Genomic DNA, 72,089 nt, shown 5'->3' with positions numbered 1-72,089 from the left:
AACTAGGCGCCATTCAATGCCCTCATCCTCACACGTGTCCATTCTCACTCCAACAGGGCTTAAGCAAGGCTTACTCTGTCAGGGCGCCCCGTGTCTCTCCTCCATGGCTCAAGAGCAACTTAGGTGACACTGCACTTTTGTCTGTCTTATATATTGGGCATCTGTGTAAAATTTCATTTGAAAAAATCAATTCTGCTGCTTAAAAAAAAGGAACTATCATTGCTGAAGACAAGGGGAAACTATCTCAGGTGATGGTCTTAGATGAGATGCATGTCACATGTTAAAACTTTGGGGAAAATTTGCTAACTCACACATAATCCTCCAAATTTTTCTTTTCAATATCCTTATTTATAGCCTGCTCTGGGAGAGTCAGAAAGTCAAATATTCTGTATAGAGGTAGAAATCGCCGAAGAGGATAAGGTGCATATGACATAAAGCATCTGACCCGGGACCCAGGGGCCCAGTCTAACAGACACACATGTCAGACGAGAGACTGAGTTAGGGTGGAGGCATTTCTTATCCCAAGGCGTGGGGCAGCCCCAGTCCCACCTCTGAACAGACTCCTCCTAGCAGGTCCAGCTGGAGGCTGACTTTCCATCCATCACAGAAATAATCATGGACTATAATCTCCCAAGGTTCTCCTTCCACACTTGGGGGGCATTGCATGTTGAGGTGGGAATGCAATCCACACTTCAGGTGCAAGAAAGCCCTGTCGGTCACACAAACCTCAAGCTATCCTGGTGCCTTATTTTTCCTCGTGTATATCTAATTGAACAGAATAAAAAAGATATTGCTTGGCCTCAGAGGGAAAATCAACACTTTCTGAAATTAGAAAGGCCTGGTGTGATGGTGACTCTTCCTTGTACTTTTGTTCTTGGGAAATAGTAGCTACTTGCTTTAGAGCCAAATTTATTTTGAAAAGTCACGTTAGTGTTCCTGTCTAACTGAAAGGAGCAAGAGCCACCTAACACTCTGCTTCTTCTATGCTTGATTTCTGCTTGTGCTGATTGGGATAATGGCAAAAAGTGCCAACTCTGGCACAGGTGTTGATGCCAAGGACTGGCAGAAGGCTCCAGTGAGGACAAGGGTGTGCTGGGGATGGGTGCCCTCTGACCACTGTGGGGGCACAGAAGCTGAGCCACAGGAACCAGGTGTAGCCATGTGTAATATTTCACCAAATACTGCAGTGGATTTGTGGGTGTCCTTTCTCACGAGTTCTCCCTCCGTAACACCCAACCTCCTTCAACTGCTCTCCTTTCAGATCCCAAGACAGAAGAATGGTCTTGTCTTGACCTTGTTCCAGCTTTTCTCTCTTTGGCATTGGCTTCTGTTGGGAACCACTGGACACAGTTGTCCCAATTGTCCAACTTTCTCTGCTCCTTCTCTTACCTGAGAAACCCAAGTGTTCCTAATGAGTGCCTCTGAATCTGGGAATCTGCATTCTCTCTCATCTTTTGATTTCCATGAGACATTTGGCCAAGTCTACCATGGTGTCTTTGTAGTGGATGAGATGTAATCTTACTCATTGCACTTATGGCTGGTTCCGTTCACCCTTTGACTGACTGATGACGATCGCTTCATTCTTTTTCTAGCTAATTTCCGAGTCATCCACTTAAAATGTGTTGGTGATCAGTCTAACAGAATGCCTCTTTTGACATTTTTCTGGAACATTCTTTTTAATGGATAACTCAATGTCTTTTTCTGCATCTGGCAGAATTTCTTTCCAGTATCTTTCTTGGACAAATGCGTACAAGAATTTTTTGGGGGGACAGGGGGAATTGAAAATGATTTGAAATGGAAAGGATAGAATAATGTCATTGACAGGGAAACATGTTGAATTTGCCTAGACTTTTGTTTTGAAGGGTAAAGTTAAGATGAGTTTAAATAGTAATCAATATCAAAACCTGCCTTTTAGCTTCAAAAAGAACCTCTAGTCCAAGTTTAAAGGTGGGGAAACATAACTGGCAGCAGCTGGTATAAGAAGACAAGATAAAAGGAACCATCATTGAGACACAGGACCTAGAGAAAGGAAACGAAACCCTGGCTCAGGAGACCAGCCCACAATTGGGAATGTTCACGCCACCCCTACTCCACGTTACCCACTGCTAGTTCCAGTTCTAACAGTGGGGTCTCTCCCTGGGCTCTCATTTTAAGGAGACATCGACAATCTTGAGTATTCCAATCAGGGAAATCATAACACCGAGAGGTTCAGAACCAGACTATAAGCATAATGGATGGAAGAATTGGATAGTCTTCCATCCTGCAGGAATAATGGACAGAAGAATGGCTAGCTTTACCTCTGGGAATTGGAGACTAAAGAAAAAAGAATAGCTGCAATGAAATATTAAAGGGCTGTCATGCAGAGGAGGAAATAGTCTTGATCTTGTTTCTCCAGAAGGTGCACTTAGGAGAATGGGGGGAATTTGTAAGAGTAACTTTGACTCAGGGTGAGAACCTTACTGATGTAATTTGGCAGGAAATGGAGTGAGCACTCTCCTGCTCCCTTTGCTGGTGAGTCTAGTATTTGCTGGGGGACTTCTTCAGGCAGAGACAATATTTTTAGGCATCTCCAGATATCTGTGTCATTTGGAGAGATGGAAGCAACTGAATTAAAGTCCTTTCCCAGTCTAAGACCAGGCTGCAGGCCTGGCTGGAATAAGCTGGGGTGCAGAAGTGAAATGGTTACAGGTGCCCCATAAAGTCTAGTGAAGGGGAGGAAATCCAAGTTAGGAAGGAAGTGTTGTCCTCTGGCAACAACCTTGATTATTTTGCCAAGGGACACCCTTAGCCATATGGTACGCTCATCTGCCGAAGTCTAGGTCAACAGTGGTTGGATTTTACTGTGCTGGGCAGAGCGGGTTACCTTTTTAAGAATTTTTGTGTGTTTGCATGGGAGTCCTGCTTGAAGAAGTTGGAATAGCCCTGCTTGTGATTGCATTTCCACAAGGCATTTGACCACGTCTACCGTGGTGTCTTTGCAGTGGATGAGATCAGGCTCCGCTACAGTGGATTCCTATGGTGGGATCTGCACAGAGACAGGTCACTGGACTCTGGAGTCTCCTGACAGTGCTAACATGTGGTTCTCTTGAGGCACTCACAGGCATGCTGTCTACACTGGCAGCCTACCCAATGCCCAGCCCCTCTGGCTCTTCAGCTGGCTACGCAAGCCCACTGACTGCTGAGGAGGAGGCAGGGTAGAGGGGACAGGCTCTCTACAGAGCAGTGGATCCCCTCTTAGCAGCTTGAAAGGATGGGGGAGGGAAGGCCACATCTGTAGCATGAGGGCAGCTACTTGCCCACTGAGAAAGCGAGAACCTCTTGAGAGGGAACGAGGTGTACAACAAAGAAGTGTCCTGGAGAAACTGGGCCGGGCTGCTGGGTCTGCCTTCTCTGTCATTCCAATCTATATGAACAGGTCTGTGCTGGCCTCTTCGTCCCTCCTCATCTATGCAATGGAGGCAGTAACAGCACTTAAAAGCATGGAGTGAGGGGCCAATTCTAGTGCCAGGAGCCAGATGAATGTTTGTTATAAAACAAGACCAGAGAAAGTTAGGTTCACACTCTGGTTCAGCAACTTTCTGGTTTGGTGACTTGGAGTGAGGGTCTCAACCTCCCTGCGTCGCTTCTTCACCCATGATATGGGAATGCCAACTCCCAGGGTTACCTGAGGACTGTGTAAGGCAACATGTGTCAGCTAAGTGCAGCAAGTGGCATGCCAGCACATGCTTATTAATAACTAAGACACTGAGGACCAGCAAGGTTGAATACTTGATCCACAACACAATTCCTCCATCACTCCGCCACCAAATTTCCAATAAAAACAGGCTCAGAGAATCAGAGCTTGTAACCCTGGAGCTCTGGAGGGCCAGATACCCCAAAGTAATAACAACGGCAACAGCAGCAGAAGCAGACCAGCAGGAATTTACTACCTCCCAGACCCTGGGCCAAATACTTCACATATATTATCCTGCTGAGCTCTAACAAGTTGTGATTATTCTTATTTTACAGATGAAGCATAGTGAAATAACTTTGTCTCAGCATAAAATGGATGGGAATGGAGATCTGCTGACTCTACCTAGGCTCTGAAGAAACAGACCCACAGTTTCTGAGTCCTAAACACTGAGTCCCTGAGAATCTAAGGGACCCATAAGGAAGATCTGAGTGTCTTGATGGAACACAAGATTAAATGGGCCAAAACTGGGATATAATTACTTTAAAAGTCCATGTGATCATTTGAGACAGTTCCGAGCATGTTCTCATTGTCATCTGCCTCACCCAGGCATTTGAATAATGTCACATTGGGTTTACATGAGTTCACTAGGAATTTTTCCTAGAATGCCTTCAAACAGAGTTTCTTCACATGAGATGCAAACACTCCAGGTCTGGATAATATCTTAACATCAGTTCAAACTGCCAGCTTCTTTCCCTCTGCAGAGCACCTGGTCCCCACCTGATGAGAGGAAGCAGCTGGGGAGTCTGGGGGCTCCAAGTGGGAACAGCTGAGAAATGTAGAGACTGATTGAAATAAAGCAAGCCAGGGAACAAGAGGATGACCTGGATGGTGTGTCCTCATCTACACTCTTAACAACACAGGACACACCCCAAAAGTAGACACACAGAGAGAAACAACAATGAGAAAGAGAGAGAATCTAATGCCGAAAGCAGAAGTAGCCTAATCTCTCCATAGCATCTTAAGATGCAGCCATCCCTTTGCAGACCCAAACCAAGCCCAGCTACAAAGAAAAGTCCAAGCTGATTTGCACACACTTAAAAAGGATAATTATGCTGCAGAAACAATCTCCAAGTCACAGTGATTTGTAGCCACAGAAATTTAGTTCTTACTCAAGCTACATGTCTTTCTTCCTTGGGATCCAGGTTGATGAAGCCACTTCCTTCTGAACCATGATCCACCTTGAGGCAGAGGGAAGCCTCACAGCAAACCCCCGCACGGCTTCTTAAGCCTCTGCCTGGAGCTGACTCTGGTCACGTGACGTTTGCTTGCCTTGATTAACAAGAGCAAGTCTCATTAAGGGTGAGGGGTAGCAGCAGACCATCGTCCAGGAGGGGCCAGCAACTATTTTTAAATATTAATACCCTCGGGGACAGTCTCAGAGCATAGAACCCTGAGACAGACAAAAAGATCTCTCCTAGCCCCGTGACCCAATAAAACGTCCTTGTCCTTGATCATAATGCATCCTGGGAGGGGAGGAAGGAGGAGCAGAGGGAAGCAGGAGCAGAGAGGAGCCCCCTGGAGGCCAGCAGCATGCATTAGTGATGCCCAGAAAAGGGGACAGCAGAGCAGGAACGGAGGGCGAGTGCCTGGGCCGGGCTGTCCACTCTGTCAGGGTGCCCTTGCTCAGGACTCTCTGGGGCTCCAGCCGTGGCCAAACGGGGAGAACCGGGCACTGCCTGAAGCTATTGTCTGGCTAGAAAATGGAGCAACTATTTTTCCATGACCCACTTTTAATACTGTGAGTTTGTAAGGAAGCTGAGGGAGACGAACTTTAATCTCTAAAGGAGATTAATTTCTCAAAAAACAAAAACCCACTTCTCTACAGATAAGTGCAGCTCAGTTCAAGTCTTAGAATAGACAGAATCAGTCAGAAAGCAGGCCAGGAGGTGGCTGGAGGGAGCGGCCCACAGGCCTGAATCCAGACCTTCCCAGCTGACACTCAGAGGACCAGAAGGGCATTTGGCGGAGGAGTCCCTGGGGGTGGTGCGCACAGTTCTCCACAAAAACCACGTGCACCTTTATGGGAACTGGGCCAGAATATTTAAAATGAAAATCGTCATTAAAATCTGGGCAATAAGGTCATGGAGCCCACAGGGCCCCTACAAGTCCTAAAACCTACCAGGTTTTTTGCTCTGCAGACTTTTCTCTGGAGTCGAAACATCTGATCTGACCTTTCATTGGCCCTAGAATCTGATTTTTTTTTTCAGTTTCTGGGCCAACTTCCTGGTATAAGAAACCCTTTGGGGGAAAGCAGTGGAGGGTGGTTTAGCAGGAAAAAATAGGTAACACGTGAGCAGATTCTTGACAAGAAAAAGGAGGTTCAAATTGAACCCTCAGGCTTTTGAAGATGGATAGTGTGCATGATAAAAGTGAATGATTCATTAATAGAGTTGGGGTTATATTGGTTCAGCTGCTTTAACAAAGATGAAAATGAGAGCGACTCAGACAAGACAGAGGCTCCCTCTTCTGTCATTTGAGGTTTGCTTTGTCTGTGGCAGGTGGGCAGCGCGGTGGTTCTGCTCCCCGGGGTGGGGTTGGGGGAGGGGTGGCTCCTTCCTTCTGCTGTTCTGTGGCTCTGTGTGATGTCATCCTCCCGGGAACTGTTCACTGTCTCCAAGTCCACCTTCCATCTGGGATAAGAGGTGTGAAGGACAAGCAGGACCCTAAGGGGCAGGGCCCTGGGAGTGGTACACCTCCTCTTCCTGCATCCCATTTGCTGGCACTTAGTCCCAGGGGCAGGGCAGGCTGCAGGGGGAGCTGGGAAATGTGGTCCAGCAGGCAGTTCTACGCCTACCGGGAGGAAGGGAGGTGGATCCTGGGGAAGGAACCAGGTTTAGTAAACAGTGACTGATGGATGTTGCTGTGAATCGATAAATCAAAATTGCAGCAATAACCTGCAGGTGTAACCGAATCTCCAAGTAGGGGATACTGTCACTGATGACTGCAATTAGGAATATTTCTCAAATTTAAAGGAAATGAACTCATTGCTGTCCACTCAGGGGCCTGTCGCCTCTGAGGGCTTTCCCAGGATCCCTCACTAGACACTCACCAGCTCCGCCCGCGGGAGGGAGATGTTATCTTTGTATCTGCCCATCAGCTACAGGTCCAAAGTCCTGGCTGAGGACGGCAAAAGGTCCCGAGCTTCCCCATGACCCGCTGCAAGATTGAGGGAAGGGGGATTTCGACATGGGGCCCCTTCCCGACCGCCCTGCACTCCCCCACTCCAGCGGTACCACTAGGGCTGTAAGGCTCAAAATGGCTCTCATTAAACCAAACCTTCAGCGTCTCACGCCCCCCTCTTTCCAGAAGAAAGAAGGCTCCTTATTATCTCTCCTCTCTCCATCCATTTCTTCCTACAGATATAACAAAACACACACACACACCCCTACTATGGGCAAGAGAATCCTGGTTTGTGTTTGTGCTTCTTCTGACTCCTTCACCCCATCCCAGACAGGTGAGCAGGCTCAGGAACCCCAAAGCAAGTTGGGCCCAGCAAGGGTGCATGCATGAGGGGCCAGGGCCACAGATGGGGTGTCACGTAGAAGGTTGATGCTGTCTCAGAACTCCGGACACCTTGTCCAGTGGTCGATCAGAGTCCCATTAGCGTCCCCACGGGCACTCAGGTTTCCACGGAAACTGCAGCACCGTCCTCGCTGTCCCGGCAGACGCCTCTCGATGTCAGAGGAGCAGGCGGCTGTTATCAGCAGGGCAGGGGCCCGTGACAGGCAACAGCAGGGCTGGAGCCGAGGCATCGCCTGCAGGTCTGGGGTGACAGTATGAGGCCAGGGCAGTGTCCCTGCACATTAAGTGGCTGCTAAAAATGGCAGCGAGACAAGGTTCCTGCAGCCAAAGGACATTCAGGCTGAGACTGGCCTCCTCCCGCTTCCCTGGGGCCCAGGAGCTGTTGGCGAGCTGGCCGGGCCATTCTGGATGGTCTGACATTTCTCATCTGTGCACCTCACTGTGGGGGAGGCCTAATAAGGAGAGGGCCAGATGGAGGAGGGGTGATGGCAGGAAGGAACAGAGGGACGGGGGACAGAGGGAAAGAAATAGGGGAAGGTGTGGGAAGGAGGGGCTGGGGGGAGAGGGAGTAAGAAGTAAATGAAGGCCTGAAGCAACAAGGGGAGGTGGGATGATCGTCCATTAGGTTTGGTTGAGGGAGTTCAGTCATTTCTTATTTTTCTTTCTTTCTTTCTTTTTTTTTTCCCCAGAGGCATGTTATTTATTTGTTTGTTTGTTTGTTTGTTTTGTTTATACAAGCACTGGGCACAGTCAGAAGCACGGGAGGGTGAGAGAATTCACCAGAGCCAGAGCGGGGAGCAGAGCAGGCAGAAGGACCGAAGGACACTGCTGAGGGGAGCAGCGGGCGGCAGGAGAGGTCTGCGCGCCATGTGGGACCCTCCTCCGGTGGCCGGGGAGCAGCCGGGGATTGAACTGGTGCCGCAGGCAGCTTCGCAACCCAGCGCTCAACCGCTGCGCCACCGGGGAGGCCCGGGGGTTCAGTCATTTCTAATTGAACTTCTCAATCAGGTGTATGGGCTAATTTCTGCACATTTCTGGAAAAAAGGAGCTATATTGAAGTCCTGACCTCCAGGACCTCAAAATGTGACCTTCTTTGGAAATAGGGTGTACACCACTGCGATTAGTTAAGATGAGGTCATGCCAGAGTCAGCTGGGCCCCTAGTCTGACAGGACTGGCGTGCTTTCAAAAAGAGACACAATGAGCCAGTGGAGACCCAGACAGATTGGGGTTTTGCTGCCTCAAAGCAAATAACACCAGGGGCTGCCAAAAACTGGAAGAGGAAGGAAGGATCCTCCCCCTGGAAGTTTCAGAGGGAGCATGGCCCATCACAACTTGAGTTTGGATTTCTAGCCTCCAGAACTGAGACCACAGATTCCTGATTTGACTTTTTAAATTTATTTCACTGGTGGCCTAGGGATTAGGTTTCAGGGCTATCATCACTGCAGCCTGAGTTTGATCCCCGACCAGGGAGCTTATCGCCTGTTCTGCTCCCCACTCTGTCTCTGGTGAATCCTCTCATCCCCCTCCCCCTCATCTCTGGCTTATACCAGAAAAAAAAAAAGTCGTTTAAGGAAAATAACTTTTTTTAAATAAAACAAAACATCTGCCACCCTTGCTCCACCTCCCCACCCTTTTCATGGCTGGTGATTTCATTTTGATTTCCACTGCTTAATTTTTATTTTCTTTTATCCTTTAATCTGCTTAGTTTTCTTATATTGCCCATATAGGTGAAATTATCCAATATTCGTCTTTCTCTTTCTGACTAATTTAACTTTACATAATCCCCGTGAGTTTTTTTTTTTCAATTGGCAAAATTGCATCTTTCTGTATAGCTGAATAGTGTTCCATTGTGTGTGTAGACTGCATCATCTTTATCCACTCCTCTGTTGGTGGGCACTTAGGTTGCTTCCATCGATTACCTACTATGAATAATGCTGCATAAACATGTGGTGCATGTAACTCTGGGTTGATGGTTTCACATCCTTCTGAGAGATACCCAGAAGTGGGGTTACTGTATCATATCATAGTTTTATTTTGATTTTTTGGAGGAAGGTCCACATAGCTCTCCAAAATGGCTGCACCAATTTACATTCCCACCAACAGTGTAAAAGGGTTTCTTTTTCCCCACATTCTTGCCAACAATTATTGTTAGTGTCTTTCTGATATAAGCCATTCTCATAGGTGCAAAGTGACATCTCATTTTAGTTTTATCTGCATTTCTCTAATAAGAAGTGATGATGAACATTTTTTCCCTGTGTCTGCTGACCATCTGTATAGGAAAATGTCTCTCATAGCTTTGTAATGACCGTATTTTCAGATTCCCCTAAACTCCCTTCCTTCTGACCGCCTCTGCTCTACCCACAATCTCCTCTGCCCCCCTGCACAGAAGCTTTCACCTTCTCCTACCAATGCTTTTGTAGCCAGAGCAGGAAAATCCCTGGTCAACCTTTAAAATTAGAGAACAATTTACAAACCACAGGAAACAAGTAGGGGTTCCCATTCCCAAAGTTTTCCCAGGGAAACATGGAAGACTCTTCAGAAATGCACATGTTCCTTATAGGAGGTGGGGAGTTGGTGTTCTCTGCAACCTGATTGCAACAATAGGGAAGTGTATGCTGAGGCTTCTGGACGCTAGCAAAATATCTGAGGATTCAACTGAATTTTGACACCATCTACCTGAAATAGATCAGATTCCACATGTTAGGGGCTCAGTCTCAGTTGCCAGTCCAAGCCCTTAGCAAGCCCATGGTTCTAACCAACCATCATAGAGATCATAGGTGCCCAACACCCCCTTCCTAGACTTCAGGTGTGCATTGCAGGCCCAAATTATTACCTGTGCTTCTTACCAACTGGTTATAAATCAGAGGTCCCCACTACACCCTCCTCAGTTTCAATTAATTTCCTAGAATGGTACAGAGGACTCAGGAAACCATTTACTCACTAGATCACTACTGTATTATGAAGAATACTAATGGATAAAGATCAACAACCAGATGGAGGAGAAGCATTGGGTAAGGTATAGGGAAAAGTCTCAGAGTGTCCATGCCCTCTCCAGGACTGCTACCTTCCCCCCAATCTTTGTGCTTATGAAGCTCTCTGAACCCCACATTGAGTTTTTATGGAGGCTTCAGTGCATAAGCATGATTGATAAACTCAGTGGCCACTGGCAATTGAACTCAACCTCCAGTCTCTCTCCACTCCCTGAAGGTCACTAGAATAGGACTGGAAATTCCAACTCTCTTTGCAAGTTGGTTTCCCTGGCAACCAGCCCCCATCCTCAGGAGTTTTCTAAAAGTTACCTTTTTATTAACATAACAGGAGATACCTTTATCACTTGTAACTCATAGAATATTCCAAGAAGAACATGGAGCCAGGTGCTGTGGATGAAGACCAAATATGTATGAGAGATATGCATTTGAGTCATCTGAGTGACCCAAATACTTATTTCTTATATCACAATATCATACCTGCTTAAACCTCTTTGATATTTCCTCTCTGACTAGAGGACCAAGTACAATCTACTTCTAGCAAAGCATTGAAATCTCTATAACTTTTAACCTGATTGTCTGTGACCTTGAGCTCTGTGCACATGGTCACATTAGTAGTTCTCAAAATATTACTGTTACAGAGGGGGGTCTCCATAAAAAGGAGGGCTTTCAGGTTCCCTGTCCCACCTAATGAAGGGTGGTACTGAGTGGCAAGACTTGGAGCAAACATTCAGGCAAAGACTCAGAGGAGGCACACGTAGTAGACATGTGAGAAGTCAGGTTTGCTTCTTGGCTTTGGACTTGCACCAGAGAGTTGGGGGACATGGAAGGAGACACATGATTCATGTAGAGACACTTGGAAGAGAAGTGGTGAGAGACCCATGGGAGGCTGAAAATGGCAGCTGTTACCTTGATTTGTACTTTGATTCTGCTTCTTTCATTTCAGACTTAGACTTGTGGGGAGCTTCTGGGCTCAGTGGCCAAGTTTTGGATCAACTCTATTTGGCTGGGCATTTACCCATGAGGGGGATGGTAACTGGGTGTTTATTGGAAAACCATTATCCTTTGTATTATCCTGTCTATGAATACTATTCTATTAAAGTTTTTTCATACTAAGTATGCTTTGTCTTTGTGCAGCAGATGGAAGAACAGATGTGCAGGTTTGGGGGGTTCTGGGGTACCCCAAGTCTGCCCACTGACATTACAGCCTCATATTTCATTGCCTTTGTGTCTGATGTTTCCTCTGCCTGAAGTTTCAACCCTGTTTTGTCCTTCAGGTGACCTTCAAGAGCTGAAGCTGAGGCTCAAGCTGTAGCTCCAATGTCTTTCTTCAATGAAAAGATTTTGGAGCCCCCCAGGCAGTATAGGTCACACAGAGAGTGGGGGCAGTTAGCAGACCTTGGTACCAGACACATCCAGATGCAGAACCCACCTCTGCCACTTACTAGCTGGGTAAACCTAGACAACTTTTTGGACCTTATTTATCTTATCTATAGGATGGAGCTAACCAAACATGTCCTCACATCATGAAAATTAAAGAAGTTATGTATACAAATTCCTGACACATGCAAGATGATCAATGCACAGGCCATTATTAAAATGATTTCTGTGTGTGTGAATTGGGGTAAAGCTAAAACATGCAACCAGAATATCCCAACAGAACATCTGAGAAAATGGAATGATACTTATCTTGATAAAGGTATGGGCAATGTGGGTGTGGTATTTGATAACACTCAACAGTTATACATTTAAGATTTGTATATTTCATTGTATGTGCTTTTTTTTTTCATCCAGAGGGAAGTAAATGATTGAAGTCTAGTACATACGGGAAGTACTTTGAGGAAAGTGCAAAGGTGTTTGCAGAACGCTTTGAGATGTGTCTAAAAAGTAAAAGGGACTATTGCATGGATAATGGGTGGAGAGTTTGTAATTTTTTTTAAAGTATAGTAAAACTGTTGATGATAGACTTCAGGTTTTACATTTTTAGCTTTTCTATTTGAAATTCTTCATAATAAAAATAAATAAAAAGATAGCATCCTAAAGTGGTTTTGAAATTATCGTCGTTTTTTCCCCCTCAAGGGACAGTCTCAAAGTGAGTGTGCCAGGTTTGTGGGCAGTTCTGTCCCATCTGCTTATCCAGGGGTGCCAGGGAGTGGGCAGGCATGCGATGACTTCCAAGTTGTCAAGTCATTGTTCCATCGTTCATTCCCTAGACCTAAAGACATTATCAGAGCCCACTGTGTTCTGGTTCTGAGAGATACCTATCACTTCAGGCCAGGACCTGCTGTCAACAGCAGGCTTCCTGTCCACATTCCACCGCAAGTGCTGGGTCACATGACCACATAGGAACCTGGAAATCTCTAGTTCCAAGCTCATGCAGAAGGGATGCAAACCCAATCCTGAGCACTGGAGAACATACCGGGAGGCCATTTATCACCCCAAACTGTATTCATGTGGAACTCCAGTAAGTTGCAATCCCCCGGACAGCAGGAAGAGTGCTTGGCATGTCTTAGAAAAACACCTTGCAGTAACTAAAATTGCAGGTCTGAAACAATAGGTCTCAAAGAAATGTTTGCTGAATGAATGAAGGCATGAAAGAAAACATAAATGGATGCAGCTAAGAATGAATCGTACGTTCTTGGACCAGACGGTTCTCAATATGTATCTACTTTTATATATGTTAAAGCCAGCTGTCTCGAGTTTGTAGATCTATAATATTCCAATTCACTCAAACCAATTAATTCCTTATGAATTAAGGACTCCTCACTTTCCTCCTCCCTCTTCACACAGGACAAGAACTATTTTACAAAGTTTATCAAATAATCTTAGATGCCTGGACACGTTTAACCTAATTAAGAGTGGAAACTACTCTCTGCATTATTGAAGCACTTGAGTAAACCAATTTGGATTAAAATAGTGTGAAATGGCATATGAAAATTGCTTACTAATTACAATTGATCAGTAAGACTTCTACATGGTTATAAATTTTTTTTAATCTATGTAAGTACTGGAAGGGATATAATTGTTTCTTCTACTACGTTCTGGAATTCTTACTTTCATTAACTCATATTGAGCTCTTTATCAATTGATTCAAATTATTGTGTTTTTACTGTACTTCTCCAACATTTAATCTTTGATTTAAAGAAACATACACTATTTTGGACGGCATTTAGCTCAAGTATTGAAAAAATGGAATAGGAAATCTAATTTTCTCTTTTGTGCTTGATGGATTTGTCTTATAAAAGCTGCAGAGCTGTCCTTTCCAGTCTCCACATCATTTCTTCCTATACAATTCAGAGACCGCCTGCTCTTCTGCATTTACATCAAAACCTCCACATATAGTTCTGTGGTAATAGTGAAGCCAAAATAGCATCTTTAGCTGGATCTCCTTATGTCTGTATATTGGGACTTATTTTCAGCAGGCTGGTATGATATGCAAATGCTGACCCAGAATATATGGTGAATGCTGGTGGCTCAGGACTTGACTGTGTGGAAGGAGGATCTCATCTGAACAGGCTGAGCCCCAGGACCTGGGCCTGTTAAGAGCAGGCAGTGATTTCCATCCAATAGAAAGAGGATGGTTAGCCTAGCTTGGAGATGGAGATGAAGCCATCTCTTGGCTAGGAGATGAAACAGGGAAAAGTGAAAGAGGTAACTAGGAGGTGGGTGGCAAAAAGTCAGCTCTGAGCTTGGGGAGCAGAAGAGACCAGCCAACCAGGACAGAAGTGAGAACAGAACGTCCCCGAGGCCTAGGATGAAGACGCTTCTCATGGGAATCCTGGACAAGTGGGTTAACACAGAAGTTCCGCTTTTAGGTTTGCCAAATTCAGGGATCCCCAACCCTCACTTCTGTCTCTAACAATTGGGGGTATTCAAGATCACCTTTGCTCTGAAACCAACTGCAAGTTTCAGGACCCCCCAAGATCACCTTCAGGTTGAGTCATTTGCTAAAGGAACTCCCCAAACTCATTACACTGTTTATGTTTATGGTTTATTACCCTGAAATTCTATTACCATAGAATACAGGTTTGTACAGCCAAGGGAAGAGGCAGGTGTATAGGGCAGGGTCTAGGAGTCCTCAGATTTGAGCTGTGCAGAGAGCACCTACTTCTCCACGATAAGACGTGATGTGAGGCTACAGAGTATTATTAACCAGGGGAGATCAAGCCTTGGGGTGCAGTGTTTTCTAGGGCTCAGTCACGCAGACACATTTGACTGCACAGCTGACCTCTGTATCCAGAAATTAAGACGATACCATGTGGCCCAATTTCCTCTCCTCCCCCATAAATCACACTGCTGGCATAGACTCCATGGCAGGGTCCCAGACCCCAGGTAAACGAAGCTACGCTCATCAGCAGGGCGTTCCAAGAACTTAGTGGCTGGTTCCAGGGCACAAGCCATCCTTCTCTGGGCAAGCAAATTCTGAACTGCGTGTCGGGGCCATTCCTGCTCTGGGAGGCCTAAGCAAGGGCAGATTATATGCTCAAACCTGTAGCAGTAGCAGAGCGTCAGAGAGAAGCAACTGTCCTTGCACCCAAGGGGCAAGCTCAGGACTGTCACTGGAAATATGACCCAAAGTCTCACAGGGATGATGAGTAGACATAGAAAAAGGAGTCAGACCCAAGGCTGGGATAGCAGGAGCTTGTTCTTATTGGGGGCTTATCCTGCGGTGCTTGGGTGGGTCTTTGTGGTGTTAAAAAAAAAAAATCCAGAACAGATTTTTTTTAAATTCAATTTTTAAAAATACTTAAGAATTCAAGCCAAACAGGTATTTGAATTACATTGGTTGTGATGACTAACCTAGGCACCTGAAAGTTCCCAAGCTATCTATAGCTTCTGCTGGTCGCAGAGCAGATAGTTACACCCGGGAACACTGACATGCCACGTGTGCTGATGCAGGAGCACAGGGGGTTGCAGAGGACAGGCTCCAAGGGGTCTCCGAGGTGGAAAAGCTTCCTCTCTCCATGGGGTGGGAAACAGGGAGGCCTACAGGTGAATCCCAGCTTTCCAGGAAGAGTCTTCCCAATCTCATGACCAGCAGGATGGGTTCCCATTGCTGTCCTGCCAGGAGAGGAGGCTTCTAGAACCCAGGTCTTCTGCCATCTCTCAACCAAGTCATGCTGGACTGGAAGAAAGCACTGAGTATTGAGAGTCTCCATAACCCTCGTAGAAAGACTTTGGCAGAATGTGTAGCCAACGAATTCATTTCTTCAATCTATATTCAACATCCCCATGTACCTACCAATGAATTATGTTTCAGGGGTGTCACCGTAGACCTTACTCTTTTTTCTTTTTAAAGATTTATTTATACAAGCACTGGGGTACAGGCCAGAGGTGCAGGAGGGTGAGAGAATCCACCAGAGACAGAGCTGGGTGTAGAACAGGCAGAAGGAACAAAATACACTGCTGAGGGGAGCAGTGGGCGAGACAGGAGAGGTCTGTCGCACCATGTGGGACTCTCCCCTGGCTGAGCAGGAATTGAACCGGCACCGTGGAGGCTGCAGACAGCTTCATAGCACTGCGCTCAACCTGCTGCGCCACTGGGGAGGCCCCAACCTTACTCTTAAGGAACATATGTTCCCCCCTAAGTCAAGGCCTCCCAAGTGGAGGGTACACACTCTAATTTGTCCAGGATCTCTCCAGATTTCACCATGGTAGCATGTAGCAGGGCCATGAAATGTGGACATTAGAACCTAGTTGCCTCTTCTCTTCCTGGATCACATGGGATTCAGAACTTTAGAGAAGAAGGTGACAGAGAAAAGGTAAATGTTGAGGGGGGTGATCAGGGACAGGGCTGAGAGAATCAGCAGTATACTGCAGCCCTGCAGCCTGGCTGAGGTCACCCAATCAAATTAAACAATATTTAAATGTTGTAAAATTTTTTTTTAAAAGATTTATTTTATTTGTACAAGAGCCGGGGTACAGGCCAGATGCGCAGGAGGGTGAGAGGATTCACCAGAGACAGAGTGGGGAACAGAACAGACAGACTGACAAAACACACTGCTGAGGGGAGCAGCGGGCGAGACAGGAGAGGTCTGCTCACCATGTGGGTTGCTCCAAGGGTGGCGGGGATCGAACTGGCGCTGCAGAGGCTGCTGACAGCTCCACAACACTGCTCTCAACTGCCTGTGCCACCAGGGAGGCCTGTTAAATGTTTTTTAATATCACCCCAGGCAGGGTCCTGTCTGTCTTCCCCTTTGAGGGCTTTCTCTTCTCTAAAAAGAATCCTGAGACTCCTGATAGACAAAGATTACCCCCAGAGGATATTTTCTGGAAAATTCTGCCTCTTTCCTTGGATGGTGAACCCCACTCCTACTGCAACTTTACAAGACCTTAGGGACTCATCGTTGGGCAATGAGCAAATCTTCAAAATCACTTCATTAGTTCATTCATCTGAGGACAAAATGTGGTGTTCGGTTCTAACAAGGCTCCTTTGTATACGAGAAACTGCTCTGAAATTTCCCATCAAGGAACCAAGTTATATTATACTGCATCGTTTGGGAAATCCACTCCATCTTTGTCCTCCCTTGAGAGGGCAATCACTGCCAATTCACGGTGCTGTTGTGAAAATGAATCATTTGGGGGAATGCCAAGCTAGGTAAAGAAAGGAGGAGGGCAAATTGGCCTGATGGATCTGGCAGCACTGAATAACAGATTTAAGTGGGGTGTACTTTGTAGTGCTGTTTTCTTAGTCCTTGCAGAAAAAAGTTGGAGTGAAGTTACCTAGATTTGCGACATTTGGTAATATAATTATATTACCCTTCAGTTCTTCGAAAAATATTTGACTAGATAATATATGAACGTTTTAAAACCCAAAGATGATATTAAAATGTTCACATTAAGGGGCCTCCCTGGTCACGCAAGGGGTTAAGTCTCAGCACCATGAAGCTATTGGCAGTCACTGCAGTACAAGTTTGATCCCCGGCCAGGGAGCTGACCCTCATGGTGCAGTAGACCTCTCCTGTCTCCCTGCTGCTCCCCTCAGCAGTGTTTTTCAGTGGATCCACCTGTTCTGCTCCCCACTCTGTCTCTGATGAATCCTCTCACCCCCCCCCCACACCTCTGGCCTACACCCAAGCTCTTGTATGCATAAATAAATAAAAAAGAAATCTTCAAAAATAAAAAACCAAAAATGTTCCCGTAAGAATCCACACACCTACTCTCCCTGAAATTGACCACTTTTATTACCTCCTCTTCTATCATTTCATGTTTCTTCATGAACACAAGCAGTAAACCTTCCTCTGACTTGGGGAATCCTACAGTAGAATTCAGGGCTTGACCCCCCTCAACGAGCTCAAATTTACAGATACCTTCCCAGCTTCCCCTCCCCTGCCAGGGTGATGCATGTGATCTAGGCTCAGCCAATCAATTACCACGCCCCAGATGTTGAAGTAGGGATGGTGATGTACTTTGGTAAGCACTGAAAAGAATCTTTCCAAGCACAGCAGCAGCTACAGCTCATTTTTAGAGACAGCAGGGCAATTGTTCAGACTGCAGCATCTTGGGTCCAGGGCCAATGAGCACAGCAGGGCACAGGGGAAACTAGACCTACTGTGAGTCTGATGGCCCTTAAGCTTCAAGACTTCTTCCCTTGAATGAACATCTTCCAAGGACTCAAGGGGCAATGCATTCATATATTTTTGGAAGAGCTTCAAAAGAAGACATTTTAACTGCAATTGGTTAAGACCACTATCTCCTTCTCCAACTAACCACTTGTCACACATCCTTATAGGCTGTTGGTAGCGGAGTGACAGCAGCGTTTTGGGTGATAAGTGAAGCTGGGCTGAATGTGACACATTGATGTGGTCCATAATGATTTCCATCACTTTCCTAGGTACCCTGGCATCAGAATGACTGCAAGGACATTTCTACTGCTCACTGTGCCAATTCCCCAGCCTCCAGGCCAGAAGGGACAGGATGGGAATTTGTGTTGCAATATGGATATGCCCTTGAGAGTCAGACCCTGGCTTTGTGTAGCAAGTGAAGAGAAGAAGCAAGATTTGAAATGCATGTGCCAGACACGGGTCCATGAAAATCCTTCTATCTTCATATCAATGATGAGATTTGATAGAGTTCCCCCAGCTCTGACAACAAACCTACAACATTTCAGACATTACCAACAATTCCAGAAACTTTCCTAAAATTACAAATGATTTAAAACCTATTTGGTGATCAAGGTTAACATCTGATGGAATGAAAATGGCACCTCATTTGCTTGGTCTTTCTCCCCTCAACCCATAATCCCAACCTGGTGATGGAAAGACTTTAGACAAACCAAAATGGAGGGACATTCTACAAAATACCTGACCAATGTTCCTCCAAACTATGAAAGTCATCAAAAAGAAGGTAGAATAGTCAAGGTATGGAGACAACCTAAATTCCCCAAAATAGATGAATGGGTCAAAAAGTTGTGGTATAATTTATACAATGAAATATTACTCAACAATCAAAAAGGCAAATACATGCCATTTACGGCAATGTGGATGGAGCTGGAAGGGATTAGTCAAAAGGAAAAAAATAAATACCAGATGGTCTCATTGACATGTGGAATATAGAGGAACCAAACAAAAGGTCAAGAAAAAGTTAAAACTAGGGGCCTCCCTGGTGGTGCAAGGGGTTAAGACGCAACCTATGAAGCTGACCGCAGCCTCGGAAGCATGAGTTCAATCCCTAGCCTGAGAGCTACCCACATGGTGCAGCAGACCTCTCCTGTCTCTCCCACCGCTCCCCTTGGCAGTGTATATCCATCGATCTGCCTGTTCTGTTCCCCTCTCTGTCTCTGGTGAATCCTCTCACTGCCCGCACCTCTGGCCTGTACCCCAGTTCTTGTATGCATAAATAAATAAATCTTTAAAAAAAAGAAAAAAAAAGTTAAAACTAGCCAGCTGACTATAGAACTGAGACATACAGCAAAGGAGGGGCCGGGGGGTGGGGCAAGACTGGGGAGGGCTGAACACAAGGGACTATGTTGATGCTTCACGGGAGATTTGGTGGTGGGAGAACTGAGGACTACAACAATGTATGAAAAATTTTTAATTAATTAATAAAATACAAAAAGAAGGAAATCCTGAGAAACCATCACAGTGCAAAGGAGTCTAGAGAGACTAGATGACTAATTGTAATGTGTTATCCTGGATGATATGCTGAAACCAAAAAGGACAACAGGGAAAACTAATGAAATTCAATAAAATATGGAGTTAGCTAATAACAAGTATGAATGTTGGGTCATTCGTTGTCACAAATGTACAGAAGGGGAGCCAAGTAAGGAATCTAGATAGAGGAACTCTCTCTACTAACCTCACCACTTTTCTGTTTTATACTTAAATGTTCCCTTAGAAATTTGGATAAACCATGCTAAAAGAAAGACTTACTATTGTTCTGTATTTTGAAGCTGTTATGAAACTACATTCTCTTGTATAACCATGTTCTTACACAGCCAAAAATGAAATGGAGAGACATATTGTAGAGGAGTGTAAAATAATTAAAATACCATGCAACAGTTCTATATTTTGTAATGTTTATGCTATTTATCAACTTTTAAAATGTTGGATTTTGGTGACTTTCCCCTCATTCCAAATGTTTACTTTGGGGCCTGATTTTCTGTTTATAATTTTGCATGTTTTTCTCCTTAAGAATGGCCCCTCAAAACCTGGGTCTGCCCATGGGTATATGTGTCAGGCAATGGGCAGTCATACTGTGAGGTGGGGCATTGACACTGTGATCTGACCTTCCAGTGACCAAAGGAAGTTATGTAAATTTGAAGTCATTAGATTATTTTCTTGCATAAGACATCCATAGTTTGTTTCTACTGCTTGTAAATAACAATTTGCCCAGTAAGTTGGACATCGTTGAAAGCAATGGCTTTTAGCCCTGGTGGCACATCACATCCCCTGGGGTGACAGTGTTGGAGTGGGTGGGGGTTACAATGCAGTGAACCCTAAACCCAGAACAGTGGTACCAGTGTCCCTGAAGGGAAGGCCCAGGCACCGGTTGTATTTAAACTTCCTAGTGGTTTTAATGCTTGGCCAGAATTGAGCACCATTGACAAGAGTCTTGTCTCACATAGCCTGCATAGTTCTGGTCCGAGTTCTAATTTTGTTCCAGCCATGATGGGTGCCCATACCTGGGACACACACAGTGAGGGGCTCCCAGCCTGGAGATCTCCAAGTGGGGAGGGGCCCTGGGGTCTTCCTCTAAGGAGAAGCTGAAGAGAGAATTGAGTACAGGCTGCCTGCTGAGAGTAACAGATGAAAAGCGTCAGAGAGCTGGGCTTTGTTTTTACCACATCTAGGGGTGTTGACAGATTCTGAAAGAAGATTCTGTGGATTTCCAGAAGCTTCCAAGAAATTTGAGGCTCTGAAGAACCTTCTACCAGAACCCAGTTTTAATATTAATGAGAAAAGAGGTATAAAGAATCTAAAATCAGAAAATTATAAACTTTATTAAAGATGTTTTTAACCACTTCATAAATACAAAGATTCCAGTTTGGAAATGTGTGGTTGCAAGCATGTTTACTCATCCAAAATTAACCATATACTAATTAGAATTTCAGTTTCTACCCCAATAAAATTATTTCTGGAACTTGACAGTGATTTTAAAGTCAATTTGGCAGGATGTGTGAAACTGGTCAGGTTGAAAGAAAAAAAAAAGAAGTAGGCAGGGCATTCATCTTACCAGATATTAAAATATATTTTTAAAGTGACAAAATATAAACAGAGTGATATTATCTTAGGAACAAAATTAAAAGTATAGAAAGAGCTCTAATTCCATAGAAATAATTAGGATATGGTAAAAATAATGTTCCAATTAAGTGTGAAAGAATGAATCACTCAATACGTGGATTTGGAACAACGGGCCAAGTTTTTGGAAAAAAGTCAAGCTAGATTCCTTCCTCATAAGATCTCTCATAATAACTTACAGATGGATTATCTGTCCTCAAAAAACATAAAAGTACCAGGAAAAAAGGGATATTTGACATGAACTTGTAGGAGGAAGAACTTTCTAAGCATAACACCCGGGGAAAAATCAATTGAGTAATATATTGGGAGAAATGACTATAAAAGATACTTTGCTCATAAATCTAAAACACTTAATGAAAAACATGAAAGTACATTGTATCTGGGACAACAGCTGTGACACATCTGACAAACAGGGTTTAATATCCTTAAAGTGCAAAGAAGTTTGATAGACAATAAGAAAGAGACAAATAGTTCCATATAAAACAAACAGAATAAGAACTAACTATTCTTACAAGAAGGACACGTGATCCATTAATATTTGAAATCACTGTTCAACCTCCCTTGTCCATAGGGTGCATAAGAAAACAAAGAGAAGGTGCTTCTTTCCTAAGAGATGAGCAAAAGAGGGTTTGGAGAAATAGGTTCGCTTTCAAAAAATATACAGTCACATGTCACTTATCAACGGTTGTGTTCTGAGAACCGTGGCTGGCCTCCTCTGAGTGCCCCAGATGGAATCACACAGACCTGCGCCGGCTGGGGCAGCCCATCGAGACCACTGTTCTAGAGGCCATCAGTAGCTGACTGAAACATCATTCAGTGACATGGGACAGTAAACTGTCATTTCTGGAAGACCACTGGGCTCTGATCCTCAGTGACACAAGCCTTTGGCCCTGCCAGCTCTTTGGGGGAAGTCATTCCAAGACATGGCAGCCATCAGAGCACCAAGGGAGAAGTTTAAGCATATGTTCAGGTGTCAGCAAAACAAGGAAATCATTTTTTAGAAGAATTATATAGTGAATATTTCAAAAAAGAATTGGAGGAACCATTAGAGACTCTGAAGAATTTTGCTGACTCTCCTTTATGATTAGCCATTGTTTTTATTTTATAATTTGAATGAGACAAGGAAGGGGGAGAGATACCTTGTCACAGCTTCATTTATCTTTAGGGTTCAATAGCGTTCTGTATAAACATGTCCCATCTAGTAATAACACTTATAGTCATGAACAAGTAGGGGAAAAGCTAGTAAGTGAGTTGTTTACAATGGATAACACAATCTTATAATAGAAGGCCAAGAGCCACTGCAAATTAAATAACAATCTTATTTTTATTTAGTGACATGGTAGGATATTCACAATTCACCAGGAAAAGAATAAAGTTCAGAAATAATAATCAGATAAATCCTGCTTTTGTCAAGTTAGTATTTTCAAGTATATTTCTATACGAAAAAAAGTCCAGATGAATAAATACCAACATATGCACGATGTTTAACTGCATGTGAATGGAAGAGCAGGTGAACAGGTTTTTACCTGTATTTTTATTTTTTACAATGAAAATGAATTATGTTTGTAATAAAGAAAAGATGCTAGGGGAAATTTTTAGCTGACTCCATTTAGTACTTTCTGGAAGAAGGCAGAATGAAAATTATTTAATGGAAAGAAAATAGATCAGCAGGCTCCACACCCCTGATGCCTCCTCAGCCTAACTGGGTCCTCATGACAATGCAACCAACAGTAGGTTCTAAGTCACATTGATTTTGGGATGTCTGTCCTCCTGGCTTTCTCCATCAAGTGCCTGAGGGAGCACTTGATGTTAAAGTGCTCTTTTGTTAAAGATGAGAGTGTCAGGAAGAAGGCCAGTGTCCTTGAGAGGCCTGGGACCAGGCCCTGGTGTCCCTCTTCACCACCAACTCCACCACCACCTCCATCAACTCCACTACCACCTCCACCATGGGTGTTTCCCGAAGCATGGCCACTTGAGATGGTGGCAGGGAGTAGTCCTCATACTCCAGAGTTGGGAATCTGGAGACCTCACAAGTCTTGAGAGAAGGCAGTCCCTGGCCCCTTTGGCCCATGAAGCCTGATGCTTCCTTGGGCCCTCTCAGGGAGGCCTCACAAGGATTGTCCCCCAACTCTCCCCGCTAGGCACTCCCAGAGACTAGCCCTGGCCCTCCCGTCTGCCCTGCTGTGTCTCCTTTTACATGCTCCTGCCAGGCAGGCTTGGCGGCGGGAGAGTGGAGATGGTATGGAAGGAGCAGAGCCCAGGCAGCCTATGGCATCCCACGTCCTCTCTGCCGCTCATTTCTGCCCTTCAAAGCAGGGGTTCTGGGGTCTCAGCTCATATCTGGGAGAAGGACAAAGTGAGTTCACAATGTGGAACACCTGGGAGACAGGAGGTGTCCAGTCAACACGAGTCACCACTTGGACTCCAGCCTCTTACTCCGGAAAAGCGGAAGAGATGATGGGGCCTCTGGGGCCCCCCCAGGCTCAGCCATCCCTGAGTCAGAGGCCAGAGAGTCCCCTGCTCTCCCCTCACAAAGTCAGCTCAGCTCTTGACGGAATAGATCCACATGTGGCCATTAACTGAAAAGATTTTTTAAATATCCATTAACTACACACTATAAATAGATTATCTTTTTTGTTTTTCTATAAAAATATGTATTCTGGCGTATTGTATTGCTCTTTTATCCTTGTTTAAAAAAAAAGAGTCTTTCAAATTGCCTTCTATGGAAGAATAAATAGCATATCATTTCTGGAGGGTTCTTGTAAACGATTTAATATCTTAGTTTAAAATAAATGTAGTATGAGATGGATGTAAAGTTAATATTGACTTCTTTTTGCTGCTTGGTCTCAGCTGAAATTTCCCCTTTTCTTTTCTTTTTGGTCAATTCTGTCCAACTGGTGGTTTGGCTAGAAGTGTTCCGGAGAACCCCAGTCACGCTGGAAGGGAAGCAGCTGTTTCCCCGTGGAGGATGGATGGGGAGAGGCTGGGAATGCTGGGCCAGGGTAGGAAGAGACTTCAATCCCAGGGCCAGTGACTGGGGTGCTGGGAGGCAGAGAAGGACAGAGCCAGGCAGCAACCAGTGACCTGGGTGCAGAGGCTCCCCTAGGGGCAGTCGGGGTGAGGGAGCAGAACAGGAGGAAGGGCCTTCCCCTCGGCCCCTTCCTTCCATCTGCACCTCTGGACCTGCCCTTTAGAGGGCCTCAGTGGGGGTGGGCGTGACCTGCAAGCCTGCGCAGAAGGACGCTCAGCACTGGGTAGGATAATGGCGCCACTGATGGCGCATTAAGTGACACATCCTGGTTTTCACGTCACAGCTGAGTTTGTCTACAGCCAGTTTGGGCCTCTTGTTTCCTGTCTACGGCCTTCTGGTGAGGTCATCCATAAGGTCACCGCACCTTTCTTTATCCCCAAGGGAGGTAGAGTTAGGCCACCCCAGGAGTCAGGGGTCAAGAGCAGGGGAGCAACTTGCCCCTGGTCACCCAGCTGGGTAGTGGAGACTTGAGACCCACCCTCACGCTCCACCACTGCTCACCCTGCTCCCCTGCATGTCCACTGGGGCCTGTCCCCTCTCACATGCCTTACTTTATTGGCGGCTCACAACCTCCCTTTTTGTCAGATGACCAGTCCGAGGTCATGCATCAAGTTCTTGGAGTGGCTGACCAAGCCAGGATACCACCCAGATTTTCCTACATCAGCCCCAGGGCACCTCTCACCTCCCCCAGGCATCCAGACATGCCCACCCCCCACTGTTTTATGATCACAGTAGCTGTGGGGACCTCCCACCTCTGGGATCCTGGGGCCTCTGTAGAGCTTGGTAATCTTGCGGATTTCTCTTGCCATGAAAGATCAGAGAATTGGATCCCTCTAGCAGAGGGGACCGCCTGTGAAAACTCAGCAGTGACTAGCAGGGGGGAGTGCAACCAAATGTGAGACAAGTGGGGGACCTTGAAGACGGCAGGTCTGTCGCTCTCAGTAACAGGCAGAGAGGACCTTGAGGAGCCACTTCTTTAATCCCAGGGTCCTACCATGCCCTGGGATAGCTTTACCTGCTCTGGAATTGCCCACTTTAATGGTTCCCAAAAGGCTTCCTGGATGTGCACAGGCTCCTGGGGGTGTATACTCCGGGGCTGAGGGTAGGGAAGGCCATGTGTGCACAGTGTGAGGGTGTGGGAGTGCCCACAGCCCACTGGGGGGCACACACATGCAGGGGCATGTCCCTGGACATGGTGCACAAGTGGCGGACCTGGGGTGAGAAGGGAGAGGCGGCGGGCCTGTCTGCTTTCCTCCCAGGCGCACTGTTGAGGACGGCCTCGCGTGGCTGAGCCACGGGTCCACTGAGCCCTCCTGACATTGGCTTCAGGGCCCGCTCACTACCTCTTAAAAAAATTATAAAGAATAAAGCACACGGAATAACCTCTCATTTCAATACTAGTACATAAACGATGTACTGATGAAAAATACAAAGAAGGAAAAAGAGGAAGGAAAATGAACTCCATCTCCTCCTCACAGGCCCTTTTCCAAATACAGCATCTTGGGGTTTAGCGCTTCAGCTTAGGACTCGGCTGGGAGGGACACAGCTCAGTCCACAGCGGTAGATAATAAGCTACTTTCAAAAAGTGAGATCATACGGTGCGTGTTGACTGCTACTCTGCTGTTGTTCATGTGATAACATATTTTCACATTCTTTCCACGCCCATACATGTATTTGAACAGCTTTTTTTAAAATTTATGCTCACTGAGGCGATGTTGGTTTCCAACACCCTCTGTTTTAGGTGTCCCAGAGTACACGCCCTCACCCAAATTAAGTATTACTAATCTTTGTAAATCTTGGTAAACTTTGCCAAACTAGCAGGTGAAAATGGACTCATCCGTGTTTGAGTTTACACTGAAAGTTGCCCAAGTAGTCTGAGCACTTGTTTACTAGAAGTCTGGGTTGGTCTCCCGTGCTCTTCTTACTGGCATCTTTGTCTTTCTTGGGCCTCTCCTGCGTGCTCTGTAAGGCCTCTCTTGTGTCATGGGTAACCATCTCCTGCTGATTCTGTCCCTCCTGCTCCTCACACAACGAGCCAAGCCACAGAGGAAGCCTTCCCGACAGAGCCATTTGGAGGAGTGTGTCTCCTGGGTTCTCTTTCCTCTCTCCCCACTTTCCTGGTCCCTCAGTCCCTCTTCCCAAGTTTCCCATCTCAGTCCCCTTCAGTCTTCTAGTACCAAGGCATCTCCCTGTCCCAGCAAAGAGCCAAAACCATGAATGAGGAATGCCTGCTCTCAAGGGCGCTATGGGATGAACCATCTTATCTGTGGGATCTTCTGTGTCTAAAGGTTGCCCTGTGGTCAGTCAGCCTCGAGGCCAGGGGTGAGTGTCCTCTAGGTAGAACAACTTGGGAGACGGAGTCAGGCAAGGCCTTTGCTCGCTGGGAAGCTGGGGGGCCTGCTGGATGCCCGCTGACCCTTCTCTGTCCTATGCTGCTGTGTGATGGTGAGCAAGCCCCTCTGTGCCTCAGCTTCCTCAGTGTAGAGCAAGCTTAGCACCCGGGCCCCTTACCTAGACAGTGATTTACTTCAAGCCTCTCTGGCTCCATTCCTTGGCCCAGGCACTTGCCAAGTGTGTAAGCTGCACACATTTAAAAAACAGGATGGACCTGCATGTCCTGCACTGAACTCTCAGGGAGGACTCAGGAGGAGCCACCGGAAACCAGAAACCAAGGCTTCCACCCTCTGTCTCTTGCAGATGCATTAGTAACGGTGCATATCTCGTCAGTGCCTACCACGACAGGCACATCTGGTGTGTTATGTCCCTTCATACTCTCATTGCTCTAAGGAATAGGTCCTTTCATTATATCACCTTCACATAAGGAAACTGAGGCACAGAGGCGTTAAGTAGCTTACCCAAGGCCACAGAGCCAATAGATGGTGAATCTAAGCTCTGTGCTCATAACCTCCATGATAAACAGCTTCCTCTTTGGCTGTGGGAGAACAGGAGGAGACATCTGGAGTCAGGAGGAGCAAGCCAAGGGCCCAGTCCAGGTAGTCTGCTCTGAAGCTCGCCATCCCTGCAGAAACTAAAATCATACATGATAGAGCCAGATGAGACCTTGAGATTCGTGCTGTTCCCATTTTTCTCACAAAGAGGCTGAGGTCTAGTGAGGTGAAGTGACTGGCCCCAAATCCCAGAGCAAATTAGTGGCAGAACCAGGCCAAGAGCAGATGTCCTGGTTTCTGATCCAGCGATCTTATTAAATACCATGTTCCATCTTAACAAGAAGGAGTAATTTTCTTCCACAGCTTGACAGATTCATAAAGGGTGCTGAGAAACCCTTTCTGATCACTAAGCTCTGGCATATTTTGGGGGTTTCCCAGGGAAGATCTTTCAAGCGGGTTTGAAAAGTGGAGCAAATCTCATCACTCTCCACTGGGACCAGCATCCAAACCGCTGTGGGCAGACTCCTGAGGGAGACCTAGCTGGGCTGAAATCTCCCACACCCACATTTCAGGTGTAGAGTTGAGTGAATTATGATTTCACTAAAAGTCTACTAGTCCTCCTACACTTATTGTACCAATTACTGATTGATATCCGCTGAAGACAGGGGAATAATTTTACCACAATATTCAGAGATAATTGAGAAAGCAGCTGTCAACTGTTAGTGGTTCTTGAGACATGTCCACAAAATTTGCCCATCCATTCAACCACTTATCCATCCATCCACCCATCCATCCATCCATCCATCCATCCATCCATCCATCCATCCATGAATGCATGTTTCATTCCATTCAGCCATTCATTCAACTATCCATCCTTCCAACCATCTATTCATCCACCCATCTATCCATGCACCTATCCATCCATTCATCCACGTATCCATCTGTCCATCCACTTATTCACATTGTTTTTACTCTGTGCTAAGCCTTAGGATTTACAAAAGAACAAGACATAGTTCTTACTCTTAGAAGAATTTAGGTTCTAGTGTTGGAGGCAGGTTAGAAACCTATGACGACAACACTCTGCTTTCAGTAAAGCAAACAACCAAAGGTTCAAGAAGGCTGAAGAGGGTTTCTTGGACAGAATGATATTTACTTAGGTTTGAGTAAGAATTTGTTAAACAAAAAAATGGAGAGGGAGGGTGTTCCAGATAGATAGGCAAAGAGGAGCAACAGCTGGCGGGGCAGGTGCTGACCATGAGACTTGCGTTAGCGTGAAGTTCAAATCGTATTCACAAGGTGCCCACAACCATTGTTCAATCAATTCTCCAACAAATCTTTCAGGTTGGGAGAAGGATGCCAGGATAGAAAAGGCCACTTTCATTCAAGGTCACCAAACAGCTTGGATGTCATCCTCAATACTGGGACATCAACCTTGAGTTTTCACTTCTACTAAGTGCTTCCATGACTTGCTCTCAAATAAGCAGATAGGCTGGTCTGAGGAAACGCTGTGAGGCAGGCAACGAGCACAGCCAGGCCTAGACAGATGCCACAGCTGCAGGAGCAAACCTGCTCTAGTAGCAGCTTGACTTTATTTGCCTCCCAGCAATCATAGGGTGCTCCTTTCTTTTCTCTCTCACCATATGGATTTTATAAACAAGATAAAATCAGAACTTAAAAACTAAACAGACCCTGCAAGGCCTCCAACACTGGCTAGGGCAGTGATGTTTTCCAGGCATTTCCTCTCCTGGTAGGATTGTAGAGAAAGGTCAGAGGTAAGGAATGGAGGCAAGGAAACAGGGCTGGGAGGCCACAGGAGACCCCCGTACCAAACACCGTCCGAGGGCGGATGATCTGTGTCAGCCTCGCAGGCATGGTGGAAAGAGGTCTTCCCTCCTTATCTTCCTTTTTTACGACTGGTATCATCTCCACTGTCCTGCTCCCATGCCCCAGTCACCCCCTCCCAGTATCCCCAAGGCTGTCTTCCCATTAGAGACCTCGCTTCCTGACTTGAAATCTCCAGGGAAATGTCAGGTCAGCCTCATCCATCATTCCCCAGCACAGGCCAACAATGTTCACACCATATAATAAGAACACATGCCCTGAGGTTGCACAGGGATGGGCCCCCTTTGCTGGAGGAGGGACAAACTCCTCTGTGTACACCCCAGGAGGCTGTTCTGGGGAGGGAAGGCTCCGAAGCTGGTGACTGTTACAGGCTTGGAATGAGTCCGGGGCTCCTTTCTACTTACTCAGCACGGTCCGCACCACAAAATGAAGTTCAGATCAGTATGAAACTGAAGTCGCTGGGTGTTGAGACCAAGATATTTATATTTTACTGCTCAAACTCTGAATTGTGGAGGGGGAAGCCAAAACTGCTAATGGATTGGCAAGTCAGATAATTCGTCTATATGTTGGTGCCACAATTGCAGGAAAAAAGAAATTGTGTGACAGGCAATTATAAGAAGAGTCAGTTAAAAAAAGAAGTCAGGAAAAGGCCAAGTTGGATGGTGAGCTCCGGGTGGTCTGGTGTGAGTGCAGGGGCTCAGCTGCTCGGCAAGAGCCATCAGGCTGGCACGTGCCTTACCTGACGTACAGCATCAGGCTCCAACAAACACAGCCAGGCCATGCCACTAATCTTAAGGCCCAGAAGGCGAAAAAACAGACCCTGGGCTCCCAGGGTCAGAACTTGAGGACTTGGTGAGAAAGCTCTGGAGGTGGAGAACACACTTCAGTCTGGTCTGTAACCTTGAAGCCCATCCTATGGGCTGTTTCTGAGGTCGCCTGCTGTAGAATCTGAGGGGTGATTAAAATTCCAAGTTCTAGGTCCAGACACTTTGATAGAGAACATTGGGAGATGGGAACAAGAGAGTCTGTATTTTTTACAAACTTTCCTTTCTCCACACCTCCCCCACTGGCCAGGGTGATCCCCTGCCCAGGGGAGAAGCACCGTATTGACTGTCCTCTTCCCAGCTCACCATCCGAACTTTGTGTCTCTCTTCCTGGGGCCAGGAGCCCTGGGCATGGGGGGGTGATGGTGGTGGAAGAACAGGTGTCATTTGATAACATGCAGATCTTTCCACATAGATTGCTGCGCTCCTTGGAATGTGTATCAGTTCAGGTTCTCCAGAGAAACAGAACCAATAGATAAATATGGAGGGGTGGATGGGTGGGCATGTAGACGGGTGCATGGATTGGTGGGTAGATGAGAGAGAGAGAGAGAAACATTTTCTTCCTTCTTCCTTTTCTCCCTCCCTCCCTCCTTCCATTTTGACTTAAAAAACATTATTTTACAGGACTATAGGTTGAAAGTCCAACGTGGGCCAAATAAAGATGCTGGCACAGCTGTGTTCCTTTCTGGACGCTCCAGGTGAGAGTCTGCTTTCTGGCTTTTTCTAGCTTCTAGAAGCCACCTGCTACCCTCTTCTTCCAGCTTCAAATTCAACACTGCAGCTCTCTAACCTCATGTCTGTAGTCACATCTCCCTCTCTGACCGCAGCCAGGAAAGGATCTCTAGTGTTTTCGTTGTTTGCTTTGGTTTTTCCCACCGCCTGCCCTGTACCCCTGTGACCCTTCCCCCTGCCTCCCCCCTCTTAGCCTTAAAGTCCACGAGTGTCGTGCCAGCAAGCCCAGGGCAGGTCTTTATCAATTTGGGCAGGTGGCTAAAGGGGAGTCCTGGAGCCTCAGTGGTTTTCAGGCTTTATTGCTCTTTCTATGCCACTTGTTGTGGGGCAAGACCATAGGTTGGCAAGGCAGGGAGGCCAGGGGACCAGGAGGCTGGCAGCCCTTTTGGCCCCTGGCAAATCTTTACCCTTTTCTTTCTCATGGTCTCTCCTCTTAGCTGTTCCATCATAGCTGTTTTTTGTCTCTGAGTGATGCCACCCTGATAGCCTCAGGCTCCAGGCTCAGGTGTGCCCACTCACACATGCCCACACTATACTCCAGGGGTCCATAATCAGGCACGTGTGCCCCCGCGTCCTTGCTCCCAAGTGCATGCAAGGCCACAGGTGATGGCCACAGAGGCCAGCTGCGTAAAAGCCTGACTGTCACTTACCCTACAGCTAGTTTTTGTATTTTCCTGTCAAATCATCCACTATGGAGATGTCCAGTATTTTGTCTTTGTGATTCTGATTTGGTTTATGACTCATAATTCCCTCACACGCTCTCCATTTTGCTATAAATGGTGGCATTTCATCTTTCCTTATGGCTGAGTAGTATTATATATAGTATGGCTGGACAACATCTTCTTGATCCAATCTTCTACCCATGGGCATTCAGGTTGTTTCCATGTCCTATCTGTTGTCTTTAGTGCTGCAATAAACACTGCAGAGCATATAGGTTTTAACACTGATGGTTTCATGTTCTTTGGCTAGATGCCCAGGAGTGAGGTTGCTGGGTCACATGGTATTTCCATTTTTAGTTTTTGAAGGTAAATAGATTGCCTTCCATGATGGCTGTGCCAGTTTATGTTCCCACCATAAACTGCAAGTGTAATAGGGTTTCTCTTTTTAAGCAGCATCTATCCATCCACCCATCCATCTATCTTTCCATCTATCATTTATCTGTCCATCTATCTGTGAAATTACTTATTTATGTATTTATTTATTATTTATACAAGAACCGGGGTACAGGTCAGATGCGCAGGAGGGTGAGAGGATTCACCAGAGACAGAGCAGGGAGCAGGGAGCAGAACAGGCAGACTGACGAAATACACTGCTGAGGGGAGCAGCGGGCGAGACAGGAGAGGTCTGCCGCACGATGTGGGACCCTTGCCAGCCTGCTGGGGATCGAACTGGTGCTGCAGAGGCTGCGGACAGCTTCACGGTGCAGTGCTCAACTACCTGCGCCAGCAGGGGAGGCCCTATCTTTGAAATTTCTTTTAAGGAATAGGCTCACACAATTGGGGCGGCTGGAAATTCAGGCAGGGGTAATGCTATAGGCAAGGTCAGATGTTTTCCTTCTCAGAAACCCTAAGTTCTTTGCTCCTAAGACCTTTCAACTCATTGGATGGGCCATCCACATTATCCAGGATAATCTCCTTTACTTAAAGTCAATTGATTGTTGATGGCCACCCCTGCTACAAAATACCTCCACAGCACCACCTAGATCAGTGCTTGATTAAATACATGGGTACCATAGGCTCACCACTTTGCCTCTTAAAACACACCAGCACAGGATGCTTCTTAATTGATTTAACCTACTTACCCAAGGTAGAATTGTAAGGAAAGAACATTTGTTAAATAATCCACAGGAACATAATTTTACAGTCAGTTTTTATGGTAAAAACTGACTTCAAAGAAAACAGAACCCACATCGGCTGCCAAATAGACTCTTTAAAGTTACCCAAGGCAGAGGGTCATTCAGTCATAAGAGTCCCTGGTTCAGTAAGCAATGGGCTTTCATAATCCGGAGAGGTTTTCTGTCTTAGCCTGCCTCCTGGCAGCCCTGAGCTATGGCCTCCTAACGAGCACTTTAATTAAGATGAATGTTTATAAGGACCAAGGAATTACTTCGCCTCCAACCAAATAATTTTCTGAGGTATTGTTTCCTTCTTGCCATTTTAAAAGAGGCAAAGAGAAGAGTGAGGGCTGGGGATATTGTTGAGGGAAGATTAATGTGTTATCGAGGTTGGGGGTCTCAACATGGGGTCCACCGTCTCCTGGGAATCTTGGCTATTAGACAGAAAATGTGTGTGTGTCTGTGAAAGCACTTTATATGAAGAGAATCTGTACTTTTGTCAGACCCTCAAAGGGGTAAATGCCTCCCAAATAGGTTAAGAACCTTTTTACAGGCAGAAGCAGGGAAGATAAGGCCTCCTCACTCAGACAGCAGCCAGGGGGTTGATCAACCAAAAACGACCATATGATTTTTTTTAAAGTAAACTTACTTTTTAGAGCAGTTTTGAAGAGGAAGAGGAACCAAAATGAAGAGGAAGGTGGAGATTTCCCATAACCCTCACGCTGCATGATTCACGCGCTGTCAGAAGGCTCCAGGTGTTCCAAATGCTCACCCTCTGCGGATACATCATCATCACCCCGAGGCTGGAGTTTACATCCGGGTTCACGCTTGGAGTTGCATGTGTTTGCACACGTGTAGAACGACCATTCCATCATTATGATACCAGACTGAGAAGTTTCACTGCCTTAAAATCCTCTGTGCTTCACCTATTCATCCCTCTCTCCCCTAATCCCTGCCATCACTCATCCTTTTACTTGGGCAAATATCAGACGGGCTTCTTCACCGAGGAAGATGCGTTTACGATTCCTCCATGTCTTTGCATCACTTGATAGCTCATTTCTGTTTAGCCCTAGATAAAATTTATGACTGGATGGACCACAGTTTTTCCATCCATTCAGCTACTGAGGGACATCCTGGTTGCTTCCAAGTTTTGATGAGCACAAATAAAGCTTCCACACGCTTGGTGTGGACGTTTTCAACTACTTTGGATAAATCCCAAGGAGCATGGTTACTGTTCATATGAATAGGGATTTTATAGCTCAATGAGATTTTTTCAATACACAGATGACATGCAATTAAGTACGGTTATGCCAGCAAGGCACGGGGGCAGCTTTTCTATTGATTCTGGAGAGCCGGTAAAGGAGAGTCCTGGAGCTGTCAATGGCTTTTTCAAGCTTTTTAATGCTCTTTGTATGCCAATTGCTGTGGGGCAAGCCTGCAGGCTGGTAAATCTTTACTCCCTCTTTGGGCTCTCTCTGGCATAGTCTCGTGGTCTCTTCCTCTGTAGTCGTTCTGCCGCCCTCTCTGCCATCCTATTCCATAGCTGTTCTCCAATGCACTCTGCCCTTTGGCCTGCTGCTGCACCCTGCCCTCTGTGACGCTGCCCTTATAGGCTCTGTCTCTCAGCTCAGGAGCGCCCACTCACGCATGCCCACACCACGCTCCAGGTGTCCGCTGTCAGACGTACCCTGAGCCCATGCTTCCAAGTGCTTCCTTCAAGGCGGCAGGTGAGAGCCACAGAGGCCAATGGTGCAAAAAGCCCAAGGCATCTTTGTTTACCCTACAAGTACTAAATAGCCAGAAGACTGAAAAGCCATAGCTCAGAGTGGACAGGCATTGTCTGAGATAGCAGCTTCTCAAATGGGCCAGAAGAGGGTTCTGGGGCTGTGTGACCTTGGTTATATGTGACTTCTCCCATCTGTAGGCTGTGTGACTTGGGGGGCTGCCTACCTTCTCTAAGCCAGTTTTCTCATGTGGCAATTGGGAAGAATAATAGCAGCACCCACCTCTTTGGGGGGCGAGTTCTTGGCAATTGCACAGCTAAGGGCATAAAGCAATTTCTTGGCACAGGTAACTGTCAGATTTGATTAGGTTTGGAAGCACATGAGGGAGGCCCAGGACATGCATGCTTAATGACTTCTGGAGATGCTGGTTGCAGGCAACTTTAGCCATGTTGTTGTGAGTCCGGAAGCAGCATAGGCCCTGTTCTGTCCATCAGCTCTCACGGTGTGCAGAAGTACCTGGACGTCTTCTGATCCCTGTGGCTGGTGGCCTCTGGCCAGGTGGAAGTTGGAGAGTCAGCTTCTGACTCTTACTGGGCCTCTTGACTGGGGTGGGTGGGAGGCCCCTCTGGCAATGCAGAGCCTGCTCTGGCTGCAGCTCCGCCAGGAGTCCACGTTTCCTATAGGGCATCCAGATGGGCAGAACAACCCGACACACAGAGCACAGCAGGAGCTCCCTCCAGCCCTTCCATCAGGAGAGCTCTCCACCTCCTTGGCACACCAGCCAGGTGCCCTTCCCACACCCATCTGCCCAGCTTCTCTCTCTGATTTCTCTCTTTGGCTTCCCACCATAGTCCCCACTCCTCTGTTCAAGTTATAGAGGACACAGTGAGTGTTAAGATTCCAAATCATCCCCGAAGCTGATGGTTCTTCAGCTCTGGTTATAAAGACCAGTAAACAGGTGACACCTCCAGACAAGCCGAAGAGTCGCAAAGACCCACTGCAGAAGAGCCAGCAACAGAGAGCCAGGGCTACAGGAGCATCGCCTCTGCCCCCAGGCTGCCAAAGTTGGAGGGGAGAACATCACATCAGGGAGACCGGTGCACTAGCTGGTGACAGGTTGGCCAGCGCGCTGCTGGGTTCACACCCGGCTGGAAGGACAGAGCCAGCAGGAGGGAGAGCAGGGCCTTGTCAAAAAGGAAGAAACAGGGCCCTGCAGGGACTGCTCTCAGCTCTGTATCATTTGCAAGAACAGGGCTGGAATCCACAGGCAATGTGAAGTACTCCAACTACGGGACATGGCCCTGGGCATTGCTTGGGGAGAGCTATCTGAGAAGCAAGTCACAACCTCAGCACTAGCAGCCGCCACTACTGCAGTTGGGAATTCATAAGCCCCAGGCGTGCTGCAGGGCGCCACACCCATCCGCTAAGCTTCACTGGTAGAGGCAGAACTGCAAAGGTTAGGAGCAGGGCCGGAGCCAGGAAACCTGGTTCAAATCCCCTCTTGACTGCTAACTAGTGATGTTACCACTGGGGGTGATTGTCCCTGATCCTCAGTGTCCCATTCTGTAAAACGGGTCTGAGAGAAAGAGGGGCTGCCTCAGTCAGCTGCTGTGAAGGGGAAATGGGATGGCACTGTCACTGCATTTGCTCTGTGAGGTTGGTTTTCCAGGCTGCGCTCACCTGGTAACAGCAGAAGAAGAAGTACAGAGAGGTAGACAGGCACACCCCGAACAAAGGGACCAGAAACCCCAGAAAAGAAAACGCTTTCTAAAATGTGTCTCTCTCTGTTTCCCTCTGCACAGCTCGTAGGGACTACAAATGACCTTCCACATGACCTTTAGCGCAGGGTAGGAGCAAAAGCGACACTTGCTGTTTAGACTGTGAGTCCTTAGAGGAAAGGTAGGGACGGTCCTGGCTGGGACCCCATGTTGCCCACACAGTATCCCTATTATTTCTACACTAAACTAGCAGAATGAAATGAGCAAGGCGTGATCACAATTGGTCCATGGTGTAGCCAAGGACGGGGTTTCCAGGAGACAGATGACAAAACAAACACAGCTCTGCGGTTCCTGGGTGATTCGAGCCTGTTTACACTCTCCTGGGTGAGGGTCTTCACTTGGAAGGTCAGTGCAATTCTTCAACAAAGTAACAGTGTGAATGGAGAGATGGAGTCACCGGCCTTTCCCCCACCCCACTCCCCCCTCAAGCTGATACTCAGCCTGGGTAGAGGCCTCTGGAGTGGGCTAGCGCCGGTTCTGCCCAGCGCTGTGCTGATCTTCACAGAAGCCTGCAGGTCTGTGCCTGGGAATTTTTAGTGCACCCCAGGAACATGCACAAAAGCCCCCGCAGGATTTTACCTAGTAGGTTTGGAGTGTGGTGCAGAGAATCAATCTCTCCTCTTCTCTCTCTCTCCCCTCTCCCTGCCCCCCATCCTGCAGAGTGGGAGAATGTCTTGCACATTAAAAGTTTGGAAAGGATTAGTCAATAAAGCCAGATCAGATGGTTAGCTTTGGGGAGGGGAGAGGAGGAAGAAGTTAAATCCTTCACTTCAACCTAGGCTAAGATTAATTCCAGATGGCTTAGAGAATTAAATATGAAACATGGAGCCATTAAAGAAGAAACTTCAAAGGTGCTGGGGGTTAGGGGATGATCCCCCAGATGATCTTTCCAAACATGCGAGCCAGGGAAGGCTGCAATCCTGAATACACAGAAACGCAACGCTTCTCCAGCAGACACCCGAAACAAAAGCAAAGGACAAGTCACCAACCATTTCGAAACATAAGCAATAGGATTTATGTGGCGAATATTTAAAGAATTTTTACAAAACAATAAGTGGAAAGCGATCACAGAATGAGCATGGAATTAGAGCCCAAAAGAAGCGCAAATGGAGAATGTATCCACATGAAAATAGTTAAAACCACCAGCACTCCAGTTCCTACGACTGAAACTAACCACAAAAATGTCACTTTACAGATCAAAATTAGCAGATGCTTTGAAAATCATGCTATTTCATAGGATGTGATTTGGGTCACACAGTGCATTGCCATCAAGGAGGGCAACTTTTCTGGAAAAGCAAAGCAAGTTGGCAACAGGCACAAAAGGCAGCAAATACACTCCTACTTGAACCACAATTCCCACCTCGGGAATCTGTTCTAAGGAAATAGTCGAAGATGAAGACATGGACAAGGAAAGGGATACTGATAACACTGGAAAGCCGAGGGGGGCCCATCAGCTTGGAAATTATTTGAAAAAGTCACATCCATGTCATATGCTCACAAGTACCCAATGACATTCATGATTCGATGTTAAGAGAATAAAATTATTTATTCCATGCTGTGTACAAAGATGAGGCCAATTTGGAGATCTCTCTCTGCTCGCCATTTCTCTGTCTCTGTCTCTGTCTCTGTCTCTGTCTCTGTCTCTGTCACACACACGCGCGCGCGCACACACACACACACACAACCATACACACTGCACACAACACGATTGTACGGAAATTACCAAAATATTTAGAGAGGTCATCTCTGAAAAGTGGGAGTAATAATACTTCTTTTAAAGTAGTAATATTTCTATAATCAGGAAAGAACAAAGGCACACCCACTTGCATGTGATAAAATACACAGCAAAAATGAGGCCGTCTTCAAACGGTGAAGGGATGGCTGTGCCTCCCTAGCCAGCTTCCCTGAAATTCCAGTGCATGTCCCCCCTCCACAGCCTAACAGACACCAGGGCCACAATAGGGATTTGAAAAGGTCCTACAAAATGATGGCCACCTAGGATCCTAGTAAATTCTTCCACAGGGAACTTCTGTGGAGAGTTTCACCCTGAGAGTTACCCAATGTGGCCCGCCACCATGCCTTCTGAGAAGTAGCCTGGGGGCGTACATCAGGCTGAGGCAGGGAGGGGCCACAGTTGACTGCAGACTTCCTCCCACTCTGCCGGAAGGTCCTGTCCAGCCCTGCTCTTTGGGTACAGCCACAGCCATGAACAGTATCCATATTTTTAGATGATTATGTAAGTGCCTCAGTTTTGTCTCTTGAGCCACAAGCCTCAAATACTTACTAGCTGGCCCTGCCTCCCAACACCCCAAATTGGTGTTTGGCTACTTGGAGTTGGAACATTTATGCGCTTTAGTTAAACACCAGTGACAATTTTCAAAAAATAGTGCTTGCTTTGAAAACTAAAGAGAGTGATATCATCTATAGTTTGGGAGAGCAGTAAGTTTACCCTATTGGGGAGAGTGGACACTTTTACTTACTTTTTAAAATATTTTTTTATTGAGGTATGGTTTATAACACTGTATATAACTTGGGGATACAGGTTCACACCTCTTCAGAGTTAAGTCACCATACCCAGAGTCCTCTACCACCATCCACTGGGCAACGGTGGGCAATTTTGAGTCTCTCTTCACAGTAACTTAAAATTATCCAAAAGCCTCCACAACATGCAAACTTATCTACTTAGCAATTCCACTTTGGGGGATTTATTCTAAAGAAATAATTATATAACTGCACAGAGATCTAGCTCTACAGATGCCCATTGTGGAATTAAAAAATTGGAACCAGCCTCAAAGTCCAACAATTAGAAATTTGTTGAACAAATTCTGGGACATCCATCTGCTGTGATAGTATGCGGCCATGAGACATGCAGTTTTGATAGACATGAAAAGATGTCGATCATACAGTGCAGTGTAAAGCAAAATAGAAAATAATTACACAATAGGAGCCTATTTTTGTGATTATTAGCATACAGAGAAAAGTCCCTAGAAGACTATAAACCAAAATGCCAACTCTGGTTATCTCTATGAGACTGGATTGTGGACAATGTTTATTTTCTCCTTTTTGCTTATCTGGACTTTGGGTTTTTTATGCAATGAACATACATTATTTATGCCTCTGCTCCCTCCCCACCACCACACCCTGACAAAGTTAAGCAAAGCCGAGGACTACACAGTCTCACTGACACATCTTACAGAGCGTTGTACAAATATTATTTGGAATTAATTTTCATCTAGGTTGAAGGGAAAGCTCTAACTTTATCCCTCTCCTCCCGCCCAAGGTTAACCAACTGAAGGGGCTCTGTTACTAATCTTTTACAAACATTTAATATACATGATTTTCTTCCATGCTGTATATTTTGAATGTACCAGAAAGTTCCATGTTTCCATTAGTTATAGTTGCAAAATAATGTATCTGAAATGTAGCCGCTTCCAACAGCCACCATGTTGTTATTTGCTCAAGATATTACCATTTGGATATTTTGGTGGGTAGAACTTGTCCTGCTCCACGTGGCTCCGATCAGCACCTTGACTAGGACTGGCTGAAATGGCTGAACTTGGGTCATATTGTTAATGGGTGAATGAGGGCTACCCAGGGACTCCAAACTGTTAAGGGGTGCACATCTCAAAGGGGGCTCAACCATCCATGCACACTAAGGCAAAGGAAACATACTCTTGATGTGGACAATTTTTAATAGAATTGATGTACATAGAGAGAAGGAAGGTTTTCAAATAACAGCAAACCCTGAAAACTACCCATCCCCTCTTGAGCAAATGTCCAGCCAAACATGCTTGGTCTGAAGTGAGGCCCAGAAACTTGCCACAAGTCAAAGATACCTCCTGGTGGGGAACCACAAGAAAGGGGTGAGGCAGTCCTGGAGAGCTGGGACAGAGGGAGAGACTCAAAATCTAAACTATACCACATAACCCACCACCAGATAACATGACAGCTGCCATTGTCTCTGCCAAGGATGGGGAGCAGCCTCCCCACGTTTCTTACCCACATGTCTCCTCCAAGCACCTCTTCAAGTGTCCCTCTCCTTCCCTGCTATACCCCCTCCCTTTATAAATCCCCCCTGCTCCTTCCTAGCCACCCCCCATTCAGGAAGTCTGGTTTATGGCCTGGGGGACTAGAAGTCTAAGGTGGCTGTCTATAAGTGGAAATGGAGTTAATGGTGCCCATTCAGTGGCCTCCCCCCTTCACTGGGATGGGTCTGTAACAATACAATCTCAGTGATCACTATGGGGGGGTCTCATATTCTCCTTCATTGGCCTTTACACATGGTTAGCCTGAATTTCCTCCTGCCCTGCTCATTGCAGGCTAGCTGGACTAGTACATGGCAGCTGGCTTCCCTGAGCACAAAAGAGAAGAGGTTGTACCTTCATAGGATGTAGACACCAAAGCTGGCTCAGAAATGGTTCCATACCTTCTTCACGAAGGCAAGTCCAGGCCAGCCCAGATCCACGGGGAGAGACTGGTATTCATTAGAGGCCACCCAAGGTACAGTCCCCCACACTCAGTGTTTACAGGAATATCCTAGCAAATTCTCTTGGAATGTACACTGATTGATTATGGGTATAATTTCTCTTTCCCTATATAGGAATTCTTAAATTCGGCAATACCTGTGAAAGGATGGTTCATTATATATTTTACTAGTAATTTGCACCTCTCACTTGACATAGTGTGTATTTGATCTGTTCAAACATCTTAAGATGACTACATTTATATATGCCACTCAACAAAATAACCATCATTAAACTATCAGCAGCTACTTATCGTTCCATTAAAGGCAGCTAATGGCATCAATAAATGTGAACTCAAGTATCACTTAGGCTTCAGCACTCCTTAGTGAGATTCAAGTTAGGCTGAGTATTTTGGATACAAGTTCACTCAGCATTTATCACAGATTAGCGGGAAGGGCTAGAGGAGACCCAGGACATGCAGCCGGGGTCACTGGCAGAGGTGGGCGGTGAAGGGTTGCCTGGTGGATGCAGAGAACAGTGGAAACCTGCAGGGTCAGCAATGCAATCTCTTGACCTCCCCACCTGCCCCACCCACCTGCATTGTCTCCCATAGTTCAGAATCTTCCTCCTCAGTTTCTTCTGATCTTTTCTGTATTTTCAATCTTCCTTGTCTGCTTGCTCGTTGCCAAAATATTACAAAATTCAAGTCTGCCTCAATTTCAGACAATAGCAGCAGCAACACTCACTGTCCCTCAGCTCCTTGAGCCCCACCCACAAATACCGCCATTGCTGTCTCCTTTTCTCACACCCAACCATCCTCATCTCCTGCTCACGTTCTAGCCCTCGCTCAGTCTCCATGTTCCCCTGAGGGCGAGGCATTGCTATCATCAGGCATTGCCATCAGGCAAGGTCCCCAGTAGGACCTTCTACCACACGGCTGAACTTCCTACAGCCCAGAGTGCTCTGCCTGGCCAGTCCTCTCTTCTCTGCACACTCTCCTCCTCAGCTTAGTTCTCACAGCCGCTTGGTTCTTACTCATCTCTCTGACCAGCCTCCCTCATGAGCTCTTTTTTCTCTGCCGACACCTGGCTTGTTCATGTGTGTCCCTCCCCACCGCCACCCCAGAGTCTGTGTCCCCAAGGCTCTCTTTTTGCTCTCAAGTTTCTTCTAGGCCAAATGTTGTTGAGTCAATGATTTTATGATACTTGATGTTCTGAGGTCCATGATTCTGGAACCAAAAAACACATGAAGATTTCTGAGTGTGCTGTTTTTCTGGAGAAAGGGTAAAGCTTTCAGCTGATTCCCCAGGAATTTTGTGGTCCAAATTAGGGAGGAAACCCCCTGTCTTTGGTTATCTCACCTGCTTCCTGACTTCGTCAGTCCTCCCTAGGCTAAAGATCTGTGAATCTGGAGAGCTTGGTGGGCCTCATTTCTCGGTACCTGGTTGAACACATTAGGGGAAAACTGAGGCTCTGTCATTCACTGTCTGGGATGGCAGAGCCCGAGGCCAGGGGGAGCTCTGTTGCAGCCACCAGCTCCAATCCTGCGTCTCCGACCTACATGTCTCACAGTTACTTCAAATGCAGCAAGTCCAAAACCCGACTCCGTCTTCCCTGAACCTGGATCCTGTGTTTTCTGGTGAGGTCCCAAGAAAATGACCTCTTTTCCTCACCCTGTATCCATTTCCATATCCATTAATTCTGTTCCTTTCACATCATTCCCAGACCGCTCTCTTTCTGCCATCTCTACTTTATTGCCTTGACTCCACTCAGGTGTTGACAAGCTTTTCCTGCAAAGGATCAAATAGTAAATATTTCAGTCTTTGGAATCATCTTTCCCTGTAGCTCAAAAGCAATCCTGCATAATATGTGTATAAATAAGCATCCAATAGAACAATGTCAGGGACACCAAAATTTGAATTTTTATATATAACAATGTACTATTCTTCTCCTGATTTTTTTCAAACATTTAAAAATGTAAAATCCATTCTTAGCTTTCAGGTCCTACAAAAACAGATGGCCGGCTGGATTTGGACTGTGTGCTGTCATTGGTCAACTCTTAGTTTAGGACATCACATCTCTTGCCCAAAACAATCCTCCCCCAGCCCCCCACTCAGCTCTGCTGTCACAGTGCTCTGAGAGTGATTTTCCTAAGAAAGAAGCTGTGGGCGCCACTCTCCAGCTTAAAACTCCCCCAAAGCTCCCAGTCACAGTGGCAGAATTTCTCAGGCTCGGTGCTACTGACATTTCCTGCTTGAAAATCCTGGAGGGGGCAGGGCAGAGGCTGTCCTGTGCCTATTAGATATTCAGTGGCATCCTGGACTCTATCCTTCAGATGCCAGCAACAACCCTACCTCCCTGATAACAACAATCAAAACTTCTTCAGGTGTTGCAAACTCAGCCCTGCGAGAACACACCAGGTCCTACCTGACTCAGCCCTGGCCTCCTCCCCACGCCACCTCATGCTCCCCACGCTCTGGTGAATCCTGGCCACTGTAGTTCCCTGTGCAGGCCAGGTGTCCCCACCTCTGTTCCCTGCAGGAAAGCCATCCCTCCACCCACTCGCCCTTCTACACTGGGCACAACTGTCCTGTGCATCTCACTAGCCTGAGGGTTTGCGTTTCCCCTTGCCATGTCCTCATGGTCATCCCTGTCTGCCAAAGCTCCTGAAATATGTAGAGTAAGGAAAAATGTCAGGCTTTTTTGCCCCCCGCCATCAGGAGAGATGATGGATCCTTGCGGTCCTGAATGCATGCCTGATGGCGGGCACCTGGAGTAGGGTGTGGGCAGATGTAAATAGGATTCACCTGGGCTGAGACTGTGCTTTTAAGGGCGGCGTTACGGGGACGCCAGCAGAAGCTGCGAAAGAAGCAGGAGAAGCCGAGAGAAGCAGAGAGAGAAGCAGAGACCTGGGGGCTGGGAGGCCTGCCAGCCTCCCGGCCCCCCAGCACCCCTGCCTGCTGTGTACTGGGTAAATCCCAATAAAAGACCTGCAAAAAAACCACTGAGGACTCTGACTTCTCCTTTACCCGGTCTGCTGGATCCTAGAAAACTTGCTCAGTGGTCATTCCTGCCCTATACAAATACCTTCAAGCCTGTGTTTCCCATTTGTCTCCCACCTTCGGTTGTAAGCCCTTTGAGAGTGCGGGTCGGGTCCAATTCCTCTCTGTAACTTCGGCATCTAGTTGAATGCATACATGGGTAAACTGAGGCTCGGATAGTCCACATCTGTGATAGAGCCCAAGATCCAGAGCTTTCCTGGTGGAGCCAGGCCTAGAAGGTAAGTCTCTCCTCGCTCTAAGCCCTCTACCTTCACGGCCCCATAGACTGACTTCCTCTCCTGCTCCAAGCTTTGACGGTTGATTTGGGGATGTGAAAACTTTGCTCTTATAAAGAAGCAAAACATTTCCAGGTGAGACCTATAAGTCAAGGAAGAGATTTGAACCTGAGTTGCTGCATCCTATTAAAGCTGCGGGGTTTGTGAGCTGCCCGTGGGTGAGGGCAGGCTGGCGTCCAGCATGGTACAGGCCTCTGAGCAACCCAGACCCAGGTGAGCTGAGGGGTAAAGGCAGCAGCCTCTTGGGGAGGGAGCCTGGCATGGGAATAAATGCAAAACACACCCAGGTTCCAGGCACCTGGAGCCTTGTGTGTCACAGAGGATTTTCTAGCTGCTGCGAGCTGAGAAAAATGACTATAATTAACCCATGCTAAGGATAATATTTTGACACATGATTTCTGCATCAGGGCTTTTGAGCGGCTCGGAGCCACCAGCAGCCTCTCCGCTTGCGGCAGTCTCACTCTCCAACACAGTTGTTCAGGAGTTGTCGAAAGCCTTTGCAGGACTGCGATGTCGAGCATCTGGTTTTTATTTCAGAAATCCCAACCTTCATAAGGCCCAGAGGTCGCCATGAGGGTTAGAAAACAAAGGCAAGACACTGAAAAGTGGTCTGGCCCTCTCAGGTTGAGACAGCCCTCCTGGCACATGTGGGGGAGCAGTGCTGCAGGTTTGGGGCATCCACGCTGGCAGTCTTACTCCAGCCCCCCACAGCCCAGTCTGGATGGGGTGTGAGTGTTCAGGCGTCTGGACCACATTCAGGAGCCAGAGTCCTTTGTTTCCTCCCATACCTGCTTCCCCCTGTACCTGCCTCCCACACATGCAAACCACCAGCCATCTGTGCCAGGGCAGGAAGTGAGGAAGGTCGGGTCTCCCTCCCCACTCTCTAGATCCCCACTGTACCCTCAGGAGGAGGAAATGTGGGATGTGGAGCTAGAAGACCGTTAGAAGCACCCCTCCAACAGCCTGTCTTACAGAGGCGTCTGGGGCCAGGGGTGGAAGCCACTTGCCCAGGGAAGCGCCTTGCTAGGATGTGACCAAGTGAGCTCCACAGCCTTGCTCTCTCCCAGATGTCCAGCGAGAGAGAATGGGTCCCCAGAACGGTGGTTGTTTCTCACAGCAGAGAACTACGTAGCTTTCAAGAGAAGGAGGATGCTCTTGAAGGGCTGATGCAGAACAGTCTTTGAGATACACAACACAGTGAGAGCAAAGAGCGCAACAAAGCATTAAATATACACATATGCTTGGATGCAGTAAGGGGTTGAATTGCATCACCCCAGAAAGGCAAGTCCAAGTCCTAGCCTTCAGGACCTGTGGACGTGGAAACAGGGTCTTTGCTCATGAAAACAAGTTGAGGATCTAGAGATGACATGGCTCTGGATTGAGGTGCTAAATCTCACGATGAGTGCTCTTAGAAGAGAAAGGAGAGGGACAGCAGAGATACAGAGAGACACAGGAGAAGCTAAGCTGGGTCAAAGTGGAGGCAGGCATTGGATGACCTGCACAGACTAATGATGATCTAGGGCAACTAGAAGCTGGGAGCAGAATGAAGGAGTCTTCCCTAGCCTGCAGAGGGAGCGTGGCCCAGCTTAGACCTTGATTGCAGACTCTGGCTTCCCACGCTATGAAAGAATAAATTTGTTATTTTGAGCCACCAGGTTTGTGCTAATTTGTCACAGCAGCCCTAGGAAATGAACACAGATGCTACCTAATAAGAAAGTTTTAGGAGGTAGATTTAGATTTTAGCTAATACATGATCAATAGGAAGAAAAATCAATAGTACTTATGTATACCAATAATAAAACAATTGTATAATACAGAGTTTAAACTGTCCCGTTGATAATAGGATCAGTCTAACAAAGGAGTCAATGTAACAAAAGAACGTAAGACCTCAACACAGAAAAATATACATATTATTAGAAAAGGTAAAGACAGTCTAAATAAACGGTACATTTGGGCCTCCCTGGTGGTGCAAATGGGTTAAGTCTCAGCACTATGAAGCTGTCTGCAGCCAGTGCAGCTCGAGTTCGATCCCCAGCCAAGGAGCTGACCCACATGGCACAGCAGACCTCTCCTGTCTCACCCCCTGCTCCCCTCAGCAGTGTATTTCAATGGATCCACCAATTCTGTTCCCCACTCTGTCTCTGGTGAATCCTCTCACCCCTCACACCTCTGGCTTGTACCCCAGTTCTGGTATGCATAAATAAACCTTTAAAAATAAACAAACAAACAAACAAATAAATAAATGGTACATTGTATGTTTATAGACTGGGAGGTTCAAAAATGTAAAGATATTTCTTTATCCCCAAGTGGTTTAAGGCAATCATAGTGTAGATTCCATGCCACCACCATGAAAATCTAGTAGATATCTGTGAAAATTGACAAGGTGATTCTAAAATACGTGTGGAAATTCAAAAGCTTGATAATTGTCCAAACACTCTAAGAACAGCAACAAAGATGGGGGATTTACCTATCCTGAAGATCCAGATTTATTATAAAGCTACAGCCATGAAGATTGTTATTATTTTAAAAACAACAGCAATGGACTAAGGGAGTAAAACAGAGCATTCAGGAATAGAAGTGCACCCACATGACAAACTTTAGTTTTGATTTATAACAAAAGTCTCACCTTACAGAACAAAGGGGATTGAGGGCTTTTCCATAAAGAGTTCTCAATCAATTAACCATCCTAAGAAAAAATATCTATCTTGCCAGTCACCTTACAGCATCCATAGAAATCAATTCCAGATCGATTGTAGATCTAAATGTGAATACCAAAACACATTCTAGAAATGTGCCCCCATTATAATAGGGGCATACCTTCATGACATAGGAGGAAGCAAAGATTTCTCAAAGTTAAATAAAACAATAACATACTAGAAAATATTGATTTTCTGGATCTGACCAAAATTGAGAGTTTCTGTTCATTACAAGACATTATGAAAAAACGGGAAGCAGGGCCTCCCTGGTGGCGCAGGGGTTAAAGACAGCACTGTCAAGCTATTGGCAGCCACTGCAGCACAAGTTCGATCCCCGGCCAGGGAGCAACCTACATGGTGCAGCAGACCCCTCCTGTCTCGCCTACTGCTCCCCTCAGCAGTGTACTTCAGTAGATCTGCCTGTTCTGCTCCCCACTCTCTCTGGTGAATCCTCTCACCACCCCCCATACCTCTAGCCTGTACCCCAGTTCTTATATGCATAAATAAATCTTTTAAAAAATCTGGAAAGGAGAACCATACAATGGGACAACATCTGCATTCCACGTAACTGATGGAGAATTTGTATCCAGCCCATATAAAAAGCTCCTCTAATTAAACAACAACAGCAAAAAGGCAGCACAGATAAAAATAATGGTTTAGATGTTTGAACAGGTACCACCTAAGAGAGATTGTCCTATGAGCAGTAAAAATAAAATAAAATAGTAAAAAATAATAAAAATAAATACATAAATTCGTGGCAATTTGTTATGACAACCCTAGGAAATGAATAAAGGTGCCTGGAACATTTTCGGAAATGAATTTACGGCATATATTCCCTGTTATGACTCAGGTCTTGCTACAGACAGAAGATGTTTAATTAGATCAAAAATAAGTAAAAATAAATGTAAAAGATGCTCAGTCTTATTAGTCATCAGTGCAAATTAAAGCCACAAAAAAACCCATACATATCCACCAGGAAGCTAAAATTAAAAAGACTGACAAAGCCATTTGGTGGCAAAGATGTGGAGCAGCTAGAACTCTCAATACCCCACTCATGGAAGGTGCTGATTCCATTTTGGAAAACCGTAGCAGGGTCTACAGTCGCTCCTATATATGTTTCTCCACAAAGGCAAAAATGTGCATAGCTCTGTTATTACTAATAGCTCCAAAATGAAACAACCCAAATGTCCACTAACAAGAGAATGAATAAAGGAAGTGTTACATATTCACACAATGGACTGTGAATTACGTGAAATGAACGCACTGTAACTATAAGCAAAATCACCATGCAGAAGAAGCCAAGTTCAAAACAAAACGAACATACAGGTTTGCCCCACTACCCAGAAGTAGAGCATTCCCATGAGATGTTTCCTAAGTTAAAATGGCGTAAGGTGAAGAAGCAGCACCTTTAATTTACATGGAATTATTTCGAGCATTCCCAGACTCCCAAAATAACCTACCAAATCTTACCAAACACACCTAAAACCTAAATGAGCACTCCCCAGGGTAAAAGTGGGCGTGGTATGGTAAACACACAGTCTGTATAAGTCTTTCCCTGGGGTAGGGGCTTGGTGGCGCCGGTCTCTGCTCTGGGTTAGCTCTGTCTCTAGAACGGCTGCTGCAAAACAAACACTGAATATTATTTTTGCTTTTCACCTTTTGTTATAAAAGCAGAACTCACCTTTGGATTTATTTTCATCAGCAAAAACAGACACTAATATAGGTCTTTTGTAAAAGTGAAGTTGCCTAAAGTGAACTTTTAAAAAAAGCAGGATGTTACCTGTATATGTCTAAACACTGCCACAGAGGGTTAGGGCTCAGCGTGGAAGGGAAGCTCTCTGCCGCTGGGTTGTGAGGGGTGCAGCCAGGAGGGAAGGCAGAGAACCCTCCAGGTGGTAACCCTCCAAATAATCGGAGCACCCACCTGTGACTGATTCCGCTCTCCACTCCTCTGAGGCAGCTTTTTGCTATTGCTCCACGGGAAGAGGGGTTTGGGATTTGGGCTGTGAAATGTCAACATTTGGGATTTTGATTTTTCAAGATTGTGATCTTGAGGTTTCTGACTGTCAAGGTATTGACCTTTGAGATTCTGGAATTAGATGCTTTGGAATTAAGACCCAGGACCCTTGCAGGATAGAACGGATTCATCATTCGTTTCATCCCATATCAGCTGATGAATGTTCAGGAATGGGGCCGTTTGAGTGGGAAGCGAGAAGAAAGCTACTTTTAAGTAGAACCAGGAGAGAAAGGTCAGGTTTAGGTGGGTAATCATTACAGGTCAGCCAAGGGGCAGCGTGAAAGTCTCAGGCCCGGGGGAAAGGGAAAAGGAATATTCAAGAACCCAGAAAACAGAAGCCACCAAATTTCCAGTAATGCCTGGTGTCTGCACAACTTGTGAGAGCTTCGTTCTTACTCCTCCTGAACACCCCACCCCCAAGGTAGTGACCTTGAATTGGCTTCATTCACAATCCCACTGGAGCTGCTGGTGCCCCCATCTACAGGTAACTGGCACGATGCCCAATCAAAGTCTGATCCTTGGGAGCCCTTGGACCTGTAGGCTTGGCGCTGCCCCACCCTTAGCACTAGGAGAGGGATAGTTGAGGTTCAGGGAATCACGGTGGCTGGGGACTCATGCCAGCACCCCACGGCTGCCATTACCTCATGCAGACCTGCCCCAGCAACCTGAACGTCCAACGTACCCACTCCCATCACACTGCTCACGCAGACTATGTCAGAGTTGTACCTCCTGTCCCCCCCTCCCCCATCACGAGAAAGGACACATCTGCTGAGGAGCGCAGCCTCAGGACCAGAGCCGACTGGATGGATTCTGGGCTTTGAAGCTGCTGCCCAGGAAAGTTCTGGCACGGGCCAGACACTCCTGAGAATACAGCCAGAGGTCTCTGCAGAGGTTGAGGGAGCTGGCCCAGCTTCAGCTTCAAAACTGACCCTGTGACCTGACCATCTCGCCCTTCTCTTCCTCCTCCTTCTTTCCCACCACCACCTGCTGCTGCTGCCCTTTTTGGTTCTGACCTTGGCCCTCATTCTGTGGGTTCACAGGCCTCAGAGTCAGTTTCTCCACCTCCATAGCCCAGGCCCCTGGAGCAGTGCCCAGGGCATCATAAACACTCCATGGATTAGTTATTGACTAAACAGATGTGGATGAAGGCGATGAAACATGCACATACTTTTTATCAAGCAGACTCAGTGTGCTGGTCACTCTTTCATTTGTTCTGCACCCGTTCCCAGCTTGCTCTTTGCCCGAGGCTGAGGCCCCAGCCTGCACTGTTCAGGCCCTGGGGCTGGGGGTGGGGAAGGGTCTGGCTGCTTGTATCTGCAGCAGTAAATGGAAGACAGGAGTGGAGACATGGGCGGGGCGGGGAGGCTCCTCAGTCCTGGGACAGCTCAGATGACCCATCCAGCACTGAGAACACCATGCCCACCCCCTTCCTACAGGCCCAGGAGTGGGTACAGATCCCCCACGTGGCTGTTCCTATAGACGCCCAAACATATGGATGAGTGGGCAGCACGACCCACACACCACAAACCACAGGCCGGACGAGGAGCAGCCATGTCCCCAGCACAAGAGCTGCGGTGCAGCCGCGGGTTCCCTGTCAGGCCTGCTGTGAGTTTATTAATGATACAGTTGATGACCGTGGGGTTCTGGCAAACCCTTTTGGTCGGAGGATGACTCAACACTTAGCAACCACAGCACATCCTGAGGCAGAACCGGTATTGCTCTAGTTCAGTGTCTGTTCTCGACAGGCTGCATTTAACCTCCACTGTGACATCAGCTCAGGACAGCCCCAACTTGTCTTCCTCATGGGAAGCCCAGCCAAAAAAACAAACCTGTTTCTGAGACTGCAAAGAGTAGCCTGTGTTTTGTGGGTGGTCCAAAGGGGATGAAAGAAGGCCAGGAGGACCCAGTTCTGGGACATGGTGTGGCAGATGAGACTCACTGAGACATCAGCATATAAAAGGCCCCATCCTGGAGGTAATGATGATTGGCCAGCCTGCCTTTCAATCACCTTTCCCTTGGTGGGTGATTGGTCTAGGGGTGAGCATGTGACCTATACCTGCCAATTAAATATAAGGAGGGGTCTGTGGGGACTTGCTGGGTAAAATATTTCCTCTTATTAATAGCAGGTGAGGGTACCTGGCACGGTGCTTATCTCCTGTCTTCTGTTCAGGCATGTGTGGGATGTCTCCAGTTGCACATTGCGAGCGTCAAAAGAACTGGGATCATGTCTTCCTCACAGCTTTGCTCCTACAGTTTCTGGTTCTGTACACTGAATAAATGCTGGTTTACCACACATATGTTCGATACTTAGAAACTTGCTCTATATCAGTGTCCTCAACTGCTCCACTGGTGATCTTCCCCTCGGGTGACATGTATCATGTCTGGACACATTTTTGGTTGGCCTGATTGGTCAAGGGGAGGAAGTTAGCAGCCACAGGAAGGTGGGGGCCACAGACCCTTTAATCCTGCCCCCAACACACACACACAATGCACAGGACAAGATAGTCCTCACGCCGAAGAATGATCCAGACTAGAATGTCAATAATGCTGTTGTTGAGAGATTCTACTCTGTAGACAACTAAATAGGAATGCTTTCTCTTGATTCTTTTCAGTAAACCTGAAATCAATAAAAACAAAACAGATTTTTAAATTATTTCATTTTTTATTGAGGTAGCATTGGTTTACAACACTGTATATGATTTAGGGGTATAAGTTCACGACTCCTCAGATATATGTTACCATACCACGCTCACCACCAAGGCACCCACAAACTTCCACCATAGTTCTTTGGGTCTCTACCCTCTTGTTCCCCACCTCCATCACCTTTCTCTTCTGGTAAGCTCAATTCTGCAGTCAAATCTCTAGGGTTTGAGGTGGTTCAGTTTTGTCTGTTCTTTTTTTTTGTATTCCACGAGTGAAATCATCCATTATTTGTCATTCTCCTGACTTATTTCACTAGTTTCATTCCCTCTAGTTCTGTGTTGTTGCAAATGGGAAAATTTCATTTTTTTTAATAGCTGAGTAGTATCCCATTATGTATCTAGACCACATCCTAATTCTCTCATATGTCATTGGGCACTCAGCTTGTTCCCCTCACTTGGTTGTTGTACATTGCACTGCAATGAACATGGGAGACAGAACTCCAAGGGGGTGTGGCCAGTGCTTTCTGGGAAGTCAATCCACCTGCATGGCCCCTGCTCAATGGTGAGGATAGCCACGGCCTAGACAGAGTGAAAACGGGGAAGTCACAGACCCTCTGGACAGGCAGCCAGGGTGTCTGTCCTTCAGCTGTTCTCAAAATCTAGGTGCCTGACCATCATCTCATCTTGCCTGGGAAGGCGGTTTGTTTATAACCTTGACTCTCAGCACCTGTATTAAACACCCATTCACCTATGGTGCTGAGACAAAATTTGTTTCCTACACCAAATTTTGAGAAACATGGCCCTGGAGGACAGAGAAGACTGTCCTGGTGGGGTCACAGAAAAAGCATAACACCCCAAGAACAACAAGCCTCACCAAATATCATCAATAGGTTCTTGGAAACCATATCCAGGGGGGGCTGACTCATGTCAGTTAACATTTGCTAAATGACTGTCGCCCAAAGGAGACCAGGCTGCTGATGACTTCTTCGGAGCCATTTCTTTTACTTCGTTTTAGAAATCCTCAGCCTTGGCTGTCCATTGAAATCTCCTCGGGAATTTTGCAAAAACTTGTGTTTGGGTTCCAACCCTAGAGATTCCTATTTAATTGGCCTGGGTCATGGCCTGGCCATTGTTTCTGTTTGTTTTGTTTCTAAAGCTCCTCAGTGCTATGTGCAGTCAAACTGCAAACCACTGCCGTGGCTGCTAATGAACTTGTATGTATTAAGTTCAATCACATAAAATTGGCTTACCAGAATAGCAGTTTTCTATGGTTGAACTTGATATTTCACTTGTAGTGTTGGCTGTGCTTCTATTTAATTCACATCTGTGTTCAGTTGTTAAAGTAAAAAACACCTGAACCCAAACGAAGCCCAGGTGGTCATGGCTTCCCCCTCCCCCCAAAAGGCTACATCTGAAGATAAACTGATCTGGCCCAGGGAGGGCAGAGACACCCTGCCTTCTATGGGTGACGACCTGCGCAGAGGCTTTGAGAAACTTGCTTTCCAATTGGGGCCAAATCCTGAGTCTATTTTGTGCCTGAGAGCAAATAAAATGTGCTAATATGAACCTGCTCTTCTAATTCACCCTCTACTGCAGGGAAGGCTCAGTTGGATTCCTGTGTAAAATGCTCAGAGTCTGGGAAGCTTAATGCTCTGCAATCATTTACAGTTCTCTACTGATGACTAGAAATATGACCCCAGAGGGATTCAGTGCAGGACAATATGGGTGGGGAGGCGAAGGGGAGATGGAGGAGGCAAGACCCACATGAGCCATAAGAGAAAATGAAGCATCCATACTTTATCCTTCTTATGTTGGCCTCCTGCTTGGGAAGATGTGAGATGTGGGAGCAGTACCAACTGCAAAGTTTAGGGGACACAGTCCCCAGGCTGTTTTCCACAATGCACTAGAAGGACTCCAGTACTGACTAGAAGCTTTATACTCATAGTTAATGTTTACTGCAGCAAAAGGATACAGATTAAAATCAGTCAAGGGAAGAAGTACTTAGGACAGAGTCTAGGGGGCTCCAAACACAGGATGCCCAGTTGCTGTCTGCAGTGGGGCCAGGACAGCATAGCTGGCCCAGCCCATGTAGCAATAGTCTGCCCAGAGGACTGCCAAGCAGGAAAGCCTCAGTGTCCACAGTCTTTATTTGGGCTCTGTCACTTGGTTGGCTGCCCATGTGGTTGACCTGTCTCCAGTCCCATCAGAGGGCAACTGACAACCCCACCCTAAGTCACCCTGTGCGTGTGGCTCCAAACCTCAAGGCAAGGAGGTCAGGCACACCATCCCAAGGGCTTCATGATCACCTCCAACAACCACGGACAGAAGCAAGGCTGGATTCTTTACCTAGGGAAGAGCCTTCTTTCTCCCCTAGAGGGATCATACCACACATCTAATCCACTTACCAATCTGGAAAGACTCAATTCCTCAGTTCACTTGTCTTCTCTCAATCAGTTGATACCTTCAAATCCTAATCCAGATAAGCCCTAAATCTGGTAGCCAGCCCATGGGGTGGGTGGAGGCTGGTGAGAACCAGAATTTGTGCACCTGTCTTAAACCTTCCATGGTAGGTGATGTCTAGATGCCTTAAGTATAAGATTAACCTGATTTGCTTTTTTTTTTTTTTTAATCTTAGAAATATGTTACCTAAAGCTCAGGTCAGGAATGGCCATTACATGACTTTGTCCTATAATTAGAAGCTATTCAGTTCTATTATAGAGGGTGGCAAAAACAATGGGTTGGATGAAATCGATAAGGTGAGGTGTACAGAATGAGTGAGCAAGTAGCTTTTAAGACAAGCAGAATTGATATGAATTCTTAAGTATATGTAAATTAGTAACCTGTAAAACATGTTATGTGGATAAAACAAAAAAAGGAGGGATGCTTTTTTTTGCTACTGATAGACAGAAAGGATTAGGAAGACGAGGTCTTATATAAGGTCTTATATAAGATCCTACTGGGAGTCATGCCACTTCTAAGCGGATGGTGTTGTCTACCCCTGCATTGGTCACCCATCCATGACACTCCCGATATCCCATTCTGGATTCCACGTGCCCAAGAAATGCACATGAACCCATAGCTGTTCATCAAGCCAGTTGGCAAATGACACCAATGGCTGGGTATCATTGCTCCTGAGTCTCTCCAATAGAACAAGCATGTGTTGACTCTGAGCGTCTTCTGCCTGTCAACCCCATTTAGCTCTGACACCACGCCATTGACACAGAAGGGTGATGCAGGTTGCAGAGAGACAGGACAAGATGAGATCATCTAGTGACCCAGGAGTCAGGGGGGTGGCAAGGTCAGCCCTGTCCCGACTGTGGAAACCACCCAATCCCTCTCCTGTGGCTTCTTCATGGGCGTTTTATGTTGATTTACTGCTTGAGCTTCCTGGCAGCCACTGGGGAGGAATAGTTATGAGAATGTTGAATCAGAGACAACCCTTTGTCTTAGTAATTCCAAGGACAATTCCTGGAACCAAGTTTGAGAGTTTATCTTCCTTCTTATCAAATTAAAATACTAATATTTTCCTTCTTAGGGAGGCAGGGTCATCATGACTGTCTATGATATATCCTCATAAGAGTTCTACAATGGGTACCAGCATGGCCGCGGTCCCGCCGCAGTGCACTGCCTGGGTGTCTGGGTGATCCATGGGCTGCAGCCAGGGCTATGATGGCAGATTACGGCAAGGAGCAGCGCAATGAGCTGGAGGCTCTGGAGTCCATACACCCCGACTCCTCCACAGTATTATCAGAAAGTCCACACAGCTTCACCATTACTGTGACATCTGAGGCTGGGGAAAATGGTGAAACTGTCCAGACTACCCTCAAGTTTACATACAGTGAAAAATACCCAGATGAAGCTCCTCTTTATGAAGTATTCTCTCAGGAAAATCTACAAGATAATGATGTCTCAGACATTTTAAAATTATTAGCATTGCAGGCAGAAGAAAATCTTGGTATGGTGACGATTTTTACTTCAGTGGCAGCTGTGCAAGAAAAATTAAATGAAATAGTAGATCAAATAAAAACTAGAAGAAGAAAAGAAACAAAAAGAAAAAGAAGCAGAAGGAGCCGAAAAGCAATTATTTCATGGCACTCCTGTTACAACTGAGAATTTCCTAAGTTGGAAAGCCAAGTTTGATGCAGAACTCTTGGAAATAAAAAAGAAACGAATGAAAGAAGAAGAACAAGCAGGAAAAAATAAATTAAGTGGGGAAACAGCTATTTGAAACAGATCATAATCTTGACACATCTGATATCCAGTTTTTGGAGGATGCTGGAAACGATGTGGAGGTAGATGAGTCTCTGTTCCAGGAAATGGATGACTTGGAGCTGGAAGAGGATGAGGATGATCCAGACTATAATTCTGCTGACCCGGAGAGTGAGTCGACTGACTAATGGACTAACCCCATCTGCCGAGACGCTTTGTTGTAGAGCAACCCCGATACAAAACGGGGTGCCTGACTGTGGGTCCTCACCCGCGCTTAAAAGGACTTATCAATGCTCTACTGCAGGCACACGCGAAAGGTTCATAAAAGGTTTATTGACAAGGGAAGGGGAAATGAGGAAATGTACAGCTCTGAGAGAAAAGTGGGAGACAAAGTTTTAAATGAGTCCTACTCGATCCCCCGATCAGGAATCCCAAAATGGCGCTCTCAGAGCTGGCCACGAGCCGGGAGCCGTGAAGCCAGGAGGCGAGTGATTGCGAGCCAGCGACCCCAAGGCCCATGTGTTTGGTTTTTTATATCCAACCTGGCTGCCCAACTCCACCCTCAGGTCCCAGCCACCCTCCCTTGGTGGTGATGGGATTTGTCTTTCCCAGAGTCTTGATGGCTTTAGTCTGGAGTGGGGGTGGGGTCCACAAAGCCTGTATGGGATTAACTCAGGACATCATTTCCCCCTAACAGCTTGACTGTCACAGCACCTGTGGCTTTGCTGAGAGGGTGTTAGTTTTCCTTTCTTTTTTTTTCTAAGAAAAAATAATTTTCAGGAGAATATTCTTCGGATAAGTTTCATCATTGAACTTAATAAACTGACCTTAAAATGTAAAAAAAAAAAAAAAAAAGAGTTCTACAATGGAGAGGGGTCAGGATCCAGGTAGAGAGCTCCACTCCTTCCAGCACAAGTGACTGAGAAAGAAGGGTTTTGGGGGAAAAAGACTGAAATTGGCTTTGCAAGAGAAAGTGGGAATGAAGTGGAGGGAGTCTGCGCCTGGGGAAACAGGTGAGTGGTAGCCGGGGAGAAGGCCGGGGATTGCATTTAAGAACCTGTGTCCAGGGGCCTCCCCGGTGGCGCAGCGGTTGAGCGCTGGGTTGCGAAGCTGCCCGCAGCCTCTGCAGCACCAGTTCGATCCCCGGCTGCTCCCCGGCCACCGGAGGAGGGTCCCACATGGCGCGCAGACCTCTCCTGCCGCCCGCTGCTCCCCTCAGCAGTGTACTTCGGTCCTTCTGCCTGCTCTGCTCCCCGCTCTGGCTCTGGTGAATTCTCTCACCCTCCCGCGCTTCTGACTGTACCCAGTGCTTGTATAAACAAACAAACAAACAAACAAATAAATAAATAAACATGCCTCTATTAAAAAAAAAAAAAAACCTTAAAGAACCTGTGTCCACCTTCCGCCTTCCATCATCTCCTACTCCTTCTCCTTATCTCCGTAATATAAATCCCAGTAATCCCAAACTGGTTCTAGAAAATACTGATGGAAATAGACATTGACCGAAGGCTCTGGGAGAAATGTAAACGACCCGTATCTATAAGGTGTTCAGCCTCCCTAGCAACTCCAGCAATACTAAGAACCGCAATACAATTTCTTGGTAGGGTTTGAAACAACTAAAGGAGGTGGTCTCAATGCTTTCCAAATAAGGAAAACTTATGACTCTTTGGGGATTTCTCAAGACATAAATGATCATGATTTTAGAGGGCTCTTTTTTTTTTTTTAATGAAAGTGAAATAACAGTATTATACCAACAAAAGTTGCAGGTATTTGGGAATTTAATAAAAAACATAGTATCTGGGATTTATTGAAATCATAACTCAAGGCAGCTTATGAGATGACAGTTCTTTACTCTTTGCCATCGGTCATGTGGAGATTTCATTTGGAGAAATCAGAACCGACAACCAGCCTCAAGTTTTGCAGAAGGAAAAGATCCTGTTTCCATGTCCCCCAGATCATTCTCTTTCTTCTTCTCTCGACTCACCGCTCTCCTCACTTTTGCCCTCGTACCTACTTTTGCCCATTTGCGCGTGTCCACTAGAGTCGAGGCAATAAACTAATGAACTGTCAAACCCCAGCACCTTCTTTGTGGTGCTTTCTCTATCACTCTCCAGAGAAAATCGAGATGTAGAGGTTCAGCTGAGAGCTATCTGGCAGTTCATCCCTTCTGAGATGAACTGAAAACAACCTAACATCATCATAAAACAGAATAAACGTCCACAGGTCCTCTCCCCGCTTTACTTGTGCAAGGACCGACTTTGGTGTATTCCCTGCACCCAGCTCTGCTCTCCCTCTCAGCACCCCAATCCAGGCAATTGGGCTCAAGAATCTCCAGGACACAGGAAACCCAGTGGCCCTCTGGCCTCACAGCCTGGGGACCATGACCCCCACCAGACTCCTCCCTCGAGCCCACTCCCAGCAGGGTTGCCATGGATCCTCCAGGGACTCTGAGAAGCCCACATTATATGAAACTTATGGGGAGGTTTTGTGACAGGGTCCAACATTTTTGTTATGTGTTTGTATTTTGTTAAGTAGAGAAAGCTGATGGGTGCAGAGATCGCATATGCCATTTAAAAGGGGAAAAAAGCTTTAAAAACTCCCATATTCTTGATTATTGTACCATGGTTATATAAGATGTGATCACTGGGCACACCCAGTAGGACGGCTATTATAAAAACAAAACAGAACAGAATATAGCAAGTATGGGCAGGAACGTGGAGGAATTGAAAGCCTTGTGCATTGCCAGTGAGACTATAAAATGGTGCCACAGCAGTTCACAAAAACTAAGCATAGAATTACCACATGATCCAGCAATTCCACTTCTGGGTGAAGACTCAGAAGACCTGACAGCAGGATCTTGGAAAGATCCCATGTTCATGGCAGCATCATTCACCATGGCCAAGGGTGGGCGCAACCCCCATATCCAGGAGTGGATGACTGGATCAATAAATCATGGTCTATCTACACAATGAAGTATTATTCAGCCTCCAAAAAGGAAGGACATTCTGTCACACGTTCCAACATGGATGAAGCCTGAGGACATGATACTGAGTAAACTCATCACAAAAGGACAAATGCTGTTTGATTCCACTTAGATAAGGCTCTAGCAAGTCAAAATCAGAGAGAGGAAATAGAAGGATGGCTGCCAGAAGCCAGGGAGGGGTCACGGCCAGTTATTGTTTAATGAAGGCAAAGCTTCAGTTCTGTCATGCGAGAAGAGCTCCAGAGTTGATGCAGGAGATATCTTTAATGCCACTGAGCTGGACTCTTGGAAATGGTTACAGTGACCATTGATGCTAAGTATATTTTATCACAACTCTAAGAATTAAAAGAAGATGTTATTACTGGGGAAACTACTCTACCTTGCAACTTATATGTGCCTGAAATTATTTCAAAATAAAAAGTTTAAAAGTAATGATAAGTGAGCAAACCATAAAGAGGGAGGGTATGTACTTATGAACAAATTAGGAAAATAGGAAAAAATCAGAAGGGGCTACACCAAGTGTTTTTAGGCCATGGGACTTAGGAGGGAACAATTTTCCCTTTTTTCTTTTCTTCTGGCCTTGCTAAGATGCAACCGGACTAATAAGAAAGAAAATTTTTTGTTTTTCAAAAGTCCCCAGCTATTTTCCTAGATCCACAGAGAAATGGCTCTTTTGACATTCAAGAGCCAAACCAGAGTCTTAAGATCCCCAGCAACTCCCACCACATTTATTTATAAATATTTATAGATTGATAAATCTATATTTATGGATGAAAATAAATTTTTCTTGAAGGAATTACAATCACCAGTGCACTAATCAGCAGTGAGATGAAGACCAGACAGACCAATTGCTGAAAAGCAAACAAAGCCTCCACCAGAGCCCAGGGCTGGAGGGACCGGAGGGAGACACGATACTGTGAGCAGGAGGGGGCCTCTTGTCAAGACCAGACAGGCTTGACGTGGACAGCCAGGAAGCTTTTCTGGGAAGTTCCATCACTCTTCTGGTGTCCTTCCTCAGACCCTGCATCCCTTCTCTCCACCCATCTCAGCAACCCAGCCCACCCCATACACTTCAGAGAAAGTTTTTCTTAAGAGGAAAAGTCACTTTTGGAAAGTTCGAGCTAAAATTCTCTTCTCCTAGCTAACTGGCAATTATGAGTTAAATTATGTGCGCCACCCCTGCCCCGCCCCAAATCCCTCTGAAAAGAGCTAAGTTGGAGTCCTAACCCCCAGTGTTCAGTGCTTTTAAGAACTTACTCTTCTTGCTACTCTTCTAGACACAAGTAGAAACGCCTCTTCTAAGGGTTAAAACAGAGCCTTGTCTTGAAATCTCCAGCAATGCATATTTTTATTCTCAATCTTATTTGGAAATAGGGTCTCTGTAGAGATGATCAAGTTAAAATGAGGTCAGTCAGGCGGCTCAAATCTTTATAAAGGAAACAGAGCCAGGCTCAGAGGGACGGCGAGGGAAGAAATGGCAAGTCGGGGCATCCACCAGCCCAGGAAGGCACCAGGAGCTGGATAGATTACCCTTGAAGCTTTGGAAGCCTCCAGAACCATGACACAATATATCTCTGCCATGTGAGCCGCCCCCACTGGGGTGCTTTGTTCAGCTGCCCTAGGCCATCCACACCAGCCTTCGTCGCTTCTTCCAAGCCGGCTGCTTTCGCAACAAGCTCTCGCTTCACCTCCAATGGACAGCGTCTCCCTTTGGATTTGGCCATTGTTATTTTCAGCTTTCCTTCCCAGACCCAAATCTGAAATGATTGTTTTCCCATTTGTGCCTTAAAGACATGAGTTTGTATTGTGTCCTCTGGGATTTCAAAACACATTCGAGATCTGCCCCCAACCCTCACCCCCAAATGCATGTCTTACCACTTAGAAGCAAGTACTATTGGAAAAGACCCTTCTTTCCCCCTTGCTATTTTTATTTTTACAGATATCTGATCTGCAAGATAAGGTGCATGGGAGGGGTTTTAGCAGTTTAATGAATTTTTAATTGAGAAGGTAGTTTAATAGTCTACTCATTAGTCTTTCTGGGAAAGCCACTAGAAACATACAGGGTCCTATTAAGCAATAGAATCCATTGACCGACAGGATTTTGGAGAGCTTAGGCTTCTGTATTCCCACCTCTGCCCAGAAAAGGGGCAGGCTCTGCAGCCCCCAGGACAGTTGGGCATCCAGGCCTATCCCTCTCTCCTCCTACCTAGATCCCAGGACACCGTGGCCCTCCCTGGGGACTAACTACCTCTATGGAGTCAGAGAGCCTGGGGGAGGTGTGAACCCCACTTCTGGAATATTTGGCAGATAGGACAGTGCACAGACCTCCCTTCCCATCAGGGTAGTTCCCTACCGACCAGGCTTGCTACTTCTGAAAGAGGGCGGGGAGTGAGACCGCATTCCAGGGCTTAGAAGTCAGAGGAGCGAGACTTGTTTGAGATTTTGCTGTCAGCAGAAGGAAAACCACGAGAGTCTGGCTCCAGGAAGCTGAGGCTTCTGTGGTCAGAAGGTGGCCAGACCTCCCACTCCAGCTGCGCTTGGGCTCTCAAGGGTGAGAGGGGGGACCTCTCTTTTGATGGCACCAGCTTGGTTATTATTTCCAGCACATTTCCTTTGTGCAGTCACTCCCGTGGGCGCAGACCACCCTGAACGCATGTGGGAGAAGAAAAGCTTGCGCATTGCGCACATTGGCGATGACAGATGGGCTTCCCCATCAGCCTGGGCTGCCCTTCACCTCTTTTTCCAGAGTGGGGCCCTGGGATGAAGGCCAGTTCCCCTCTGTCCCTGGAGCCTTGAGGTTTGCTTTGCCTGGGCTACGAGGATATCTGCCCAGAGCAGTTCTGTGTGTGTAAATGTGGGGCCTTTCAGACATTCTGGACTCTTTCAGACATTCGCCTCAGCCACACAGCGGGTGGGTTTGGGAGTGGTCAGTGTGACATTGTGCAGCTCCAGGGGCCTGGGGGCAAGCTAGGTCTTGCAGGATCCCTCACCTTTGCTTTGCCTGGTTCTCAGCCGTGCCCGGTGGAAAGGCAAGCCAGGCTGACAAGCCACGCTCAGCTACATCTTCCCATAGGAGAAATGGTAGTCCAAGGCAGAGCTTTTGACCTTGCAAAAGGAACTGCAAGCAGAGCTGGAACAGAGCTTCAGTTGTTAGGAATCCACAGGGTGTGGAGTTGCACCCACAGGCTCTTCTGGGATGGGGGACAACTCCAGGAGGCAAAGGAGAAGTTTGGCAGCTGTCACTCTAGTTTACCTTCCCAGGCCAACTCTTTGCATTCTAATTGTTTAGTGCCCATCCCTTGTGGAAGAGTGATTTCTGGCCCAAGGTGAGATTGTCCTTTCAGTTGAGAAGGATGCAGAGGTAGGCCAGGTGAGAAGGGCAGAAGGGCTGGTAGCTCAGCCATCGGGACCACCTGTTCTTGCCTCCTCTAGTGGGAGCCAAAGGGGAGGCTGCTGGGAGCCTCCTTGGTGGCGCAGTGGGTTGAACGCAGCGCTGTGAAGCTGTCCACAGCCTCTGCAGCATGGGTGCCAGCCAGGGAGCTACCCACATGGTGCGGCAGACCTCTTCTGTCTCGCCCACTGCTCCCCTCAGCAGTGTATTTCGTCAATCTGCCTGTTCTGTTCTCCACTCTGTCTCTGGTGAATCCTCTCCCCCTCCCGTGCCTCTAGCCTGTACCCCAACTATTGTATAAATAAAAAAATCTTTCCTTTAAAAAAAACCCCCAAAAAACAAAGGGGAGGCTGCTGATGGGTGTCTGGAGTGAGGAGGAAGCGGGTTGGTGTTTCCACCCCCTGCTCTGTGTCCGGCAGCCATACTGTGGCTTCCCAGATGGAAGGGTAGCAGGCAAAATAAAAGAAAGAAATGAAAACCAAAAAATAAATATTTTATTATGTATCTAAGTATTTAATAATTATTTAATATTTAATAACTTATTGAGGTTGCTTCACAACACTATATATGTTCTCAGGACATAGGTCACATATCACACCCACCACCACAGCCGCCTCAACCTCCCCCACAAGTACTGAGTCCCTCCCCCCTTTGCTCCCACCCGTCTCTCCTTCTCTGGTAGCCTCAGCTCAACAATCAGATTTCTAGCATTTGTTTTATTTTGTTTTTGTCGGATTCTTTGCTGTGGTTTTTATATTCCGCCTATGAGTGGAGTCATCCGGTATTTGTCTTTCTCCTTTTGACTTATTTCACTTAGCACCATTCCTTCCAATTCCATCAATGTCATCCTAAATGGCAAGATTTCATCTTTGTAACAGCTGAGCCGTCTTCCATTACCATATACATACCGCATCTTACTATCTGCTCCTCTGTTGGGCACTTCGGTTGGTTCCATAATTTGGCTATTGTAAGTGGGGCTGCAATGGACATAGGAATGTGTACGCCCTTTCAAATGAATGTCTTTGCATACTTTCTGCAGATACCTAGGAGTGGAATTGCTGGGTAATATGGTAGATCTATTTTTCATGTTTTGAGAAACCTCCATAGTGTTCTCCATAGGGGTTATGGCAATTTCCCAGAGAAGTCAGGGGGCACTCAGAGAAGTGGAGAGAGAGATATTTATTTGTCACACCGGCAGGCTCAGTGGGATAGCTCCCCAAAAGTCGGAGCCCCAAATTGCAGGAATGGTAACATTTTATACAGTTTGTATGAGGAAGCTTGTCACACCATCCATCATAGACTATTATTTGGGAAGGGGTCAAGGAAGCCATAGCTACTACTGTGGGCCAGCAGCACATGCAGGAACTTTCCACTCCAGCAAGCAGCAGAGTCCAAACAGCAGACTTAGCAACTTCCTGCTTCATAGGGGCTGGACCAGTTTACATTCCCACTAACAGTGCACGAGTCTCCTTTCTCCCCACATCCTCACCAATACTTGTTTCTGATCTTTCTGATGTGGGCCGTTCTCACCCATACGAGGTGGTATCTCATGGTGGTTTTGATCTGCATTTCCCTCATGACTAGTGATGATTTTTTTCATATGCCTGTAAGTCATCTCGATGCCTTCTTTGGAGAAGGGTTTGTTTAGCTCTCTGCCGATTTTTTTTTTTAAGATTTATTTATTTATTATACAAGCACTGGGTACAGTCAGAAGCGTGGGTGGGTGAGAGAATTCACCAGAGTCAGAGAGGAGAGCAGAGCAGGCAGACTGACGAACTACATTGCTGAGGGGAGCAGCGGGTGAGACAGGAGAGGTTTGCGCGCCATGTGGGACCCTCTCTGGCGGCCGGGGATTGAACCATCACTACAGAGGCTGCGGGCAGCTTTGCAACCCAGCACTCAACCGCTGCACCACCGGGGAGGCCCTCTCTGCCGATTTTTTGATTGGGTTCTTTGTTTTCTTTTTTGAGTTGCATGAATTCTTTGTATATTTTGTATATTAACCCCTTGCCTGATGTATGATATACAAACTTTTCCTCCAAATTCAGTAGGGCTCAAAGACGGATCTTAAAGGGACTTGCGTTGACCTGTGCTTGCCAAGCAGCAGCCATTTCTCATGCCAAGCAGGCAGGTCTGCATAGTGCAAGGAAGACAGGCTGTGGCTTCACATTTGAGTAAAATGATAGTAGAAAATGCGAGCAAAAAGTCTCCAGTTTTGTAAAAAAAGCAAAACAATGGGGAAGTTAGATACTTGCTATATTCAAAAGAAGCATTTGGAGAAAAAAACAAAATGACAGGCAGCAAAGAAGAGAGTTTCTGATTGTCACGGAAGGTTCAAGAAAGGAAAGGGGCGGCTCAGTGATGGTGCACAAAGCAGTTGCCTCAACACTCACCAGAGAAGTGGGGGGCGGGGGCTGCAAGGTGGGAATGTCAGGTGACTGAGTGTGACTTTCAGATTCAAGCAAAACTGAACACCAGGAAAGTGTCTGTGAAAAATTGCCAAGGATTTTGAACCATGAACTCAGAACTAAAAAGTCTTGGCATTTAGTCTGACTTTTAAAGAAGGGTTGAAAAACCTTCGAAAGCCCATATTTTTTGAGAAAAATGGTAACTGATCACAGAACATAGTGTTTCTATCATGATCCAGAAGTAAAGCATCAACGTCTGCAGCGAAAACTTCAACATCCCTAAGACTTAGGGAAAACACCCACTTCCAAAGCACAAGTGAAAAAAAGCATTCGTTTGTAACATCATGACATTGTTTGTGCTCAGGGCAGCACAGAAGGAGAGAGTCCATCAATTTTTTTATGCATAAATGTGAAAGTGATTGGAAAATGTCAAATAGTTCTTTAAAAGAACGCTGGTGATGATTTGCTTCTCAGCCATGATAATGTTCTTACTCTGTCACCGTTTTTGATGAAAGATATTATTTAACCGGTGTGATTACAAGCTGTGTCACCAGATATGATTCTAAATGACACATGGTGCTTAAATACTTTTAAAATCCACTCACACTGGGCCTCCCTGGTGGCGCAAGAGGTTAAAGTCTCAGCACTAGGAAGCTATCGGCAGCCACTGAAACACAAGTTCCATCCCCTGCTAGGGACTGACCCACATGGCACAGCAGACCTCTCCTGTCTTGCCTGCTGCTCCTCTCAGCAGTGTATTTCAGTAGATCTGCCTGTTCTGTTCCCCACTCTGTCTCTGGTGACTCCTTTCACCCCCCACACCTCTGGCCTACACCCCAGCTCTTGTATGCATAAATAAATAAATCTTAAAAAAAAAAATCCACTCACCAACAAATCGGACTTGCCACTGTTGGCAGCATTGTAAAGATCACAAGCAGGGCTTCTTAGAGAAGTGGCTGATGATAGGACTTTCGTAGGGAGAATGCAAGATGAGCCCAGAGCACCTTGCAGCCGCAGAAAGCAGGGAAATGCACTCCCCCCCAAAACGGAAGGGAGCTTGCCACAGTGACACAGGAATCAGCCTGAAAGTACTCCCAATGGCCAACGCTGCAACAATTTGAGAAGCAAAGTAAATGACTTGAAATATAATGACCTAAAATATAACACAAATATCCACGAGTCTATACCGGTATAAACACATGGTTGAATAAATAAATAAATAGGGGTGGGGAGAAGAAACCCACCCTTCCTTTCTCCCTCCCTCCCTTCCTACTTGAAGCAGAGATTGTTCTTTTGTTGCTGTGCTGGCTTTCCTAGGCTGGGGCCAGTGGGGTGCTAGGGAGTGGAAGATGACAGATTGGGAGAAACCGAATGTCCCAGCTGATGCCAGTGTCTCCTGGAACATCCCCCTCCCACAGGGGAGATTTCTTCCATCTCAGAGCAGGGGCTTTCCTCTGGCAAACTCAGCCAGCCTAGCTCTCCCCTCATCTCTGCTCTGCTTAGCCCAAAAGTAACAGAGAGCATGGAGAGCCAGCTGTTATCTGATACGATCCCAAATACCTACTTTAAACAACTTGTTAAAATGCTCCCCTGTGAAAGGGAGGAAAGAATTTGGTTCCTTATCAAATCTGGGTTCCAGTCTCAGGGCTACCACTTACCAGTCTCCATTTACCCAGAGGAGAGAGAGAGCAACACCTGCCACGCTAGCTGCGGGGTGTAAAAAGGGATGTGGGAAAAGCCCAGTGCACACAGTAGGTGCACACAGTAGGTGCACACAGTAGGTGAGCCCTCTCAGCACATACTGGGGAGCAGGTACTACATTTAATCACGGGGGTGGTTCATCAGTTGCCCCTTTGGGCCCGTCCATTGCTCCCTGAATATGCCACTCCCATGGAGCTGGGGCCAGCAGAGACATCTTTCTTAATAATTTTTTAAAAATAATGTATGCAATATTCCCTCCTCTAGGAGGTGGAGTTCAATTTCCAGCTCTTCCCACTTAAGGGTGGAGAGGACTTAAGTCACTAACTTCCAAAGGCTAGAGTAGAGAACGGGCAAAACAGGAAATTGATGATAGAGAAACCTGGCAAATTCTCCCTTCACAAGTGATCAAGGTTAATGTCACCAAGTGATGTCATTTGTCTCTCTTGAATGGACTCCCCGCTATGATGTCAGGAGAAGGCATGTCACCTCTGTGACACTGTTTATAATCATGACGAAATTAGGAAGATCAGCAGACAGACCCAGAATAGGAGACATTTTATAGGACATCTGACCAGCGCTCCTTATGATTCTCAATGTCATCAAAAGAAAAAAAATAATACACTGAGAAATTGTCACAGACCAGAGAACACTGGGGGAGGCAGGACAATTAAATGCCATGTGGTGCCCTGGATCAGATCCTGGAACAGAAAGAGGACATTCATGGGGAAGGCTGGTGACATCCAAAGAAAGTCTGGAGTTTAGATCCTAGTAATGCATCAACGTCAGTCTTGCTTCTAACAGATGTGCCCCGGTCACGTAAGACATTAATAAAGGGGGACTAGGGCGAGGGGCATGTGGGAACTCTCTGTACTTTCTTTGCAACTTTTCCGTAAATCTTAAATTTTTCCAAATAAAAAGTACATTTTTTTTTCCCTACAGAAAAGGACATGATGAATTCCAAGGGCATTTCCAAAATAGAATAGCACAAAAGAATTTTTGAAAAATGGCAGCAATGCTAGAACATGTGTCCCCTCTCTCAGGGGCCTGAACTTGACTCTATTTTTGTTTTATTTCAGGGAGAAATATGCCCCTAAAGAGTGAGGCAACTTGTCTGCAGCTTCGGACCCCGGCTCCTTGACTTCATGTCAAAGCACAGCCGCCCACACACTCACTTTGTACCAGACTGTTCTTCGTTAGCTATTTAACCCTCTTACCCCAGATCCCTATTTTGCAGATGGTTCCCAACTTGACTATCTTCCATGGCACCACGCTAAGTGGCAGGAGAAAAAGAGTGGGTTTCCTGCCCCCCAGGTGGGGATGGCACTCCAGGTGGGGATGGCACTCCAGGTGGGGATGGCACCGAGGGCCCTGCTAGCCCTCCATCTTTGGAAGGTGGGACTAGCGAGAATTATGAAGCTTTTCCACTCCTCGGCCTGCCTTTGAGTCTCTGCCAAAGGCAAGTGACATCTGACTCCCTTGCTATGGGCAACTCTGACAAGTAGCCTCTGTTCGCATCAGAAATTGATTTCTCACACCTGCAGAGGCTGGACGTCTAAGATCAAGGTGCTGGCCAGGTGGGTTTCATCCTGAGACTCCACCCCTTGCTTGTGGACAGCCCGTGTCTGCATGTGGTCTCTTCTCTGTGTGACCAAATTTCTTATACAGGAAGATACCAGTCAGGTGGGATTAGATCCACCCTAACAGTGGCCTCATTTTAACTTAATTAGCTCTTTAAAGACCCTCCTCCCCTTCCGAATACATTTACATCCTGACCTCTGGAGTATGACAAACATGTCTTATTTCTCAAAATGGGGGTTTAGCGCTCCCCTCTGAATTTGGGGAGGGTGCAATTCAGACCATCACAGTGGGGAAGTGACGAGGTCAGCTGGGGTGAGGCAGAGCGTGTGAATGCAGTCTTGATGAGCCCTTATAAAAATGCACTATCTGTTTACGGCTTCAGATGGCCTGTGTGCAACACAGCTGGGCTCCAGGGCTGGCAAGAAATGTCAATGAGGATAACAGAGTATTTCAGAGTCAAGATTAGGACACGATGAGTTTGGGCCTCAGTAGCCTGGCCTAGTGAACAGCTGTGTGTGGGTGGAGGGGGCAGAGTAGGTAACTGTCCAGCTTCTCTCATAGTTGCCTTATCTTCTTGCCAAATTTCCATAAGGTCACCCAAGAAAACAGTCAAATGGACATCCATGCATTTGATAGTCGGGGACATGGCTGCAGCACACAACTGAGGTAGCCAAGGATCCAATGGCAGGAGGGTGTCTGGCTTCAGCTGCTAAGTATGTTGGCACCCAAAGTTAGAGTCTTTGTTTCCCAAGTCCTCCATTTGTCTATTTAAAGTGTAGTTGAGGGTTTTTTGTGTGTGTGTGTGTTCGAGGGAAGTACTTTTCCTTTTACTTAGGTCCCTTAGATTAGTCCACTAATCTAAGTCATGTAACTCTTTCAACATTTACTCTCAGCCTTATTCATTCATCAGTCCACTCAACCACCTATTCATCCATCCATCCACCCACCCATACATATACTCACCCATGCATGCACCCATACATCTACTTATACATCCACCCATCCATATAAGCATCCATTCACCTTCCCATCCACCTACACTCCCACCCATCGATACACACCATCGCCATCTACCCATGCACCCACCCATCCATGTGTACCCACCCATATATAGACCCACTCATGTAGCTTTCCATCCATCCATCCATCCATCCACCATCCATCCATCCGTCTATGCATGCATGTGTTTAGATATGTGGATATAGACACAAAGATGAGTAAAACAGCATCCCAGAGCTCTGAAAGACACAGCAATGTGTTAACGATTATCACACAGTATACTTGGTGCTACAAAATACATACCTAGGAGGACTCGGAGGAAGGTGAGAGTCATGTTTGGGATGGTAGAGAGAGAGAATAACTACACATACCCTTCAAACGCTTCTCACATGTCAGCTTATTCTTTCTATTATAGTCATCACTATGTCCACCCTTTCTGTGGCTCCAAATTTGCAAAGAGTGAGTAGACCCCAGACATCATGACACCCTAAGCATTCCCAGACCCTGCTGTCATTCCAGGCTCTTCATTGGGGTTAGTGGAATGAGAACGGACGCTGGAGGCAGACGTGGCCACTGGCAGCATTGGTGTTGTATCAACACATCACACTGTTGCTAGTTCTTCACTGCATCATTTTCCCATATTGTCCTCAAATCCGCATCTGAAGGGGTTAACCCTGACCCCTGCTTCTTACAATTATTCCCTGAAATGTCCCAAAGCAGAGTGGCTGATGAGGCTTGGAGTCATAAGATTTACCCTGATTTCGTATTTAAATACATAACATGTGTTGAGTTAAAAAAAAAAGTTTGTTCTTTTTTAAAATTAGCAGTGAGTGATAAAAACTGCTCCAAGTAGCTGCTACGTGCTTATCCTGAGCATCCTCTTTGTTAGTGTGCTCTTTGCAAGCTGCCCCAAACTCCTGGGGTGCTGAGCCGGGGCTGGCTGACCCTCAAGGTCCCCCGCAAGCTCTGACAGCGAAAGGCTCCTGTAATTGAAATGGCGTGGGCGGAGGGCTCTGAATGGGCTCTTCTGAGCGCTCTGACTCAGATGGCACAATTCGTCTTTCAGCAGAGGGGACGCTCGTCCTGCCTGCGGGGACAGTGCGTCATTCAGCCTGAATGACGGCGAGGACGCCACGAGGCTGTGTTCCGCTGCCTGTCTGCTCTGGGTTTAGATTTGCTCCCCAGGATTCTGCGTAAGCTCTCTGTTCACAAGCAAGCATGAGCTCACTGAGAAGCCATTCACAAAGAGAAACAACTCGAATGGCAAGTGAATGGGATGCAGGGCCACGTTGACACACACGAGAAAGGGGTGAGGCCAAGCGCGGACTGGATGGCGGTGGCGGGCTCCCCAACAGGCTGGCCTCACCTGGGACTGGGAACCGACCCCAGAAACCTACCAAGAGCAACACAGGAAGGACAGAGAAAGACCCAGGTCTCTTCTCCACCTTGAAATCCCCTGGGGTAAACCCTTGCCCCAGACGAACCCTAACCAGCTCGTTACAGTCGGGTGTCATGAAGGACACTCGGTCAACGATGGGTGAGCTGGAGGATGGCGTTCCTGACGGGCTACACCGCCAGCCTAGGTGTGTAGGGGCCGAGCATCTGGGTTTGTGTAATTACGCCCTGACGTTCACACAATGAATTGCCAGCAATGCATTTCTCAGAATAGGCTGCTGTGGCTCCATGACACGTGACTGTCCTATTATCAACAGTTTCTGCGTCCAGACAAGCCCAGAAATGGCAAAAGGTGTTCCTTCTCCTTTATTCAGGTGGTGAGTTCCCAAAATGAACACCTGTGGGGGTGAGGGCAGAAGTCCTGGCTCTGTGAACTGGACAAGTGACCTACCACACCAGTGAAGCAGGCACAGGGCACTCCCAGACCCTTGCAGGCACGACGGCAGCGGCTGGCCGGGACTCTGGGACCTGCTGTCATGTACCCACCAGGTAAAGATCTGCCCACCCGCTAGTAGTGGTTTTTTAAAGGATTGTGGAAAAAAAATAAATGAACTGAAAACACAAAGTATGCAACAGACAGCATGGGAGCTGGCTAAGGATAAAATATTTACTGTCTACAAAAAAAGTTTGTGGATATCCAGATTAAAGGAAGTAACAGACTTGAAAAGAGCTGGCACCAAGTCTAATACACAGGGGACATTTAGAAAAGGTGGGATTTCATGCCAAACATAAAACGAAAGAGAGAACGTTCTGGGAGTAATTTAGTTGTCAGAAAAGGATAAATGGAATTCAGCATATGGGACAAAATGTGTAAGATCTGTAGAATGCATAAATGTTTCTATTCGCCCGCTCTCCTTCCATGTTCGTCTATGAGGATTTATGTCCAAAGGCCCACAGACAGGTCATCTTAAACAATTTATTTTCTCACAGTCTGAGGCTGAAGTCCAAGGGCAAGATGGCGGTAGGTTTAGTCTCTCCTGGGGTCTCTCCCCTTAGTCGGAGGGGCCACCTCCCCCTGGGTCCTCACATGGCCATTCCTGTCTGGTGTCTGTGTTCACATGTCCTCTTCTTAGAGCGACACCATGGAGACGGGGTTAGGACCCAACTTCATGGTGCTTATTCTAACTCACTCTACTCTTAGGGGTCCCATCTCCAAATACAGTCACAGAAGGAGATATTGGGGGTTCGTTTCAATATGTCAATCTGCAAATGGACATTGTCCAGCCTATAATGCCCCCCTTAAATGAAGTACTAATCACTAACAATGCTTCTCCCTTTTCTTAAAACAAAAATAATCCATGCACACTGAGATGTACTGTAATTTGTCCAACAACGGGAAAGGCCAGCTCACTTTTAGGGGACCTTTAAGAGATGCACACAGTTGGAAGGGGCATGGGCAGGCACTTTCACTTCAGAACAGCCATGAATTTGCTGCCTGAGTATGAGAAGCACGGCTCCTGGAACTTCTTGAGGTAGAGATATTTACTGCACCCTAAATCTCCATATGCTCCCCCACATTTCTCAGTCTTTTGTTCCAAGGCAGGTCCATATGAATAGTTGCAGCCAGTATGGCTTCATTTGAGTGGATGGAGATGCATATTGGAAGCATCTTGAATCCCCGAGTCGCCACATAGAAGACAGCTGCTCTGGAATCAGCTGAGCTGCCTAAATATTTGTGTGAGGAATCACCTGTGAGAATGGCTTTATCCAAAAGGCAAGAACCAAGTGTTGGAAAGGATATGGAGAGAAGGGAACCCTTATACACAATTGGTGGGAATGCAAACTAGTGCAGCCATTGTGGAAAGCAGTACGGAGATTCCATATAGAAATTCCATTCAGTGTAGTTATCCCACTTTCAGACATTTACCCAAAAAATACAAAGATACTAATTCAAAGAGATATATGCACCCCCATGTTTATTTCAGCATTATTCACAATAGCCAAAAATTGCAAACAACCACAGGGCCCAGCAATAGACTAATGGATAAATAGATGTGATTTCTAAACACAGGGGAATACTATACAGCTATAAAAAGATGAAACCCTGACATTTGCATTACATGGATGGACTTAGAGGAAACAAATAGATGAATAAAACAAAAATAAACTTTTGGACTATGGGGTCAGTGGTGGTTGCCAAAAGGGTAGAGGGTAGGAAGGTAAATTGGGACAAGAGATAATGGTATGGAGGACAGAATTAGATGTTTAGCAGTGAGCTTAATGTAGTACCTACTCGTGTTGATTCTCAATGATGCACACCTGAGACTTATTTAATGTTACCATGTCATGTTACTGCAAGTAAAAAAAATGTGTAAGAAGTAAGCCTTGATTGGGCAAGTCAGAGACTCTGGGTTTAATTTGCTATCATCAGGAAGTCTAATCAGTTTAACACAGTGATGGCCCGAGATGAGATGCTCGCAGATGGAAGTTGGGTGGGGAGGCACTCCTGCCTCAGACCTGCTGTGATTCACCGCCCGAGGACGAGAAGCCTGGATCCTGATACAAGCCCATATCCTGCCCCTTTGAGCTAGTAGCAAGAACAGGAACAATATTTGTGTTATTCCTGAGGATTTCTA

The 72,089-nt window shown here is 46.5% G+C and overlaps 1 pseudogene across 1 annotated transcript; it reads left to right on the top strand.

The window, feature by feature from the left end:
- Nucleotides 1-54,458: 54,458 nt before the first annotated feature.
- On the top strand, nucleotides 54,459-55,186 carry LOC311170045 (RWD domain-containing protein 1-like; annotated as a pseudogene). The gene has a single exon. The product of its transcript is annotated as an RWD domain-containing protein 1-like (transcript).
- Nucleotides 55,187-72,089: the final 16,903 nt, after the last annotated feature.

This window comes from Talpa europaea (genome assembly GCF_964194135.1).
Source record: "Talpa europaea genome assembly, chromosome: 4".
In the NCBI taxonomy this organism is placed as follows: Eukaryota; Metazoa; Chordata; class Mammalia; order Eulipotyphla; family Talpidae; genus Talpa; species Talpa europaea.
This window is presented reverse-complemented; position numbering and strand designations above follow the sequence as displayed.